Genomic DNA, 72089 nt, shown 5'->3' with positions numbered 1-72089 from the left:
CTAATTAATATGAAGTGTGCTATTCACATCATATTCTCCCCCATCAAAGTGTCTTGTAGTCCTGACAATTATAGATACATGTGTAACTTAGTTTTTCTTCAACCCGGAAGCCTATTCTTGACAGAGAGGTCCTGAATAATCAAAGATTAACGTCAAACTTCTTATTTCTAAGCAATCTATTAATGTTTAAACCACTTTATAAGTAAAAACAATATTCTGAAGGAGTTCCAGACAGGTATTTAGACCTATACCACAGAAACCACACACGGCAAAACAATCATGTGGATAGTGTCACTTCTGGTTGTCATGGATCTATTATGAAATTATGTAAATGTAATGGTTTAGTGTTTCAGAAATATAACACTTCTCTTGGTTCAATCCAACAAAGCTTCCTTGGTCCAATTCACTTTCCGTTCTACTTAATTTTACGTTTCTGTGTACAATCAATCAGTGTGCAAGTAATACGTTTTTAAAGAATAGATGCATTATTAACTAATCTAAATCACATAAATAAATATTGCATTACAGTAATTCACACTTTATCCCAACCAGGCTTCACTATTATATTATATACAAATATTAATTAGAGCAGTTTTAACTGTTCCTGTTCATCTTGTTTCTTCTCTGTAAAGAACTTTGAACTATATTCTTTGTATTAAGAGTGCTACGAGAAAAAAACAATCATCATTATTACAATAGGCCTATATATGATATATCATCATCATGTAAGCACATACACAACACTATATTTCTATCTTTTTATAATCCTTACCCCTTTGTTTGTATTCTCAACAGGCCTATCTCTGCTCAAGGGGTGAAAATATTGTATTAAAAGGTGAATCTCTTATTCTTTAATCTTAGCCTAACACCATTTATCTCCAGAGTAATCCATGCAAACACCTCTCAAATTAACCGTACACAGTCTCCAACACAAACAGTTTATCAGTGGAATAAACAACACCCCACAGTGAAAATGGCTCAATAGCTGACTTAAACAGTGTCTCCTTCTCTCTTAACCTTCACTTTACTTCTTGTTACCCTGGAGGCTCTCGTAACCAACCCCTGCTTTGTTGCTTCCTTCTTCTCGCATCCAAAGTAGTCCAGCCAAGCATGAGATGGTTGTATAAATGTTATCTCATGGACTGCTGACCTTTTAGGGGCATCATGCCAGGCAAACACTCCAGCTGAAAGCCCTGAATGGATCTGTGATGACCCATGTGTCCCCCACCCCAACCGGTCGTCACACTTGGATGAGTGCACAGAAAGACCTTCTCATTCCAGGCAACTAATGGCCGCCTCTGGACAGCCTGAAGCAGGAGGTCACAGAGATGCTGTGGAAAAAAAGGTCAGACCAAGCTGTAGCTTAACTGTAGCTGTGATTTTTAGGAATAGTTTTCCAAATGTTTTCTACACCGCACTGCAAAGTCTGAAATCAATCCTGAGAGTGAAAATGAGAAAACCAGGGGGTTGCAGCAAACTCCAACATGGTTAGACTTTTTCAATCTTATATACATTGACATAATTGTAGTCAGGAATGTCAGTACATTATAGTAGAGTTGTATTATAAGACAGAAATAGTGAGTTAAATTACCAGATGTAGAGTTCTAGAGTTGTAGAGTTGTACATATTTTCTTATTTCTATTCCACATCTTGGTGTCACAGCTGAATAGCAAGCATTCAAAAATGTGAATAGGTTAAAAGGAACTCTATTGAGGAAAGAAGCAAACATGGTTTGATAAAATACCTAAAGAATTTATACGATAAGAGTGCTGATATTTTATTGTCAATAAATATCATAAAAGACAAAAAAACTAATGAATTGACCCTAATACAGATTATTTACTTTGTAGCTAAAGCCTGATATATATTATTTCTCTGTGCCATATACTGTAGAGTTTCATTGTTGTCCAAAAACTATTAAAAGCACATTTATGAGCCACACTGTTGCACTGGGTGGCATGTTCCCTCTTTATGGTGAACATTTGTTTATTATGAGTCAATCCCACATACACTGTCTTGCTGCTTTAAATACTCACTAGTACATCAAATGTATACCAATTCACAGCTGAAAAAGAACCCTAATAAATGCACTATTTACTCCAGTTTGAGTGCGTTTGCTGAAGAGACAAACTAAAGCATTGTTGGCTTTGGTCTTATCATTGAGATTTGTTGACAACTAACCAATCAGAATCTTGGAGGATTTAGACTGAGGTAAAGAAGAACTGTGTCAACATTTTAAATATATTTTTTGTATAACAACGCAAATATATGAAATCACTTTTAAACCTTACAACAATAACAAAAGTATCGAATAAAGCCAGCCTTGATCTTTAAAGGTCTGCAGTTTGTCTGGGAAAGCAATAATTAAAAATAATAATCCACACATTAGGTCGTAAAGACTTGACATCTTAGTATGAAATACAAATTTTATTTATTTTAGGTTTGGTATGTCTTTTACAGTCCTATTCTGTGATGGTACAGATGATCCAAAACCACTCAGGTATTTAGACTGATTTCTGCTATTTTACATTAGTCTTGATTATTTTTTAGAAAGTGGTTGTTCCAGAAGAGCAAAAAAAGTGGTTAACACTGTGAGAGGGATAATAATAATCATCACTGCAGGGATGTAAATGAAGACACCACACTATTCCCTGCTACACATTGTTGTTCTGGCTGCTTAACCAACTCCGCCTCCTCCTGACTGTTCTGGTTTCTTCTTGCCATACCTCTTTCATCAATTTCATGCATCCCATTTCAGTGACATGATTCTGTTGGGTATTGTACCATATAGCTGTGGGAGGCTCCTCATACTCCCAGCACTATATTTTTCTTTTGCTAGATTTCATTGTGGATCAAATACATATTTCACTATAAAATAATTTATGCAATAATAACAGATTTGAAGTGTACAAAAAAGTTAATTCTGCGGCTCCATTTTATAAATAACATTTACCTCCTAGCTCTAGATGTGATATTATGAAATGATTGGAAGAATCAGGTATCTTTTGACAAATGTCAGATTCTAACCCTGAAAGTCACAGTTACATGTCAGGTTTCTTAGACCACTGAGGCGCTTCTACTTGCATTTCAAAATGACTAAAAAAAGGTATCTTCTAACTTTAGCCATGTGATCAGCATTGCTTTTGGGATGGCAGTGTCGAGCTGTCGGTGTGGCAGAGCCATAGACTCTTGACATTAGTAATCAGTGTAGATAGTCATAGTAAAAAAATAGAATAAGCAGTGCTTTTAAAGGCATTCTGAGGTCAGAGTGCATGTTGGTGACAGCTCTTGGCAGTCATATGAGCATCATGCCTTTTCCATGTATTTAGAATTAATGTGTAGGAGGCAAGCACACACTGGGACGCAATCTGTCGTACATACTTTGCTAATTAGAGTGGCAGCGGGAGAGATAATTAGCTGGAGAAAGCTGTACATTCACATGGACTTAAAGGCATCTTGTGAGGCTTTGTTTCATGAGCATGTGGGGTGTTGGTTGCGCTAATTACGACTGAACAAAAATGACATGTTAAGAAAGTTATTGTGTTGTATCTGGTTGTCCATTTTTCTATTATAGGAACAGCAAACAATCTATGGGTTAAGATTGTTAAAACAATCTTTTATGCAAGTTTTCTAGTAATGAAGTTAAAGCTGTGCTAGCATTTCGCTCTGGTATAGACGTTATGGATGTTGAGGGCTAAAATCTGAACTCACTACATTCCTTCTCTTGGGCACCACAGCTAAATATATGGCTGCCATCTAAATGTGTCCTATTACTGTCTTCCAATCTCTAATTCTGCTGGGCTAAATCAGTCCTCTCTGTTTTAGTAGTGGGGAGTCTTACTCATTACCATTTCCAAACCTCTAGATTGGCTTCCATGTTCCCTCATTATATCTGATATGAGTCTGTCTGGCCAGTTTGGGTAAAGGGAAGCAGGCATTGAAAGCCTATACAGAGCTCAAGTGAAATTACACAGCGCCGTTCAAAAGCACACACCCATAAAGCAACAATAGTGGCGTTCGTGGTCAACGTGGTGACACACACCAAGTTTATGGATACTTGTGTGGATGTCTGTCTGTGTTTTGTGTGTATAGTTCATGTTGCATACATGTAGTGGATGCAAAACATGCTGTCTCACTGCAAAAATAATTACAACTGTGCTCTCTAGCAACAGTCAGCCACACTGGGAATGAATTATGTATTACTAACAGCGCTGACTCACAGTGCACACGTCTGCTGCTTTACCTGTTATGCTTTCCATACTTCAGCATAACCAAATGAGCTCTCTTGTGTGTGGGTGTGGGGGTCCTGCTCTTCTTGTGAATTACTATCCAAAGCATATGGTGTCTGTGACCTGCAGGTGTTGAGTTGCAGGCATGCTGAGAGTCCAACATGAGGGGAATAGCACCACTGTCAAACATACATTCGCTCTGGTGGTGTATAATTACAGTTGGTTCAACTGCAGTCTTTTTTGATGAAGCTGTTATTATTGTTTACAAAAGTGAATTGTTATTGGCTTTTTCTTAGCAACCTGACTTAAAAACAAAGCAAAAAAACAATTGATAATAACAATATGGTTTTCTTGCACTTGCAATGTAGGGAAAAGAAGTGAAAAATCTCATCCTACTCACACAGTAATCCTTTAATGAGGGCTTTGCTGCCTCTCACTGCCAAACACTTTGATACATCCATTTTGAAAATAACTGAAAAAGGGCTGGAATAGAGTAATTTTAAGGGGATTCAGGAAGAGAGAGAGAGAGAGAGAGAGAGAGAGAGAGAGAGAGAGAGATTTGCAGTTATTCAACATCCGTTTTCAGCATGAATTTTTTTTTTAAGTGGTCTATTTTAGAGGAAATTAAACTTTCATTGCTCAGTGCAACTACTTATGGCAGACTTTGAAATCTTTAAGTTTCTCCATGTTGATACTGAAGATGAGTAAACCGTTATGAACTGTGTTGCACTAATATTCATAATCACACATCAGTGGTGCTTTAGAATTAACTGTCACATTCTAACTTAATCATGAGCAGAAACATGGCCCCTGTGAATGTGACAATATTTCCCTCTGAAATGAAGTGGAGTAAAGGTTTAAAGTAGCTTGAAGTGGAAATCCTCAAGTAAAGTGCAAGTACCTTTAAATTTGCACTTATGAACAGTACTTGTGTAAATGTACGTAGCTGTTTTCCACCACTAAGCATAGCTGTAGGGGATCTTAGTTACGTCTTATTGATGACTCAATCACTCAGTGATAACGTCACGTTTTTTCATCGTTAGTTTGGGGTGTGAATGCAATTGTTTCATTGCATGTGGGCCTACTGTATGTACAGTATGTATATGTATGTAGGTGTAGGAGTTACAGATATGCTAAATCCTTCCATCCGGTGTGGATGACAGCAGAAGGTGGAAGCTCTCACAGCGGACCGGCCATCATACACAGACCTGTCCATCAAATACTTGGTCGCTATGGAAACAACCTAGTTCCAAGCAAGCGCAAGGCGGGCGCAGCGATATAATGGAAGACCAGACAGAGCCGTGCCTGCCTGGGGATATGTTGCTTTTAAAGCGACCACCCTCATCCTCGTCTTTTCCAGTTAGACAAAATGAGACTGGGTGAGAGACAGAGTGATATAGCATCTGGCTACAGTACCCAAAATATACACAACTAGAAAACAAGCTGATGTCTGCGCAATTACAAACAAACAGCACTTTTATATTATAAGTGGTTGTTATTCAAATTAATTTGAATACTTAGGCCTGAGCCACATGACAACTCTTCCACCGTTTCTCGGGAAACGATGTTGTAGGTTAAGAGTTTCAAAGAGCTCAAAAAGGCTTAGCTTATCAACAACAAGTAATCATTAAAGGTATTACACCCAGCTTACATCAGTCAGATAACAGGCAGATTACAAGCTGAACCAGAAAATAAAAGAGAGAGATGGAGAACGGGGGATGTAAGATCGAAATAGACAGACTTGGTAAGCCTGTGATGGGATGACAGTAGAGTTTCTAAGGAATTGCAGAATTGTGACAAACTGAAATCTTATCAGTATGGTGATGATTGGGACCTTACACTCTCAGACATATAGAAAGGAAACTAATTGCTGTGTTGAAAAGTGTGAAGCCTGTGAAGGAAATACTGTGAGGAGAAAAATAAATGAGAAAACAAGCCTGAAGCCCAGGAGACAGAGAGAGAGAGAGAGAGGAAAAGAGAGAGAGAGAGTAAAAGTGACAAAAGGTGAGCTGACAGTCTGCCATTGGCGTATGTTATGAGCATGTTGAACAATGTCTGACCATATAATGTGTTGAACAAGGTTCAGTTGAAAACCCAAAAAATGAAATGCTTTTTGAAATGTATTAACCCCAAAACAGCTAAAACTATACTCTTGCTTTTGATTTAGATTTTTGATTTACTTTCAAAACTATATGATTGCTTAACAATATAATCATGCTAAACGTTGTGTTACTGAGATTATTATAAACATGCTTAGAGACATCTTAGTGTGAATTACTTTGTGTAAATGTCTGACTGACCCTGCAGCCGTAAAGAGGAAGTGTCAGTGGAGGCCCTGGGTTCATAAATTGCTTTGCGCAAATGTCTGCCTGAACCTGCAGCTGGAAAGAGGAAGTGTCTGCATATCATCATGTCAATCATATATGTTTAGGGTTGAGGCCCTACGTGCACATAGGGGAGAGAAAGATGGCTGGATTGACGAACTGCTCCGTTAGATTGTATGTTAGATAGTGAAATGCATATGCATATAGGAAATATCCGCTGACAGTAACTGGTGTTGCTGTACGGCAGAAGAGGGCATAGAAGCGAGGGTTATCGAGAGGAAGAATAAAGGGGCTGGCTTTAAAAGAAAAAGTGATACAAAGTCTCGATAACTGTCACATCGCTCTACAAATGTTACCCCCTAAGCGTTAGTATTAGCTACTTGTCAACCAGCAGATTGTAGTAGCCTAATATTAAGCTGGATCAATAGAGATTGAAATCAAGCAATATCAATAAATAATGTCTCTGCTGTATTAATGTGTTGTAAGTGGCATGTAATCAATGAAAAAATTATGCCACGTGGCAGAAAAAAGCAGTATTACGGTTAATGAGTATTACTCTTTCTGTGACATTGTATGATTTACAATTACTCTCGAAACGTATCATCTGGGTGCCCGTGTTTTGACAAAATTTAGAGGAACCAGAAGGTAAGGGTCAAAGGTTTAATAACGCCACTGACAGGCGACTAAACAAATCGTCCCGTGTCAAACATAAAATTAGAGATTTCTCTGGGTTTGAAAATTGTTGGAAACATTTGGGATAGTGTAAATACACAACTCAACAAAATATATAACATATAGTCGTTTGTACCTTTAATTGTTTAAGTCATTTCTTAATTTATGAAGCATAACATAAACATTCGCTAGTTATAGCTTCTCAGATCTGAGGATTAACTGCTTTGTCCTGTTATATATCATTGTAAATTGAATAACCATGGGGGTTTGGACTGTTGGTTGAACAAAAGAAGACATTTGAAAATGTAACCTTGGACCCAAGGAAATCATGGTGAGTATTTTTTTAGGTTTCACTGAAGATAAAATTGGATTATTTATCCTGAGGGAAATTGTTGTGCTGCAGTTTTCAATACAAAGTGGGAAAGAGTCCAAATAAAACAAAATATAAAGTTTATCAATAAGGTGCAGAAACCAAATGTACAAACGCCAGAAATGTAAACAGGTTAATGGTGTCATAAATATAACTGGTTAACAGTGAGGTGCAAATCAAGAATATAAACATGCCAAAAAGTTAACAAATTCGTAAAATAAACAGGTTGATGGTAGGATAAACAGTATTTCTCATTTAGCATTATTAAAAAAAACATGCACTGTTCATAATGGGCAATAAAACAGTAAACATGTCCATCAATTAATTTCCGTGGTCAAAGCTTTGCAGCCGCTGTTGGTATTGGAGACAGACACCTGCACAGCAGAGCGAAGTCTCGGTGACATTGTCTGATTATTGTCTGATTATTTAAATGACATGGGCTGGTTTGACCATGGAGATGCAAGAAATATGCACTAGTCCACACATAGACAGTAAAAGAAATGGACAATGTGACGCCTTTGTTTTCTACGGAGACCAGTGAAGTATATTAGAAGTAGTGAGTGAGGGCTGAGCGTTACTGTGCAGCCTTCAACTGAGCTTGACTACGTAGATGTGACGTGAGCAACCTTTCTGAAAGTTGTAAGTCTTCTGGTAGCTGTGCCAAGAGAAATCTCAATCATTCCCAATCTTACAGAGACCGAGAGTGTAGGTATATGTAAGGAGATAACATAGGCACAGGCAAATTATTGCTAACTAAAATGTTAATATTAGTAATTAAACTTAAACAGCTAATGTAAGTCGAAACTGCCTGCGTGCTTCTCCTGTACTATACGGTAATTCCTCTACTATGCGACAGTAAGTTGCGTGGTTATGACACAATCGCCTATTTTTATAAAAACGTCTGCTACGGAGCCATAACGTCAGATACAAGGTAATGGAGCCTTTTATACATTGTTGTGTTTCTTTAGTAATAAACCATGGACAAATAAAGTCTTTAAACGCTTCAGATGTAAAGTTATTCGCTGTCAAAGTGACGTCAACACAAATGGCAGTCAATGGAATGCTAACGCTGGGTGAGTGCTAAGTAGCATCCAAATGGTGCCATTGGAGGTACGCTTTGTGGAAGCTGGCTTAGCCCCTTGAGTCCACAGGACCTTCTTCCTGTTTGAACTTTCTTGCTCCCGCCCCAGAGACATCTGACCTATAGGCGCAGTGAATGTTCTTGCATGATTTGTAATAACTTGTTAGGTACGCTTGGATTTTTACAGGTGTGGAACGAAACCGAACCAAGGGGAAACCGCTACAAGTTTACAAACTCATCAACTGATTTGGACCAAAGCAACAAACTACATTATAGGTGTAAAAACGCCCAAAGTGTGTCTAGCACATTACAACCAGGTAGGCTGTAAAAAGCTGCACCAGTAATAAATATAGATTTGATATAGGATCATAATTGCTTGTTTCAGGTGGCTGACTTTTGACTGGAGGGGATTGGTTCCAATCCAACAGATTTTCCCTACATTTTCTTTTCTTGAGTCGTTGAGTTCATCCAGCAACGTTGAGCACTGGAGAAAATGTGGAAAAGAGCAGGTGCCGTTACATCACATCCATCATCCACTGGTCTTCCTAATGCACATGCAATATTTAGGTGGAACAAAGAAATGTGGGAACAAAGAAAGTGAAAGGACAGACACTAGTCTACCTTACCTTTTAGAATCTAAGAAAGCCTTTTTTTCTGTTTTAGTTCTGACTATTTGATGAGTTGCAGATACATTATCTCAGTAATGAGTTCCAGTGGAGACATTTCTCATTGTCTTGAGCGTGTTTGATCACGGTGTGGTGCATCGTTTGAGTAAGCCCTGTGGTTCTGTTACTCTTCACAACATAAGGTATTAAGGGAGCAGTGTGGACAAATATAATGAAACAGCAGATGAAGTGCGCGTACATGTACCACATTGGAAGTTAAGTAATTGTGTTTTGAGGTTTATATAGTCGTCCATAGTAAATCATAATCTTTTGTTTGGACTATTTTTGTATTAAATTGGTGTGGTATCTGTCATCTTGTGGTTGTCTTGGGCTCCTCATGGAGCCTTCAGCCCAAGGCTTTAACACTGGAGAAGTCTAAGTGGTTCCTGTGGACTCACTTCACTGTTGTCTCCTTCTGTTATATAATAATTTGATTCAAGTCCTCCTATAGTCCAGCTTTCTCTTTCTCTTGTGTGTCTTTGTGTTTGTTAGTTTTGTGTTCTTTTATAATAAATCACTCATCCTGAAAAGAAATGCTCTGACTCACAATAAGGTTAATAAGAGTAAAGGGATCTAAAATTTTCTGGAGGGAAATTCGCCTTCCATTATAGCAGTGTTTAGTGGCTGGTGAAGTAGAATTTACACCAAAACTGCTCTTTAAATCATGCCAACCTTTTAGTCTAAACTTCTTCCTCTTCCTCTTTGCTATTTGCCACACTTGTTTGTATTTTTAAGCACGCTAGGGCCAGTGGAGAGGCCAGTGTTGGTTGGTCCGTCGGTTCACCACTTTGGCTTAGACTGAAATAACTTGACAAATGTTGGATGGATTGCTATTGATGAATTTGATACAGATATGTGAACGCCTCCAGGACCCTGAGGCAGGCAGGAAAGATTGTGGCCGACTGTTTAATGCCCTGGCTTCACAATTCTGTTTCTAAGGGGCCATCCACATGGAGACGCTTTTTGGGGTAAACGCACGTTTTTACGGAGCCCCCCTGGTCCCACTTTGTCAAAAAAATTATTTATAACTATCTTGTGGCCTCAAGATAGTATCTCGTGGCCTCAAGATACTATCTCGAGGCCTCAAGATACTATCTTGTGGCCTCAAGATACTATCTCGTATCTCAAGGGGGGCTCCGTATGTTTTGCATCATTTTAGCCGATCGTCCAAACAAATCCTGTAAACACAATGCCTGAAGACGCACTTTTTTGAAACCTGGTCCCTGGGTGAAAAAGTTCTAAAACGGCACCCTTGTGTCTTCGTTTGGACGGCAAAGCCGCATACTTGCGTATCGATGATGTAATCGCCACACCCCTCGACCTCTGGCCTTCGACCTCTTATCCCGCGATGACATCTCATAACAACAACAATGGAGGACTACATGCTTGTGTTCCTGCTGGAGAAGATATTGAGCCTATGAGGGTTACTAGGGCTGTTTGGTTTCTTCTTTTACTGTCTGTTTGTTTTGAATGCATGTATGTTTGGATAAAAGCATCTGCTAAATAAATGTAATGTAATATCTAGTTGATTATGCATGAATATTCTGTTATGTTGATCTTCCTGTGTCATGTCTGTTTTTGTCTTTCTACTCAAGCTTCAGCTGTACTTTAGTGACAATTTGCAAATGTTAGCATGTTAACATGCTAAACTAAGAGAGTGAACATACCTGCTGAACATCAGTATGTTAGCATTGTCTTTGTGATAGTACATTTAGCTCAGAGCACCAGTGTGTCAAGTGCAGCCCCACAAAGCAACTAGCATGGCTGTAGACTTGATATGGTTCTGCTGACTCTCACCACAAATCAACAATAATACAACTTGTAAACAAGTTTACCCTTAAAGTGATTACACTTAAAGGATTATTATAAAATAGCACAGTCAGTGCAGGACATATACCCAGAGCTACGGGAGAAGCTGGAGAGGCATAGCCTTCTCCCCAACCAATTAGGCTAATGATTAAAAAAACACAAATGCTTGATCAAGGGCCCGGCACGGTCCCGCCTCAGGATAGTGGCGGGAAATATCGGCCCGGTCCGGCCCACGGTTTGGGTCAAGTTTGGGTTCGGGCTCGGGCTCGGGCTTGCGCTTGGGCTCGGGCTTGGGCAGAGAATCTATGCTCTACCCACTGGCTGTAATTTCACTAGATAATATGCTGTTTACTTATCTCTCTATAGTGGGGATTTAATATTTAATAAAATGCTCTCAGAAGTCCTATCCTTCAATCTGTCAGCCAAACACCTCCACCAGCATTTTGTTGATGTGAACGAGCCCATTAAGTCAGTGAGGCTTTCATGATGTGTTGACTCCCATAATTTCAAATCAGTCGAGATATAGTGATCAGGGGAAACAGATGGCATGAAATGACCGGGATATTTAAGGCTCGAAACACCCGAGCACATCAGTGTATTGCCATGGAAACCGTCACGCTCTCCCAGGTTTCTAATGGCCACAATTAGTTGAGGGGAACAGCAAAGTGGGGGTACTTCAGAGAGATGGCCAGATGTTCTGATATGTTAGCGGTGGCAAAGAGCTTTGACTGCTCTGATTCATCTCAATCCCAATGTTGTGTGTCTCAATGATGATTATGCAGGTAGTGATGATGAGGGTAGTGCTGGTGGTGGTGTTATGACTTTAAAGCACAGACAAAAAGCCTACACACAGAAAACAGCAGAATAGATGTCAGTGCTGGCTCATTGCACCTTTTTTATTGCATTACACCTTGCAGGAATGAATGAAGACCTTTATTCATTCATAAAAGGATGATTTCAGCTATGTAACAATATAAACTGAGATAACTACTGTATACCTATTTCATGGTGTCACATGAAGTTGAGCTGTGTCTAAGGAAAAAGCTAAAAAGAAAACCTAGCAGTTAATTGTTTGAGTAAACATTTCCTCTAACAGCAGTTGTCAATCATAGCCAAACAACTGGAACTAGACATGGCAAGCCTGTCAAACTTTGGATGAATTCAAATTTCTCCAAGCATGTGTGTCTGTCTGGTCTGACGTAGGCTAAACTGCAAACATTAGCATGACCGGCTCACTAGCTTAATCAGTAGTAACTAAGTGTACTTCAAAGACTAAGAAGCATACAATTCGTTTAAAAAAAAAAAAATTTATGGTAAACATCCAAACATGGTCTAAGTTACAAGGAAATAACAGTCTAATCTTACATACTGTAGTATTATGGCTACCTAGCTACTCTACAATTAAATAACTCTTTCTTTCTGCCCCTTTATTTCCATGTCTTAAATATTCAACTGCAACTGGTGAGGATGCTAACATTTGTCCTTGGGTGTAGCCTCTTTCTTTCAGCATGATATATGTATGTAGCAATGAAGTGCATTTTTAAGACCCTTTTACTGGTTTTAAAACGAGTAAGCTGAAGATGGAGTTCAACCATCTCAGGGAGCGAACTTTAGCTAGCTAGCTAACTAAACTCACATGCAATGCTGTAACTTGTCAGGCAGATAGTCCCTAGAGAGCAGGCTTAGGGACGGGTTAATTGGTCCCTTTGATTACTGTCATTAGTCATTTTCAAGGGAAACAGCTTTGCAGCTGGGATAAAAAGAACTAGATGCACTTTCATGCACACATACTACATACATGTAAATTATTATTTTGCCATAACACACACTTTCAAACACACCTAGTTACACACCTCTTTCCTCATTGTAAGATTCTTTTGCTTGGTTGTCCACCACAAAGGCAACTGTATAATGAAGTGTGGTTGACTGACACGCACCTGGAGGAAGATGATAAGCACCTGAGTCAGGTGTTCAACAAAGACCTGCTGACATGCTGGGGGGTGGTGGGGGATGATTCTAGAAGACATTTCATTACACAGGTCTTAACATATTGCTCTGGGCCAGAAACACAATTCCCACAGCCCACTCATACTCTATTTTTCAGTCACAGTCTGTGAGCACACCAGTAAGTTTGTGTGAGTCATCTCCCTCCAAATGCCCCGTTATTGAGCTTCACTTTGAAGAAAACAGCAGTGTGCAATGGAGCCAATGCCTCTGGTTACATTATTTTGAGGCAACAGTTTGAATTTTCATGCTAAATCCCTGATCTATATGCATGTGTATCTGAACATTTGTGTGTGTGTGTGTGTGTGTGTGTGTGTGTGTGTGTGTGTGTGTGTGTGTGTGTGTGTGTGTGTGTGTGTGTGTGTGTGTGTGGGGCACATTTTGCAAGTTTTCTACCACTATAAGTGTCCCACCTCTGTTCTCTAAAAGGCCATCTGAACATCTTTCAGAGTATCAATGGTTAAAGAGAATGTTTCTACTGTAAACACCATGTTTTTTTTCCTTTTCAGTTGGTGTTATGTTTTAAGGATGTCTTTGTATTGTGATGTATTATTCATTACATTTGGCTGTGCAGCAGGAATTGCAGCATGCAGCAGCGCCCTGCATCTGATGGAGAACAAATTAATAAATAAATCTAGATGGCGGAGCCATTTTAACGTTGGACATTTACTGATGAGGTAATTAAGAGAGCAGCGCATAAACGCGCAACCAGCCATACACTGGTTGATCCTCGCAGAGCACAATAACACAAACGGCAAACTACTTTCTCTATTTAACACACACAAACGGACTAACAGAAAAAACAAAAAAGGGTAGCCCCACGTAAAAATTCTAAATAAACGATTGGGACCCTGATTGTGCATAACTTAAAAATGCTAAATTTAAAGGTCCCATGGCATGAAGATTACTTTATGAGGTTTTTTAACATTAATGCGTTCCCCCAGCCTGCCTATGGTCCCCCAGTGGCTAGAAATGGTGATAGGTGTAAACCGAGCCCTGGGTATCCTGCTCTGCCTTTGAGAAAATGAAAGCTCAGATGGGCCGATCTGGAATCTTCTCCTTATGAGGTCATAAGGAGCAAGTTTACCTCCCCTTTCCCTGTTTTGCCCGCCCAGAGAATTTGGCCCACCCATGAGAGAGAGACATCATGGCTTTCAAATGAGCAAAGTGGCAGTTGGTCAAGGCCACACCTGCCTTGACTTGCCTTGCCTTGCCTTGCCTAAAAGCATCCAAAGAGCACCATGTCATGAGACCTTTAAGCTACTGCCATCAGCTGGTTAGCTTACCTTAGCATACAAACTTGAAACAGAGATACAGCTAGCCTGGCTCTGTCCATGGGAAACAAATTACTCCTACAGTGCAAGCACCTCTGAAGCTCACAATATGACACAATATATCTAATTTATATTTAATCAATACAAAAACGACAATTGTGGTTTTTCAGGGGGTTATTGGTTAGCTGGGTGCAGTGACCTCAAGTTCTGGTTGCCTGGCAACCTCACTGTTAGGACAATACACTTGGAGCTGTTTAAAGTTGTTGTTTTTCATTTATGTGTATGAACATTGATGTAAAAACCTCAGTTGTAGAACACCATGAAATACTTTTTTCATCTAAAAATCAATTTCCTTATCCACCTTGTAACTACTGTAAATGCTCTGGTCACTTGGCTGAAAACATTGCAGCAAAGCTTTAAACAAGACCAAAGGGACCATATTACCAAACGTCTTGCCTCCCATCGTTGGCTTCCTGTCAGAGTTGACAGTAAGATCTTGATATTTGTTTATAAAGGACCATAGTTTCAAAAACAGCATTCTGTCCTTATATCATCCTGCCAGACACGTGTGGTGACAAAGGTTTCAGTTTCATAAGTAACTGCACCAAAATTATAAAACTCTCTACCTCTGTTGGATGATCTCAACCCACTGATGACTTACAGTGGGGAAAAAACCAGGTGCCAACCATGTGCGAAGTAACCAATTGGTTTGTGGAGATCTGCTATGAGAAGTTGAGTTTGCCGTTACAGGCACAGCCATCCTGGTGGCGGATGTGACGATTTTAGATAAGAGGGAGGAGTGAGGGAGGAGCCACGTTACGTTACACACTTTCACTGGCAATCGCATCATAGCCACGCCCTAAAACACCCCCTGCTTTATTGCAGATTTTAAAATCAACGAGACAATAATTAAAAAAAGTGTTGTGTGTTGCAGAAGACTTAAAACTAGCGATTGAGACCACGCCAAGGGTAGCGCCAAGTTGGGCTGCACCACTGTCCCTGTAGGAAAACAATGGAACGGCCAGCACAGAGTGGTTTTTACCGCAGATCATGTATCGCCGGTTTAGAAGATCGAAACCGTTCTCATATTTGTTTTGTAAATATAAGGCTACAGCTAGCAGCCTATTACCTTAGCGTAAAGAATGAAAACAAGGGGAACCACTAGCCTGGCTTTGTAAATGTAGAAAAAACGAAATGTAAAAAAATGTAGTTTTATGGGGGATTATGTGCTGAACTATTTCTTGGCTGGGAGCAGTTGCCAAGCAACCAGCAGAGACATCAGGAAGTCACTACTGCAGACCACCAACCTAAGCTAAGCTAACCGGCTGCTGGCTGTAGACTTATATAGCATATATTTTCATCTAACGTTGGGCAATAGGTAGGCCTAAGTAATAAGTGTTTTCCTAAAATGACCTGCTGTGATGTTATTTGTTTGATAATATGCTTTCCGTCCTCTTTCCCTTTCCTGCCTACTGCAGGGAAGATATCAAATTCAATATCAATTTCCCTTTACTCGCTCCTTTCCTTCGGCCCAACAAGCCACGAAATCAGCCCGCGCTGACTCCGCCCCTCAAACTCAGTGGCTGTGGATGCGAGAAAAAGGCCAGCAACAGAGTGACAGGCATCGCAGCCCCGCTCCGCTCAGCGTAGTAGTGGATATCTTCTCTGTATACGGCGAGCAGAGGCAAGCCAAAACGAGCCGCATGCTTGCTGTGCAACAAGGCGAACAGGAGCAAAATGGACCGCCGGACAGTAGCACCAGTACCAGCATCCCGCGAGGACCGATACAGTTTCTAGGTAAGGCTTTGTTCGCTTTCTGCAGCATTTCCATACAGATCTGCATTTGCTGCTTCAGTGCGCTTTGTGCAGGGCACGGAGCAGCACAGGGGGAGGATGTGCATGCACAATGTTTGCTTAAAACGATTGAATATTTATTATTAGATCAAACCTCAGAGAACATCCTTTGTCTGCGTTACTTTACCCGGATCACGGCGATCATAACAGGAGGCTCATTTAACAGCAGCTCATATAGTCTCCGCGCGGCTCTTTAAGGTCCACACTAACAATTGGTTTAATAAACATTAGGAGCATAATTGTCACATGCAGCAGAGCTCAATGTGCATCAGTTAATGACGCTCATCTGTATGGTGCCTTTGTGTCCTATTTAACAAAATCGGGGTTCTCCACACTGAAGAGTTGATTCGCAGCTCACAGTGAAGGCAGGCCTGCGTGCTCCATGCTGTTCTTCAACTTGAGGAGAAGATGCAGAGGTTTATTGTTTCCTTGGCACTCTGTTTTTGCTAAACAGCCAGACTTCATTCAAAACAGGAAACCCAGGCCAAGAAATGAGCTCCAGGCAAAGATATCTGAAAGGCATGATGGCACCATAATGTGTCCTTTTCAACCCACTGATTCCTCATGGATATTTGAAAAGGAAACTTAGGTATGCAAGGGTCTGTGCCACTATTTTGTCATGATGTATAACCTGCTCTTTTGGTCAAAAAGTTAATTTTAAGAGCTGTGTTGAAATGTGTTTGTTTCACATCAGTTCACTTTCATATCCACAGCTGCATCGCTTCTCATCTGTAGCAGGCTTTTGTTTGGAGCAGTTTTATTAGTGACAAACCAGATAACATTTCAGCTTTCGGACTAAGTGTTTTAAATTAAATGCAAAAGTGTCCCCTCTTCCCTAATCACCTTCACATATGATTGAGGGCAGTGAAATCATTTAAACACAGAGGAAAACATACAACTGTCAACTGGGCAATTAAGTGTTTTCTATTTGTGTGTGTGGGGGTTTGTGTTGCCTTTCAAGTGTGAGTTGTCTGATATCAGCAGCAGGAAAGTGGAAGTTTGGCACTCTACGCTATCAAAGCTTCTCTCAATGTCACCGAAACGCAGGTTCACATCACTTTCAAGAGCAGCGGCGGAGGAGGTCAAAAGTAGACTGAAACAGTTTTTGCGAAAAGAACACACATTCACGCTTCACTGTAGTCGACCGGAATAAACACCAGTCTGTCCTTTTGTAGTTTCGTATGTGCAGCAAACACAGCACAGGGAAGACAATACAAAGCCTCTCCCCAGGTTATGACATTGCGTCAGAAAAGTGTTGATTTGTTTGCAGCTGCTGATTAATTATGTGCACTCTGTTTTTCAAAGCTTTTGAGAGGTTGCGACAAGCACCAAATTAGTTTTTTAACCACCAGAGTAGGCTACAGCTGAAAGGACACACATTATATAAAACTAAAGCTGAATTATTTATCTTTTTTTTTTTTTTTTTTTTTTTTCAGGACATTTTCTTTCATAGTAAGTGAACTATATGTTGCTACCCACTCTCACCTACAATGCATTATTAATGTGCTAATGGCTACCTGATAAATGCACACACCCACCACCAATGTGTGAAAGAGTTGTGAGTCTCAGAACATCTGCATTATTGCTTTTATGTAATTATCACTACACACTCGGCTGGATATTTATTGTCTCAAACGGGGCGGCCTCCTTCTGCGTGTGCTGACAGAGCGCAGGTGTGTACTATAGGGTAGCAGCTTTCTTTGTATGCACTAACAATATGCCACTTTTGTGCTACAATGGTGAACCACTACACACCAGACATGCAGCCATTTTCCACAAAGACTATATTTTGTCATGTTTTTACATCCCATATATATATATATAAATTCTGAACAAAATCTAATACTTGCTCCACTATAGAGTTACTGGCATTTTGCTCAGCTGTAGAGCTGCAAAGATTAATCGATTAGTTGTCAACTATTAAATTAATCAGCAACTATTTTTTTGAATCAATTTTTAAGAAAGTAAAGTAAAAATTCTCAGATTCCAGCTTCTTAGATGTAAACATTTTATAGTTTCTTGACTCCTCTATGACAGTAAACTGAATGTCTTTGAGTTGTGGACAAAACAAGACATTTGGGGATGACTTCTTGGATTTTGGGAAACACTAATCAATATATATTTTTTTATCATTTTATGACATTTTATAGACCAAATAATCAATTAATTGAGAAAATAATCAACAATGAAAATAATTTAGTTGCAGCCGTACTTGGCAGGTTGATATTTTCAAGCTTCCTTAATTTATTTTGACGTTCAAGGTCTTTGACAGGCATATCCACGTGAACACTAAACAGGCTATATTGTTCAGACAAAAATGGCCGCGAGATTAGAAGGTAACCAAAGAAATTACTATGCACATAAATTACACATAATGTACAAAAGAAAGGACTGTATCCCCTACAGCCCACACTGAGATGAGATAGTGTATGTTAATGGTTAAATCTCAATTTGTCCATTCCCAGACATATTTCAGATTTATTGTGGAATAGATGTACACAGCAGTGAATTCGAACATGCAGCTGCACCCAGCTGAGCAGACTTGAACAAGAATACATTAAAGCAATGGTCAGTGTACAATAACTATACGAAAACAGTGAGAATCTTCATTGTAAACCATCACATCAAAAACAAGGTTGATTTTTTTTTTTTTTTTTTTTTTTTTAAGCCACAAAAAAGCATTGAGAAAGTGCCGCTGTTCTAAAAATACCAATTGATGGAATGCATAATTGCTGTCAGGGATGACCCAGTAACAGAGCTAACTAGTTAGTCAAAGAGTGACTGCTCTGATTAGCATCGCACCAGAGGAAGTCTGAGAGGGATGTACATAAATCCCAGTGGAAGTATTAACTGAATTATTTTGTTCACATTAGTTAAATCGATACTGAACAAAGCAAAACATTATGGAATGAGCACATATTTTCTGATAATGTGTGTCGTGTTTAGAGGTTGAGTGTGTGACTGATTGACCTTACAGCATTGAGGGGAAAATGGAAAACAAATTGCAGGACAGAAAAGGTAGGGGCTATGCTTCAACGACAGATTTCTTTACTGATGCACCATGACAGTAAAAGGATACAGATTTCTGTTTTTCAAAGACAGTTCATCATCTCACCAGCAGCAGCACAGTGAAGCATCTTTTTAATATGGCACCACTGCAGCTTTGAGGCTGCTCAGAACAGTCTCATTGATTTAACCATAAGATGATATTGCCGGTCAAAAGAATGAGGCTAGAAGCTTTAAACTTAAAATTTGAAGGTTTTACATGTTTTTTATTTTTAAATCGATTAATATTGGGGGGGGGGGTTAAATATATTTACATTTTTTTGGGGCTACCTAGGAGCACATACATAAGCTTTGAACAACACTATGACCTATCACCACCTTAAGTTGATATAGTGAACATGTTAGCAAACATTTATTTACAACTATTTACACATCCAGCACACTGTTATCAATATTACCTCTCTTATAGCTCTGTTTTTGGTCAGTAGCAACTACTGAGGGACATTTGTCTCTTTAGCCATTAAAAGAAAGAAAAAGATGATTTCCTCATTTTACTGTATATATCAAAATTCTGTGCTCAGTTTCTCACAGATGGTCGTGAAATGGCAAGGCCAAACATTTAGGTCAACACTGTAGCTTCTTTTTAGTTACCCTCAAAATTCTCATATTTTTTTTACTGTCGGCCGAAGCTAGTGTTTCATTTTGATCTGTTCCAGGCTGTATATGTGGAGACAGTACAGAGGAGTGGAATGATTACATGGGCAGTGCACTCTGGGAAGGTGAAGGTGTAATTTCAGATGTGCGCTAACCGACCAGAGTTGCAGTTATCTGAGCTTAGCCTTCAAAGGCAAGAGCGCTGGAGTCATCAAGACCAGCTGTGCCCCTCACTCCTGGCTGAGTGCGTGAGCGCTCGGAGGACAGGACTCTCCATGACAAACACATGGACGTCCAGGGTTATTAGATGTCTTCACAATATTGTAAACTTCCTGAGAGGAGTTGTTTAGGCAGTAATTTCTGTGTTCTGCTCCTTATGTTGAGTCTTCTTAAACCGCGACATGGGAATGTTTGAGCAGCTTATTGTGGCGTAGATTTCATAGTTGCTCTATAAATCTCTGATAGGCTGTAATCTCAGTCTGTGTTTAGAATTCAAGCAGATTATAGAGAGGTTAAGCTGTCTGAAAATGGCTGTGGAGCTGTAGATTAGTGGGCTTGTTCTCTGGGCAGTCAAATGTGATTTTCTCCACAAATCTAAAAGCCAGTATGTAAGGCCCCTATATGAACAAATCCTGACCGCATTTTTTTTTTTTTTTTTTTTTTTTTTTTTTTTTTTGTTCAAGCATTAGCACGTGTTAACCTGTAAAATCTGCTCTTAAGTTGGGTTGTTGGTTTTAGCTCTTGGAGTAATCGCAGCTTTCTAAGCTGCATTTCCCAAACATGGATAAGCAGACAATTTATACTACAAATGGAGTGATGGTCACTGTGTTGGAGGGTGACTAGTCATACAATCTGACGGTACATTATGTCCTCTCAACCTCCACAAGAAGGGGAACAGACAGTGAAATGAGCTTTAAGTGGACTTTCTCTACTTTCTCATATCAAACGCCTGCCCGCTGGGGTCGTCAGTGCTCCCAGCTGTATTTATGGGCCATAATGTGAGGTGTAGAGCTGCATTTCCTTCATAGGACCTTGCTGTTGGCAGGCTGTATTGAAGAGGGCTCTGTGCACCGTGAAAGCCTGTCATCAAGAACCACTGCCCTGTGTGATTTATCAGAATAGGATGTGCTTAGAAGGTCAGTATGATTCAACTTTTCCCATCCTTGTGTTACGTCAGATAACATTTTTTTTTTAAATTTGAGGTTACTCTGTGAAGTGCTTTGAGTACAGCGCTGTTAGATTTAAACTTTTTAGTCTGCCTCTTGTTTAGATATTGAATAGCCAGTGGATGTCTGGTGGCTGATGACTTTCTCTTGTCCGGTACTGACTTGGAAGTGTGTGTGTGTGTGTGTGTGTGTGTGTGTGTGTGTGTGTGTGTGTGTGTGTGTGTGTGTGTGTGTGTGTGTGTGTGTGTGTGTGTGTGTGTGTGTGTGTGTGTGTGTGTGTGTGTGTGTGTGTGTGTGTGTGTGTGTGTGTGTGTGTGTGTGTGTGTGTGTGTGTGTGTGTGTGTGTGTGTGTGTGTGTGTGTGTGTGTGTGTGTGTGTGTGTGTGTGTGTGTGTGTGTGTGTGTGTGTGTGTGTGTGTGTGTGTGTGTGTGTGTGTGTGTGTGTGTGTGTGTGTGTGTGTGTGTGTGTGTGTGTGTGTGTGTGTGTGTGTGACTAAGATTAAGGAGTGTCTAAGCACACCTTTTCAAAAATAGACATTTTTGCTCTGCTGATATAATCTGTGCTGTGGTTGAAGGAGGATAGCAGGGGACAGGACAGAGCAAATCTGCCTCAGCGGGATCAGTCTTTAATAGAGTTAGTACTTTCTTCACTGACCTTGCTGGACCTGTTATTACAACAGCATGAAGCCAACCCTCATGATTCTGCTAGCACCAAGGGAGAACCAGGATGAAAGATGTTTTCTTTTGATCATTTCACAAAATCAAGACTGATTTGATGTGTTCCTGTTTTTGTGTTTATGTACCACATAGAGGGAAGCATATAAAACATATATTTTCTCCTTTACCGTGGAGACAGTGCAGCCAGTTTTATACTCTTGAAACTGCAACAAAAACTATCTAACATCAGATACACATAACCAAAGAAATACTTGCTTTAAGGAGCAAACTTTAAGCAGCATTAACGTTAAATGTTTTTAAGCCGTTCCTCATATCAACTCTTAACGAATCAGGTCCGGTCATTGTCCCTAGTTGTCCTTTCTGACATGTAGCACACAACAGCAGATTGTCCATGTCTATATGCGTTGTCACTTACTGGAAATACTCCTTTCTTTAAAAAAATACTCATGTAGGGGATTATACACAAACTGGTTTCTAGACTCCCAATACTGATGTAGGTATTAGCCTTGAAAAGTCAGTATTGGCTGCGGTTGACTTCAATCATTTTGTTTAGGGCTGCAACATTCTTATTTTCATGATCAGTTAATCTGATGATTCTTTTCTTGATAAATCAAGTAACTGTTTGGGCTATAAAATGTCAGAAAGTTCTTTAAGTGCAATTTTGCATATTCAAACAGCTTTGTCTAACCATGTCCAAACCCCACATGTATTTAGTTTAGTGTTATAGAAGACATTGAAAAACAGAAAATATGCACATTTTGAGAAGTTACAACCAATAAATATTTGCCATGTTTGCTTGAAAAAATTAAGTCTATGATCATTCAATTTATAATTTTTCATCACTTGTTTTAGCTCAAATTTTGTGGAAAGTTAGATCATACAGACAGATGTGTGCATCTGCGTGGCTTGTTAAAGCTCAGTTTGATAATTTAGTAATTAACTGACTATGTCATATTATTGCCTTCTTATAGTGAACAAGCAACAAGGAATGACTAATTGTTTTTTTCATTCATTCTTGAAAGCAGTGCTATCATACTGGTGGAGAGTAACACTCACGCTGGCCTCCTGCATTACATTCAAGTCCCTGCAAGTTGATTTGTGGTCAGGCAAAACTAGACATGCCTGGCTTTCTTTTTTTTAAGTGACCTGCTCTGTGCCACCTCTTAGCCTCCTTACTTATGAAGAGAAGGATCTGAAATGTAACCTTTTGCTTCAATGTATTGGTGGCTAAATTTAATTTGTGCTATACTTCAGGTTTCAAAGCTGCTCTGTACTAAGCTCTGCTTCTTTATGCGTGCGTGCAGCCATGCGATTGCATGCTCTAGTGTATGTGATTGTCAGGCAGTAGGATGGCTGGAATGAGCTGTATCGCCTGCAGTGTGTTCTCAGCTCCACATGCTAGGTGCCAGTGGTAAAGAGCTGGTTGATCTACTGCTGGCAGTCGCATTACCACGACGTTTCCAAGACTGGCAGGCAGAGCCACAGTACAGTAGCGACACACGTTTCCTCATTTGGACAGAGATGCAGCAGGGAATGCAATATTAATTTGGTTCTTTGCGCGTGTAAGGCAAAAAATGTCTGACATTAGAGCAAACACACATAGACCCAAACAAAGTCAGTGGAGTGGTGTCTGCACTTACATCTGCATGCACAGCACCATGGTTAAATGTAGGCCACAGAAAAAGGCAGATGTGGTGGAAGGAAAGAAGGTGAGCAGTGGAAGTAGCATTGAAGGAAGGAGGAAGCCTTTCATTATGTCATTATGTTGGAGCAGCAGCAGGATTAGGGTTTGGCAGGATATATAGGGAGAGTTTAACCCGTGAAATTTGAGCTTTTGTCTTGGAAGTAAAAAGTAGTAATTCTTCCATCCATCAGGGAAAACAAAGATATTGTATATCATCAGTCCTGTCTTGTTCTGTCTCTCGTCTCCTTTTGGCCTTGAAACTGTGATACAGGATTAACATCAATAGCAGATTTGAAACAAAATGTTTTACACAACAAGATGGCGCTTTAGCTTAGTCTTTGCTCATACATATATAATTAGGTAGCCCAGTCATTCGGTCTACAGGCTATTCTTAACCGCTGCACTTCAGGGTTTCAAGATGTGATGAAGTGCAGCGGACCCTTTGGAGAGCTCGGACACTGGCAGTTTAATTACACAGGGTAAAGTCTGATGTCCTACTTGGTAATAACCTCATTGCCTCCTGAGGCTAAAGTGGGGTGGGCCTGTAGCAGGGGGTTCATTAAATGAGGAGAGAGAGTGGCTCGGTTCATTTAGTCTGTGCATATGCCTATGCCTTCTTTGTAACTCAATTTTCTCACTTCAGTTCAAGACTTTAAGTGGCTTCTAATGTTACTGTTTCAGTCCACCTTTGCTGTGTTTGCAGTGTCTAATCTGCAACCACAAAAAATGTCATCTCTGCTTGACATGAGAAAGTACAGACGTGTGTGTGAGCGGTACAATGAAATATTATGCCTTGTATTGGCTGAGTTTGGACAGTTCGTATTACCGCAGTCCCTAAAAATGGCACAAGATCAATACCTTTTTAAGTGCCTCTCCGTTAATGACAGTTTTGTTACTGGAATTCCATTTGTGAAAAATTCTTTCTAGGATTAAATTGCAGATGTCATTTTCTTTTTTTTTTATCGGATGCAGCCCAAAAGTCTTGAGGCTGTAAATCAAAATTAAGCATGTAAGAAAGGTGTTGATCACATGGTTAATTTACATAAGTGTGATCTCAGTTGCATACATACATAGCAGTTGAAATTTTTTATTTGCTTCACAAGTTTACACCTTGACGTTTTTGACTTTGGATTAAATTCTGATTTCTTCTGTGCATACAACAGCTACACAGGCTCCCTGTTTGAATGATAATTTAAACTCTGTGCTCATTTAAAGTGGAATTTGTAAAATTTCAGGAGTGGAGCATGAACTCTGCAATGCAGATGACAGTTTGAGGACTGTGTGCAATTGGGTAGATAGTACTCTCCTCCATTTTAAACTGGGTTCTGTTAACAGCGTGATTCAGACAGAATGTCTTCATTGTATCTTCACAACTAGGTTTAGGCAACATGTTAAGACAGGTGGGGTTAAGAGTTCAGTGTGCTCATACAATGTGCTTATACCTGAAGGTGGGGTGAAAAGCCTGCCATTGTAGCTCCCTCCTGACTGTATCACACTGCCTCGTTGAAACAGAAGTATAGCTGTTAGCAGCTAAACTGTTAGCTCCAACTATGTAAAAGCAATGCTTGGAAACACAGTGTTTGGGAAATTAACTAATTTGTTATGTGCATATGTCACATGATTATAAAGTACACAGTAGAAATACGGCCTCAAGTATTTCACCAGGAATGTGTGCCTGTGCCTGCATTGATTTGATTGACCAACGCAGCGCATTGCTGCTCCACTCAAGCTCAAATTCATAAATAACTTGTGCCCCAGTTATAAAGGTTCATACACCCAGCCGGTTTCTAAATGTGTCTCCCTCATGTAATACATAATGGAAAATCTGTTTTTCTCACTTTTAATACATGTATTGTATTTTTTTAATGTTCTATTCACATAATCCTGAGAGATTTGGCATCGACAAGTTAGCAAATGAGTTCAGAAATCTGAAATATCTCTTGACCATACAGTCCATACTTCTCTCTGTCTGTCCACAAATGCTTAGCAGACCTTGTCCTGTTGCCTTTTTTTTAACCACACAATGTATTAGCTTGTACCTTATTGGACTGCTGTGAGGTAAATATTAAAGTAAATCAGCTTTATTTTTAGATCAAGAACAACTTCACTCTGTGGTTTCAATATTTCATGAGTAACAAGCCCTTTGGTTATTGTTTTATTTGAGAGAACGTGCACACTTGCATCTATTGCCGTGCAGTGTGCAAAATAGAGAAGGACAGCATGTTCTCTTGCAGAACTGAATACCTCAATCATCCACTACCTCCTTTTGTAAGACTCTTTTATTGTTGCATCTTTGTAATTTCATGTGTTAAACACCACAGATTATTTTTTATTTCACTAAACAGACTCTACCCACTCATTTTGAATTAACACAGTTCTGTGCTTAAATACAGGTATTGAGAACATGTTCCTGTGAGCCAACCTCACAGCATGGCCTTTGTATTTTCTGCAAAGTTTGTGTGGCCCTTATTTTCCTATGTCAAAGTCAGAACCTCTACTTCCTACAGAAACTGTTCATTTATTAGAGATTTTTTGATTAAAGCATTCATAACCCGACATCTTTTGTGTACTGAACAATTTTCAGAGTGGCTATATTCCCTCAAGGACTGTCAGTCACCCCTGGCGATGCCTGGACTGTAGACGATATTACAGCAGGCAGCACCAGGGCATGCTGGGACTCAAGGAATGTGGTTACATAATTATTTTTTTTTTTTATCTATATAGTCTCTATATTTTACTCTTCTGGTTTTATTGTGATTTTAGCAGCATTTGGCTGCCTTGAAGAGATGCAGTCATATTATTATCGACTATTTTTATTTCAAGCAGTGTTTTTGGCAGTCTGTTGACAAACAATAGTCCACAATGATGGATTTTTGTTAGTTTTTGTCAGTGAAATTTTAGTCTAATTTTGTATTCATGTATTTTAAATGTTTATGTCTCCTAAGCATTTTTAGACACAGTGTTCATATCACTCACAACAGACTGACTCTCAAATCTAGTCATCATTTCCAAACTCTTACAATTTGATCAGATCTGGTTTCTACGTCCTTCCTACTCTCCGAGCATTATTCCAGCTACTTGTTCTCTCCACAAATCCTTCAGAAGCTGGATTAACTCACTGGTTCACTAAAATAGCAGACTGATCTCATGAAGTTGCGCCAATTCGTATGCAATTTTGGCGTGTTATCAAGACGCATAATCGTTTTTTAGCGAGTGTATTGTCGCCATAGCGAGTAGTATAAAGGGACGTAGGTCCGCGTAAGGAGGTTGGTTGGGGTGGCAGATTTCAGCCGTTTTTTTATTTTATTTTATTTTATTTTTTTTAAAAGCCTTCCCCAATGTTTCTTTCCTAAACCCAACCGTTTATTGTTTTCCTGTTTTTGTCGTTATTTTCCGTGTTTTTTTTTTGTGTTACTAAAGCCTTTCCCTGTGTGTTTTTTTTTTTTTTTTTTTTTGACCTTCTCGCGATAACACGCAACGTGGCGACACCACGTGGTGGGTATGTTTACATCTGCTGTATACAGCGTAGACATACACGTGGATAGCTGAAAATGTGTACAGATAACACGCCATTTGGCTTTAGGAAAGTGGTGTGTATGTTTACACAAAGTCATGATGCCATGTTGAAAATTGGCAACAAAATATTTTTTGTATTTTTCGGTGACAAAATTAACACTGGTTTCAACCAATAGAGATTTTGAAAGAAATTTACATCGGCCCGCTGTGCTGACTGACCAGACAGACATGGAGGCTTGCTTGTACTCTATAGTTATGATCAAATGTGTTCAACATTAAACATTTGAATAAAGAATGCCTAAAATGGATAATAGAAAATGTTTTCACCTACAAGCAATCTAATAATAAAGGTCACTGGATGAAACGGTTATTTCAGTTAAATATGGTTAAAGTTGTCTACAAATCTACAAAGTACAATTAAATAAGACTAATACATTTCTAGCTTTGTGCTCTCAGCCTGAGTAAATGTAGCTCTGTAGAGTTTTTCCTCTTTTTTTTCTAATGGTTATAATGTTCAGTTCTTGTTGAAACTGTTTTAAATAAGTGTTCAACTTTGTCATTTTGGACGATGTAGTTTGTGGGGCTCTTGAATTGTATTGGATTATACCGATTTTTTTCTTTTTTTCTTTCATGCAGGTCATAAACCACATAATTATCCTCCTGAGGGCAAATGGCCTGCAAATACAGTGTTTAACCAATCTCCTTTTCCCTGATGACAAAAGCTTCTTCTCTCTTTCTCTATGACATATCTTCATCAGGCTCCTTTGTTCATCACCATCTCCTGCTAACTCCCACTAAGTCATTTAGTCGTCCTTTGCTGCCTGGCAGTGGCTCGTTTCCATGTTTCCCGTTTTGTACTGTGTCTTTGTGTATTCCTCACAAAACTAGCTCTGTCCTCCACCCCCGCCTCTCCATCTGTGCCACACATTTATGTTGTTTCACCGCAGTTACTGAAGCACACATCCTGATCGCTGCCAGGTGAGGCAAACTAGCTGCGCATCCACACACACACACACACACACACACACACACACACACACACACACACACACACACACGTTATGTTGAGCAGTGGTCCATGTAGATGCCATTTGTTAGTTGACAACATGTCATTGGGCAGCTGTGGGTTTTCCTGCTTGTTTTCTTTGTTTTGCTTTTGGCCTTCTGGCCTTCTGTTATTTCCAGATGTTAAATTTTTAACTGAGTAACATTTGGCCCCAGCCTAGTAGACTTGTTGAAACTGCTACACAGGGGATTGGGATGCATGACACCTACCCCACCTGTCAATGACTTGAAAGCCTTAGGCAGAACTGCAAGTTTTGAGAAAGTAGTCAGATTGTTGTGTTTGTGCAGATGTGCCTTTGTCTGAGTAATTGCATTAGATTCTTTGCCGTTATTTTCTTTCTCCCACACCGTCTCTTCTCCCTCTGGCCCAGTTGCTCCCCATTGTTTGACCAGGGTATGTGGATGAGCTTTGGCCTCCTGTGTGGCCGCGGGAGGCCTGAATGTCTGGGTATATGGGGGGGAGCTCCTGAGATCACTTCTGCTGCACTCTGCAGGACTCGGCAGCTATAGAGACAGGAAGCTGTAATTAGGACTAGAGGAGGCTTGACACTCAGGAGCTTTTATTCTCCTGCTTTACCCAGCCACTCTCTCTCTAGGGATAAAGAAATGCTCCCACATTAAGAGACCAAAACTCATAATTACATGTGGTTGAGAGGATTGTAGTTCCTCTGATGTGAGGCAATTTAATGCTTCATTTATTCACTTTCATTGCTGTGTATTTCAGTCTGTAAGCCATCATTGAACCTAATGTGTTGTACACCAGAGTATTAGAGTAAGGCATGCTGATAATGGTAGTGTTATTTTTAATGATTGTGTTTTTTTTTTTTTTTTGTACAGCATGTTGATGCAAATGTGAAATGTTGATGAGTCTGGGTTTTTGAAGTAGTGTCATAATTGTAGTGCATTTCATTAGAGCACTGGAACAGTGGTTGATACAATGGGGACAGCTAATGGAATGCCAAACAAAATAAAATAAAAAAACAGGCAATAGAGCAGATGTTTATCTTTTAGTTCATTTAATTCACATCTATTCAAAAATGGTGAGCTTTACTTGACCAATTTTTGGTTTGAAAATTTCTGGTTTCAAAATGTCAAAGCATTTGCTGCTTTTGCTGCTGCCAGGGGGCGATCAAGATGTTTTGGTTTCACTTTTGGGGAGCTGTCATCCATCCATCTTTATATACAGTCTATGGATGTGATTGATAATCACCATTTTACCGAACAGAGTCGGTCTTGATTAATATTTTGTGGGATCTTTGTTTTCTGAGTGTTAAGTTCTTGTTGTGCTAAGGATTTAATGAAAGAAGTTGTAAATTGTATTCTAGTGGTCAGAAATGAAATATCTCCTTTTTTGTTAAGAGTGGAAAGCAGCCAACTTCTGCCCTGCAGGAGGTGTTTTCCTGTGGCGTGACTGTGTTTTTCTTCATGCACACACAGCCTCATGTATGCATGTGCGCTCTTGACTTCACTAATTTGTACCACTCCTCTTCTCAGGGTCCTGTTATATCCTGGAGGACACATGGTCATGAAGAAATAGAAGTATCAGTTGAGGTGAGTGTCTCAAACTTTTGCTTCACCAGTCCCCATTTTTTTCTTTTCTCCCCTGAGCAGTTTCATTTTGAGCTTTTGTCTTTTACAGGCCCTCCAGCTGACCTCTGGGCTAAGTCCTGGCCGTGGGGCTTTGTTGTTGGTGGGCCAGCTGAACAGGCGTGTATGTGAGTGAGAGGTAATGAAGTCCAGGATGAGGCAGTGGCGTAGGCTAGTGCTGGTGGGAATGCTGGCCTGGGTTCTCCTCTTCCTAGCCCTCCTCTCTTACTTTCTGGATGCTCGTGTGAATGAACCCCTGACCTCTGTTGGCTCTTTACTCTCCCAGCACCCTGACACCCGTCGCCTAGCTTCTATACAGGCCTCCCATCAACAACATGCCAACCTGGGCTCCCGACCTGAGCTGGTTTCCACCTTAACGACAGCCTACCCTGGAGATAAGCCAGAGCCAGAGCCAGAGCCTTCTGCCCGCTCCACGACCCCAGAGTTCAGCCTGGAGGTGAGCCACAGCCCCAACACTGCTCCCTATGCCATTTATGGTAGCCAGGAGACCAGCCACCAGGACTACCTGGACCCACAGAGCCTGGCTGCCTGGTCCTCCTTTGGTACAGAAAATGTGGGTTCTCACTCGGACCCTTCAGTCCAGAGTCGTGAGAGAACTTCCCAGACAGAGTACCAGAACCACGTCAGCACCACACACTATCACGGTGGGGGGGAAGAAGAAGAAGAAGATGAGAGGGACAACGAAGAAGAAGAACAACTAGAAAACCGAATAAGGGTTACAGGAGGCAGGAGGCTCGGTGGCGACTCCTCTGATCTGGATGAATATTACTTCTCCAAGTCTGCCTCTGTGGTGCAGAGGTTGTGGCGGGTCGTGTGTCCGCCGGCATGCTGAGTCCTCGGCTGCAGCGCGCCATGAAGGACTACGTTAGTGCCAACAAACACCATGTTTCCTACGAGGGGCATCGCAGTGCCGCCCAGAGTGCTAAGGAGCTACTGTGTCAAATGAAAGCCCAGGCCCAGCTCAGGACAGTGGACGGGTCGGAGCAGCCCTTCTCTTCACTTGGTTGGGCTAGTCTTGTGCCATCTCTTCCCCTAAAGCGACTGCACAGGCGGGAGGACCAGAGTAGCTTCAAGACCTGTGCAGTGGTCACCTCGGCGGGTGCCATCCTGCGCTCAGGACTGGGCAAAGAGATCGGTGAGTAGAGAGAAAAGATTCTGAGTAAGAGCCACAGGGCTTCTTTTGTTCTTTTGTTAAATGAAATAAGGGTTTGTAGAAAAGACAGTTTGTATTCTTAAAAGCGAGGTATGTATCGGTACCAAAACTTAATAATGATAAAGCAAAGGTAATCATACCCAGCCTGACAATTGACAAAAGAAAATATAAAGTATGACAAACTTTAACCGGAGATATAAGCTGAAAGACCAGGATTTTTAGTTAATACTCTTTGTGATCAGACTGCTGGCACTTTTTTATAAATATAAATAATTAGCATTGTTGGAGGGCGATCCTGAGCTTTTCTTTACTGCAGTAAATAATACTATTGCCAACAGAGAAATAGTTGTATCATAAATTCTCAAATAATAATTTTTATTTGTGACAGAATTTTATTAGAGACCAAAGCCTTAATGTTATTAAGTGTGGGTGTCAGTTTACACTAACAGCAAACATGGCAAATTAACTTGAGATTTTTAATCCGTTTCAAATACAAACACTCCTATCAGGGGGTGTAATTTTTCACTTTAAAATATTGTTTTTTTTAAAACTTCTGCAAAAAGTGTAGACTTTAATTAGGAGCAGCTTTACATCCTAAAACGATACAAAGCATAGCTACAGTAGCTCTACCGGAATAGTACTGGTGTAGTCTAGATCCACGATGTTCCACGGGATTGCTCCGTTGCCGTAGAAAATTCCGCCGGATTTCAGCCAGAGGTTACCTTCCATTTTGTTTGTGTTGGAATTTTAAACTCCGGTGGATTTATGAGGACTATGGTTAACTTTTCTGTAGCACGACTAAAACAACTTTTGAACCTACACATGTTCCACCAAAACAAGTTCCTTCCCGAGGCTATTTTGCTGCGGCACCGCAGCTTTCCCCAGTGCTCAGCAACGGCCATGACGATTGTGATGGGTTTAAAAAAAAAAAGTCAATAAACCAGAGTAAGTTTTTCTCCCATCCCGGAATGCTGTGTGGACTAGCCAGACCCTCCTCCGCAGCGCTGTGGAGGAAGGTCTGGCAATGCGAGACTAGTACAGATGTAACAAGATTACTAAGATCCGTGTTAAGATGTTTACTGCGGCTTGTCAACAACTACAGCACAAGTCCAACATAATGAATCAGGTAGTGGTTTATCATACTAGCGAGTAAACTAACTAATTTAGCTTGATCTGTAATGCTTTACGCACAGAGGCCCGCTAATGCTGCATTATAAAGGTCAACAAATATCCACTTGTATAATATCCACATGTACGGCATTTGCTGATTAACTTGTCAAGCTGATCGTGAGCAGGCTTGAGTGTGTGCCTAGTAGGGTGTATGTTGTTGTGTTTGAATGCGTTTGCTCTTGGTTTACAGACTTTGGCAGCTATTTGGTAAGTGGGGAGAGTGTGAACTCAATGACAGATGGCTCACTAGAAAAAGCTGAACCCCCTCTGCTAACCGATCAGGCTCCTTCACATCACATATAGCTTCCTTGCATTTCCTTCTGAATCAGTGTCTCAAAGCAAGCAAAATCTTTAATACTAAGAGCTTTGGCTTGATGAATTATGTTTCTATATTTACATAATATGTCGATATTCTAACAGCGTTATAGGATAGACACTAGCCCCAGTTAACACTGTCCCAGAAAGAGAAACCGAGTAAACAACTATCACTGAAAAGCCAATGCAGACAAGTGTTGCAAACCTACAACTCCACTTGACCCTGTGGTAACCGTAGAATTAACTTGTGATGCCGTGTCAGTGAATACATCAGCGCTGCAGCCTTTCAACACTGATGCCTCCACTCGCTGCAGGAAAAGTTCTTTTGTTGCAAAAGAAATCCGAGCATTATAAGGTCAGATTTATTTATAAAGCTGTAGGTGAATCACAGACTAAAGTTGCCTTCAGTAAACCTCCAAGTGAGGTTTGGATTATTGAATATTAAGGTGTTTTTGGTGTATCTGCTTACTGTTTTAGTGCTGGAGGATGAAGAATATTTGACTGCGTGGTATTTCTTATTTTTAGAAGCAAAGAAAAGCGAGGCAGTTTTCAGCACCAGGCCTTGGACTTAAACTCGGCAGGTGCTTCTAAATCTCCCCCATGTTTTGTTTTTGGTTTCTGTCCAGTAATGTGAACCAAATGCACATGCTCATAACCAAAGGACATGAATGTGTCTTTTCAGAACCACACATCATTGTTTTCTTTTGTTTTGAGCATGCATACCATGTATTAAGAAAAAGCCATTATAAGCCTAACATACACCATCAGAGAGTGATTAGGAGAATATAGAAAAGTCGTCAAATAAAAAATTGTAATTCGTTTATTCTCTGAGGGCAAACGCATACATCTTAATGTCAGGGTATTGGTTCAGTGTGTCATCATCATGGTGTTCAGTTCTTAAGAAAAGAGATTTTGCGTTGACAGGGGGACTTAATGACTTGACAAATTAGACAAATGTTATTGAGCTGATTAATTATTAAACAGTGTTGGAAAAGCTCGACTTTGTTACATTAATTCTCAGGCTCAGCCTCAACAGGAAATCAAACTGCATCGATCCCACTCTGTCTTCTCACCCTGCTGTCCTTTTCAAAAGGCTGCACTGCATCAAACCCTACATTAACCCTTCATTATGCAACTGTGAATTGTGACAAATAGCCAAAAGATGAATGTGACCATCGTACTCTTTTTCTGTGCCACTTGCAGGTTGGCTGACATTTAGATTATTGGGTTTCTCTCATTGGCTGCAGCACAGAGTTCATCCTGTGAGAGCTTTGTAACTGAGGTTTTTGGTTCAGTGTCATGCGTGTGTGATGTGTGGCTGCCATCATTTGGTGAACAGGAAAAACTGCATCCCCAGTGCAACGTAGGATGGAGAAAATAACAGGAACATGTTACATGAATCAGTGAAATGTCGTGCAACAAATTTCCTCCTTGTGAAGTTTACAGCGTTTTTTGCTTTTGACACTTTTGACTCAATTTACATTTTTTAGATCATAGTTTGTGGTAAATATACTGTTCGGTCTTCAGTCTGTACTGGTGATGCATCAGCCTACCCATCTTTGTTAATGTTAGGGTTTTTGTGCAAAATTGGCTCATGATTTTAGATTATTTATTTTTTTTTTTTTTTTTTATGAAGTAAATATGACTAATTTGTGTTGTCTTTGTAACTATGATTTACCAAATTTCTGATTGGGTGCCCCCCAGTGGTAGAATTAAACAAAGACACTTGGGTAGAAGTCCTAGCAGATCTGACCTGTTTGGTTGGAACATCAACAGTATAGCAGAACAATATGGAATTAAATAACTGAAATTTAGTCCTTCAATGGTTCTAAGTGTTATTCCCCCATGGATTCTTCCATCACCAGAGGTTAACCGTGAACTTTTGGAAGGAAAGAGAGAGTATCCAAATGAACTAAGTTTTGCAGCATATTGCCAGGGATATATAACATCATCATTCTCACAAAATATAATGTATGTATTCCGGAATTTAATAAAAGAGATTGCTATAGGTTAAGTAATTTTCTATCCATCCATCCATCTTTGTCCGCTTATCCGGTATCGGGTCGCGGGGGGAGCAGCTCCAGCAGGGGACCCCAAACTTCCTTTTCCTGAGCAACATTAACCAGCTCCGACTGGGGGATCCCGAGGCGTTCCCAGGCCAGGTTGGAGATATAATCCCTCCACCTAGTCCTGGGTCTTCCCCGAGGCCTCCTCCCAGGTGGACGTGCCTGGAACACCTCCCTAGGGAGGCGCCCAGGGGGCATCCTTACCAGATACCCGAACCACCTCAACTGGCTCCTTTCGACGCAAAGGAGCAGCGGCTCTACTCCGAGCTCCTCACGGATGACTGAGCTTCTCACCCTATCTCTAAGGGAGACGCCAGCCACCCTCCTGAGGAAACCCATTTCGGCCGCTTGTACCCTGGTAATTTTCTATCTGTATACTCTATTGAGATGACTGGGATAATAACAGCTCTTAGGTGGATTGAAGAGGTTAAACCAGTGAGAGCTGTAATCTGTACAGATTCCATGGCAGCTATTCATAGCCTAGATACAGGTCACTCATCAAGGGAAGATTTGATTATTGAAATTAAACATTTACTATTGCATCTCAGGAAACATGGAATCACTATTCAGTTTTGTTGGGTTCCAGCTCATATAGGTCTTACAGGAAACAAAGAGGCTGATAAAATTGCGAAAAAAGATGCTGAAAAACAAATTTATAGGAATTAATGTTCGACTGGAGAAGGGTGAAGCCAAATCCATAATTAAGTCTGAAAGTATGCAAAGATGGCAAACTGAATGGGAGGCAGAGTTTAATGCTAGACACTACCATAAATACAGAAGACTGTGACCGGGAAAAAGGTTTACACTGAAGGGAAGAAGTGGTCAATACCAGACTTAGATTAGGTCACACAGGATTGAATGCTACATTACAAATAGTAGGTACTGGTACTGGCTTATGCATAGAATTCCAAGACAAAGAAGATGTAGAACATGTACTTTTTGTATGTGAGAAATATAATGATAGTAGAATAAACTGGCAGGAAAGCGAACGGCAAGAACTCCATACATGATATACTTGAAGAACAGGGTATGACAAGGGAGAGACTTGAAGCTTTATTTATTTTTCTTCATAATACTGGTATAATGAAAAGAGTATACGTTTATTCATATATATATATATATATATATATATATATATATATATATATATATATATATATATATATATATATATATATATATATATATATATATATATATATATATATATATATATATATATATATATATATATATATATATATATATATATTCAAGCCTAGGCTCTATGAAGTTCATGGTATTACACACTCCTGTACAGTTGGTGGCGGTATAATACAAAAGTAGTAATCTGCCAAAAAGAAGAAGAAAAAGATCATAGATTTAACTGACTTTCACTGGGATTGTGTTCTTTTTTTCTACAAACAAAGCCATCAGATTAATTTTATTTATAAATGCACACATCTTCAAGTGGCATTCAACTTTGACCAAATGTATTCTCTTATGTTGCTTTTCTGTTATTTTGTACTCCCACTGTCCATCCGTACCATAGAGTCTCTACCCACCTTTTAAAACGTCCCTCAAAACCCACCTATTCCGAAAGGCCTACCCCACATGACTCCACCCTCCATCAAAATCATTGATAGATTGCTTTCTTTTAATTTTCTATCTCAATCTTTTAAATGTTTGTTTTAATTTACTTATATTTGCCTTTTTAACTGTATTTTTGCTTGTTTTAACTGTAAGGTGTCCTTGAGTGCTATGAAAGGTGCTCATAAATAAAAATTTTTTTATTATTATTATTATTATTATTATTATTATTATTATTATTACCTCCTGTATGTGACAATACAGTATTGTGGCGCTGCTCTGCTTTTAGTCTTTATATTCTGATTGAATGAAGACAGAAAATGTAATACTCTTGACGCCAGGCTCTTACAGAAACTATTTTTAGCTACTACACTCCAAGACTGTACAAGAACACCCTGCCCAGCTACATATGCACACTCTGTTAACATTTTAATAAATCAACTGAATACATACTTTTTTAGGCAGTCATTTAGTTAATGTTTGTTTTAATCTTTTGCTGCTACCACTTTTACAACTTTTATTTTACATCTTCAGAACAGCAAGCATATGCCTCAGGCACACAATGGCTGAACAGGTTAGTAATGTAATTGAAACAAAGCCATTTAATTAAGTAAAGTCATCTCAGAAAATATCCTAACACAAAGATAATTCAAGGTGTCCAGCACAGAGGAAACATGGTAAAGTAATAACTGGAGCCATTATTGATACCAGAATAGTGCATTATAATTGTTTGGCTAAAAAAACATTTAATTTACTGCCACACATCCAGCAGCCTGCTTATGGCATTGTTTGCCTCATTTGTCAGGCGTGGATGTTGGCATTCACACTTTTAGACATAAAAAGACACCTTACCTGAAGTAAATAAATCATAACTGTAGAATCAGCTACACAGGGTCAGTTATATTAAGTTGTGTCAGCTGTACAAGAGATCTAAAAATCAACATATCTATATTTGAGTTTACAAAGCAACATGATGTATTAACAGGTCCCAAAGAGCCAGAATAGACTCAGTCACAGTCGATCTCAAACTGTAAAATTCCTTGATCTGATAAGAGTAATGTAACATGTCAGACATGAACCAACTGCATCAACAGAGGAGCATTGGGCTCAAGTTTAATCTTAGACACTGACAAATGCACTCTTAAGCTTAAATTAATCTTACTCTTGATGACAGAGTATGAATAATAGTGTTGTGATACTTTAGTTTAATCACTGTATATGTCACAAGCTTCACATGCTTTATGGTAGATCTGTTTACAGTAACAAAAATAAAATAAAAAAAGCCAAGGTTTACTTTTAACTAATAATTTATTAAAAGCTCTCAGCTTTTAAACATGTTGATCTGTTAGTAATGCAGTAAACACGATGTCACCAGAAATTCATAAAGTCCTGGTCCTTGTCTAGAAATATAGGAGTGACTTGATTTCATGTATGGGATTGTTCCATAGACTGTTAATATTAATGGACAACGCATCCGGTTTGGCAAAGTGCTGCAAATGCGGAAGTGCCTTAAACCTGCATTCTATCTGAATTCCAGCAGAGGGCGAAACGTCCGGTGGGGAGGTCGGTTTCTGTAGAAGTCTATGAGAAAGTAACCCACTTATCACTTGATTTATTACTTCAGTAAACATTTTCATAATGAGTTTATGGTCTCAATTGCTAGATTTAAGTCTTCTGCAACACAGTTACTTACATGGCGAAAGAGACGTTTGTAAATCTGTAGGTCTGTAAAAAGACGGGCACTATAACAGAGTGTTTCAGACCGGGTGAATACAGGTATATTCAGAGAGACATTATGAGTATTGTTTGTACATTAAAGCATGTAAACATGTAGTAGAAACCCAAAATGCAAGTATTAACCTGAAAATGAGCATGTGTTCTTCAATAAACTTTTACTTCAGTATATTTTTAAGATGATATTGCCACTTAATGCTGCTAAACAAATTCTATATTATATCTAACTTCTTCTCACATCTACCTTTTGTGTAAAAAAACTATTTAAATTCATCCTGAACTTAAGGCATTTCTGATGCCAACTATACTGCTTATACTATTGTACTCATTGGCTTTTTACTAAGTTGTAATGCTTTTTTCTAAAAAATAAATAAATAAAAGAAATCCGAAGTGGGTGACTCATGAGAAATTGTAGACAGACATAGGACAATAATTGCGAAAACAAGGTGAGGGTTGAATATCGATCCTGGTCAGGTTGATGTTAATCTAGACCAGTTTTATACCTGGGGGTTATAGAATTATTAGAGATATTGTTTTATTTTACTATTGATATTTTGGTATATTTTTTGAATTGGGTATGTTTTTGAATTTCTCTGGAAGTACTTGATAGTTTTAAACCTCTAGGGCTTCTCGGAGAAGGAATCAAATGATCTTTTGATGAAACTGCTCACCACTCTACTGCCTGTAGTGGGGGTCATGAGAAAGGCATCAATTTATTTTAAGGGAGTCACAGTTGGACAAGATGGAGAATCACTGGCTACGAGAAAAAAATATCCATAGAAATGATTTGTCATGAACTCCATTCAGGGGAAGGGTACCCTGTGGCATGTTACATGATTGATGTCAATCAGGCAGTCTTAGTGAGTTTCCTAACACAAAGATACTTATAGTATATAGGCCTTATTATTAGCATTTATGAGTAGGCTTACAGTAATTGTGCCCCATTTTTTGCTTATTCTGTAAAAGTAGTAGCAGCACTATAACAAACTATTCTTGAATAAGAACCACAAGTATATGTAGTTAGTCAGCTGATAAAAATACTATAGGCAAAGGCACGTATATTTATATAGTACAATTCAATTTCAAAGTTCTTTACAAAAAAATAACACTGATAAAAGCAACCCTAGTGATGAAAACATCACCATCAAAAAAATAAACGACTGAAACACTGTTTCAGTCGTTTATATATATATATATATATATAGTTTATATATATATATATATATATATATATATATATATATATATATATATATATATATATATATAAATTGTTTTAACTGCAAGTTAAAAAAAATCATGTAAAAATGGATAATTAATAAAATAAAAATAGAGATAAGAACATAACCTTAATAAATGGAAATAATGATAAAATATGCATATAATAAATACATATTTATTATCTATCTATCTATCTATCTATCTCACAAAATATTCTGAATAGTCTGAAGATTGTATGAAACAGTACTAATGTGAGTTTCAGTAAAACTAACCTCAGATGAGTGGACAAAGAATGATCCCTGCTTTGAGAAAACCTTCTTGAAAAGCCATTAGTCTGGTGCGGCCCCGTAGGAAACAGACGTGTTTACAGTATTCTATTGGAGCAGGAGGGTAGACTCGATGTCTAACTAGCCAGCAGGTTTTGAGTGTTTGCAGTAGGTCGTTTGTTGTGAATGCCAATCGGTGTTGTAATAGTCGACTGGCAGGAGTGATAAAGGAGTATTAGATCTTACATTCTGGTGTCAGATCAAAGCACGTGGAGGAACCGTGGGACTGACAGATCGATCAATAAACAAGTTTCTAATTATTACTATAACCATCCATCAGGCTGAGGATTTCCTGTTGGTGTGTGAACTGTGAAGGATGAACAAAACAAAAATTTGGATATAGTATTAAAAATGAAACCTTAATGTTTTTTTTATAAGTGGTGGCTCATCAGTTACAGGAGCTAACCACTAGAGAGCACTTTGGTTATGTCTGTGAGCCTGACAGACATCGTTGTTAACGGTCAATGTGATTATAATTTACATCACTGCAGTCAGCAACGTGTTGTCTCTATAATTACTTCTACCACCAAGACTTTGATAATCTGTCTGACTACAAAAAGCATTGATCAAACTACAGTTGGAAGTCATTCAAATGCAAACACCTGTTGCCATTTAATGTAGTTTTTCTTTTTGAAGTATCCCTTCAAAATAAAAGACTAAGCAGCAATTCTAAACACCTTGATGTTCTGCCCCGCTGATATCAAACCAGATTTAAAATTGCTGTATTTTTTTCTCGGTTTATCTTAGTTTGCATTCATCTGAACAACTCCAGGTGCATCATGGAAAATCTTTTGGCTCTTTGTATGGCACACAATAACATGTATACCTCAAGGTCAGTTAATTACCTGCTTCAAGTGATGTGGTCTGTGGTTTTTCTTTTAGATACTCATGATGCAGTTTTACGATTCAACGCTGCACCTACAGAGGGATATGAGAGAGACGTGGGCCACAAAACCACCATCCGCATCATCAACTCACAGGTGAGCGAGAGTCTGGCATGCATAAATAAATTATTGATAGATGTATACCTCAGAGCTGTGTTGCTGAAACACATGTACAATGTGGAGTGGCAAAAGTTAGAAGTATAAATGATTCGTGACTTCAATCCACTTATTTCTCTAGTTACAAACATAATTGTGTCGGTGGCACTGGAAGACTATCCTCTCCAAAGTAAATGTTCTCCTGTTTTAACAATGCATTAAACTACAGAAAAGTCTCATCTGTCAGCCCGAACCTGAACGTTCCATGTGTTGTTCAATTAATTCTGTTAAAGCCGCTCTAATCAATATTTTTATATTTACAATGGGTTAAATGACTGTGTCGTGTCATGTGAAAGGTGTCGCTTGCAGTGGCTCAGTGGTTAGCACTGTCGCCTCACAGCAAATAGGCACTGCTGAGTGCTGAGTTTGCATGTTCTTCCCCTGGGTGCTCCGGTTTCTCCCACCACCAAAAATATGAATGTTAGCGAAGTACTCCCGTCAGTGCCCCCCTGGCAAAAGAACTGGACCCTGGGCGCTGTGGATGTCATACTCTTTACAAAATAAGATGGGTTTAATGCAGCAGACGTATTTTGTGTCTATGTATGTAAGTGCTTAGAAATGAAAATATAGGCACCTTTAACCTTCGACAAACCTGGGAATATTTATCACCCGACTCTACAGTTCTCCTCAGACCTGGAATAAGGGGGATACCGCTAGCCTGGCTCTGTACAAAGGTAACAAAGTATGTGTACCAGCAGCTCTGAAGCTTGATATTTAAAATGTTAGTATCTTAGTCACCGCTGGTTGCCTGGCAACCTTGCGATGATGACGAGACTGTAGAAGTTATTGTGCCGGCCGGCCCAAGAAAGAATATATAACTGCACATAAAATGACATGTTTTTTATTTTTATTTATGGGCACCTTTTGATAGCAAAGTTAGAGCAGACTTCCTGTTTTTACACTTAAATTTTGTACAGATTGATCAAACTAAATTTAATGTGTTTGTCGATGACAGCTTTTGTTACATCTGGATAGAGCCAGGCTAGCTGTTTCCTGTTTCCAGTCTTGATGCGAAGCTAACTGTTGAATAAGCATATATTTTCCAAAATGTTGAACTATTATTTTAGGAGATTTGGGCTTTGATGTTGATTTAGTTTGGTTAAAATAATTGTTAATACACTGTTTGGCTTAATTTGACAACAATGCATATTTCCCTCTACAGATTTTGGCCAATCCTAAACATCGATTCAACACAAGTTCAATCTACAAGAATGTGACTCTGGTGGCCTGGGATCCTGCACCTTACACTGTCAACTTACACAAGGTATGTTTTCTTTGTATCAAATGAGCCTGTTGCTCACACAAAACATACCCAGTTCATTATGTTTCCAGTTCATTCAGTAAAGTAGGACAATGCAATTTGTCACTCCACCCTAGTCGCGCTGCGGAGGAGGGTCTGGCTAGTCCACAAGTCTTTTTTTTTTTTTTTTTTTTTTTTAAAGGTTCAAAAATATTCATGTAAGACAGTGGTTCATGTTTATGTTGTGTTTAAACCCCATACTGCTAGATGGCTATGCTGAGACACACCACTAGTGTCCTTGCTAACTGCTAGTGCCTAGCAGTGCCTTGACTTTTTGCTAGAAGCTAACAAGGTAGCTATGGCTGAACTTTGGCCTACTTTAGCATATCAAAATTAGCTAACTAAGAACCTGTGACCCACAATCCCAAACTGGCAGTTTGATTTTCTGTGTACTGAATTGTTTACCTAAAGTAAACTTCTTTGACTTTTATGAACATCATGATGTCTTTTTTTTAAATATTAGTTTTTCTAAAATTATACTTTTAAAAAAAAATCCCAATATATCGCCTTATGCACAGTATAGAAATATATTGTATTATGACCCATGTATCGTATCGCCACATTCTTGCCAATACACAGCCCTAATCACAATCGCCTTGGGCGGCGCTAAGTGCAACAGAAAACTCTGATTCAACAGATTGTTTAGTTAGCTGTCTGGATTTAACCTGCACAGATCTGAGGAGCAGTTAACCATAGTCCTCATAAATCCACCACAGTTTAAAATTCCAACACAAAGAAAGCGGAAGGTGATGGACATCCGGCCGAAGGAGGGACATCCAGTGGAATTTCCGGCTGCACCTGAACAATCCCGGAAATGAAACCTCGTCGATATAGACAAGGAATAAAAGAGATATTATTGTTTTCCCCAGAGGACAATATTTTATTAAGGAAATAGATTAATAATAATTCTAAACAAACACATAGTTTAAAAGAATAAATTGACAAGATCCATATTGAGCCTCTTATTGGGCGAAAGCAGCAGCAGAGCGTGAAGAAAATTAATTTCCCCTTGAGGGACTAATAAAGGTTTTCTTTCTTTCATGCACCCAACATTAGCCCTCTTGCCTTATAGAACGTTATAGGCTACTGAAATAGAAATGTATACAAAAAATGGGTGGTATCTGTAAAGCACACAGCCTTGTTCCTGCCTACATATAAATAGAAACCTTTTTCCCACAATACTGCTTGTTCTGTGGTGTTGGAGTTTCATATAACATTACTCAAATAGAAATGTTTAAAAATGAAAGGGGCTACCTGTAATGTGATTTTTATTTAGTTTTTGCCTAAAGGGCAACCTTTTCCCAAAATACTCCCAGTCCTGTGGTGTTGGCATTTCAAATCTAAGGCCTGCAGTTTGCCATAGGAGCATCGATTGACACGGGTCAAATGAGGCACGTCCATTATTACTTTCAGTGCGTTTGAGCCTTTGGTCGTTTTTCTTTGGCCATTTAAATTGTTTTACAAGCTAATAATAGAAAGACTTGCCCTTCTAAATCAGGCTTTAACCATTAGTTCTATCTGCAGGAACAGGGGTCATTATGTGCAGCATTGTCATCTCATTTATAAGGAGGGGGCGCTCTTGTTTTGAAGCCCAATACTGAAACCGCTAGTTTAAGAATTAACACAAAAAAGGTTGATCAGTTAGTGTGTTACTGCTCTTGTAAAATGAGCTAGAGTACAAACATGTTGAGCACATTACATAGATGCAGCATGCTTCACTTTACCCAACAACAAACAAGGGAAAGCTGAACAAAGCCAACAGAGACAGGTAAAGGAAAGGTACTGGAAGGGGGTTTGAAGGACACAATGCATGTCACTGACTCCTGACCTTGTTCTATACAGCCCCATTGGGGCTAGAAAGGTGGAGGCTGGGGTGGTGGAGGCCAACAGCTGACTTCTTGCAGCAATAATAACCAATCCTTCTGTTTACACATGGCCACGAGGTATCGGTCTCGTTACGTTGCGGTGCCGTGGTTCGAGTGACGAACGGAAGGTTTATATCTCGCTTGTACAGTAACTAACTTCTCCGTGGTGGGAGATGGCAGTGTAGCATTATAGTTTCAATAAGCTACAGTATCAAACACAACATATATCAACAAGTGCTGTGATCCAGTACTTTCACAGCAATAAATTGGACTTGGTGGTCACAATCATTAATCGTAAGACATTTGCAACACTAGCACTTACTAATTAATCCCATTCAATGTCGTAACAAGTTGCAGCAATTACGGTTACTGACATTAATAACCCACACCTTTATTTCTCTGCCCAGAAACTTCAGCCTTCTTACTGTGTGTATTCCCGTTTGTTTGGTCCCATAGATACTCCATGGTGAACAAAACGGATCCGTCTCACTCGTCAGCTTTTCACGGGGAAAAAAGTGTTTTTTCTCCAAAGGCAGCGAAGAACCAGTTCAGTTGACTCAATAAGAAAAGCGGTGTCCCTGATTTCTTAACGCTTTTTCTTCTGCAGAGATGAAACACTGATGCGTGTTTCCAACGGATCCAGGGTGTTCCCAGAACACCAAAAATAGTCCACTCGTCCACCAGAAAATGAAACCATTTAATTAGATACAAACGTTTGGCTGCATGCCTTCATTCAGCAACGGGTTTGCAATCGAAAAGCACAGAGGAGAGCACCCTTAAGCAGCTTTTGCGTGCAGTGGGTGACTAGAGTATTTATATCCCCAGTCACCTGGGCACGGACCCCTGCTGCGGTCAATAGGAAGTCAGAGTTCTTGAAAGTGACATGTAGGTATGAACTACACTTTTGTAGTTCTTAGTCCTCCGGCCGTCTTTTCTCATGGAGGTGTGACTTTTAGGCTACAGTTGCATGGAGGCTGCATTCTCTTTGTTTGAAAAGGGCGCTCAGGCTGCATGGTTTCCTTTGTTTCAGAGGTCACATGCTCTGAGATCTTTCTTTAAAAGATAGTGTTTAACCACACTGCTCAGTTCCCAAAACAAAGTAATTCATAACTATGGATATATGGAAAAGCCCAGTATTTCAGGAGGCTATCTTTGCTTTTTGAAAAAAACAAATGGTAGACAATGATCTAATGTTCATTTTGTCTCTAATGGGAAATTAGAGGTAGTACAATTTATTAAAGAAATAGTATGAAAAGGATAAATTATATGATGATGGTTTCTGCCTTGAATGGTTGTAGTAGTACAAGTAGTGTATTACAACAGAGACATACATACAGCCGGTATGCATGCAGTGTACGTCTGTTCTCTTGTAGTTGCCTCTGTACACTTATCTTTCCATTTCCTTGCCTTGCCTCCTTAGAGGAGATATACATACAGACATACACACGCACGCTAAGACATGATGACATTTTTATCTTCAGTATGCACAGTGACATTATCAGCATGCAGTGTGGCTATGCAATGCACTCCAAAGCAGCCCAACTGTGCAGAGGCTGGTGGAAATGTAAACGCTGTAAGCTCATCTTAGAAACTCCAGCATGTCAATATCCACATGATGTCTATTTTGACTATAATTTTATAATGCTTTCTCCCTCACATAGCTTTATAACATAAAAACATCCAATTATACCAGGAGTATTTGTTTACCCCAAAAGCAACAGACCATTCTTATTCTCATTTTTTCTCGTTGCCTTGGAAAAACAACAAATGGTAGACAATAATCGAAGGTCCTTCATAAATCTGAGGTGGTACAATGTACTGACAATAACGGTTTCATCTATAGTATGAAAATGATCAATTATGTGATGGGTTTCTTCCTTGAACCCATTATAAATGCTATTTATTTCCATGACTAAGTGACACACTGATTGCTTATAGTTTGAACAATTGTACTGTACTGAATACGTACATTTGAATAGAATAAAATCAACTTGATTATCCATTATGGCAGAAAATATGTATTTTTATTCAATGCATAAAATGTACGTATATCTACATTATTTATCTTTAGGGGTAACAACAAAAACAATATGTGAATAATGTAAATAAAACATCAGCCCACTAACTGTGAAAGAATACACAAATGAAATCACATGTACATGTAGTACAAAGTACAAACTACTCTATGACCACACAGCACGACACAGCATAAAATGGCAGTCTGTTATTTTCCTTGAAGAGAAGTCATTAAAGTACAACCTCAACATGTTTTTGTTTTTTTTTTACATTCAGTGGCAATAACATCATTGATATTTGCAAAAAAAACATTATCCATTACAGTTGTAAAAAGAAAGTGTGAGATACAGTCCAAAAGGTTGACTGTAATTTAGAAACTAGCATGAAGCTCTGATAAAAGCATGCTCTGTCCATCTGGAAAGATCTGTATTGCATCACAAGTAGGGCTGCAAGTAACGAAGGTGTTTCATTGTCGATTAATCAGACAATTATTTTCTCGATTAATCGATTAGTTGTTAGTTTCAGAAAATGTCAATCAGTGTTTTCCCAAGCCCAAGATGACGTCATCAAATGTCTCGTTTTGTCCGCAACTCTAAGATATTCAGTTTACCGTCAAAATGGAGTGAAGAAACTAGAAAATATTCACATTTAAGAAGCTGAGATCAGAGAATTTCTGAAAATGACTTAATATGATTATCAAGAGTTGGCGATTCATTTAATAGTGGACAACTAATTGATTATTTGATTCTTTGCAGCTCTAATCAGAAATATTAAAGTAAATATTTGTCAGAGGAATAGCAGTGAAAGGAGTCTCTAGAGTTCCATATCTAGCTTGCATCTTGCATAATTTTTACATTTGCAGTTTGCCAACCCACTTGGAGTATCATAAAAAAATCATAGTTAACTTATCGTTTATCAAGTTGACTTATCATTTTCTCTCAGCAAGCAATATAAGCACATCATTATATTACTTTGTACATGTACTTTTACATGTAGGTGTTGTGGTGAGTGGCAGGAAGAGGACCCAAACGCAGGTTGAGCCAGGCAGGCAGGATATTGTTTGAACTCAGAAATTTAATACAACAAAAAGCGGCAGTACGAAGACTGGAAAACTCACACAGTAATGCACAAACTGACGGGCTAAACACAGACAAGAGCAAACTGAGACATGCAGGAACAAACACCAGAGGATACAAAGTAGCAGGGCAAGAGCTTACAAACACCAAAGGGTAAAAACAGAGCAAAGACTAAACGATCTAACAAGAGACAAAGGGAACACAGAAGTTAAATATATGAGGTGATGAGTAAATCAGGAACCGATGAGACAACAGGTGAAACACATCAGGGCGGGGCAGGACAATCAACAAAGGAGGGAAAACACAGGAAGTAAATTGGACAAGACAAAACAGAAAACAGACTATCAAAAGAAAACAGAAAGCAGAACATAAACAGGGAAATGCACGACAGAAAAATACACCACTAAATACACACAGACCACAATACACAAAACAGGATACATCAACACAACAGGGAACAGAAATATACAGAATTAATATACAAACACAGGAGACATACAGAAATCAATAATACAGGCAACAGAAATGAACAAACAGGTGAGAGAAATGTCCATAGCCATCACAGTAGGCCTACAATTACTTAGTTAAAAGTTATTAAAATTACATGTACTCCTTATCCCTCATTGTAAAATCCAAAGCTATGATATGCAAATATTTTCCAATCTTAAGAGTTTAGGTAACTGCTGGACAAAAGATGGCCCCTACTTCACTTAAACATTGCTTGTATGTTCAGGCTTTGATCTCAGATTTAAAGTGAGCACAGAGAAACGTTCCCTCTTCAGCAAATAAATATAGAAAATAAATATAAAATATAAATAAATATTGTCTTTGCACAAACATCATTCTGCACAGTGAAGCACAAACATTCAAGTGAAGGAACGGTAAGAAAAAACACATTTGAGTGGAAGGGGACTCCATTGATTCTGCACACCTTGTCCGCCTTTGTGCTTACTTAATTACTTTCTCTGTGGCAATGCATCATTGTCTGTTGGAGGTGATTTGGAGGGGGACTGAAATCCTGGCACTTCATAACTGCCATATCGATTTCATTTTGCCTTTTTTAAACCGTACAAAACATGTTTATTCACCAAAGTGGAGAAGAGGAATGAAGTTGTTTTCACTGCATGATTCAACCCTCCTGTAACTGAGGTGTTTGTCCATCTCTTTCTTCATCAGTGGTATGCCAGTCCAGACTACAATCTGTTTGGTCCATACACGGAGCACCGCAAGCTCCATCCCGGCCAGCCCTTCTACATCCTTCACCCGAGCTATGTGTGGCGACTCTGGGATGTGATACAGGGCAACACTCGGGAGAATATCCAGCCCAATCCTCCCTCCTCTGGCTTCATAGGTAAGTGCATACACGCACATGGAGACATACAGCCAATATGCATGCCGTGTAAGCCTGTTCTCTTGTAGTTATCTCTGTACACTTATCTTTCCATTTTCTTGCCTATTTCTGATGCAGATGTAGACACAAGCGCACACACACACACACACACACACACACACACACACACACACACACACACACACACACACGCGCGCGCTACATTTTTATATTCAGTCTGCACAGTGAAATTATCCCCATGCAGCACCGCTATGCACTCTAAGGCAGCACATATGTGCTTGACAGCAGGTAACGTTAGCCTATTGTAGCTAGCAGCTGGAGTAAACACGGTTAAAATGCTGAGAGCTAAATGGTGTAAAAGTGTGTCTGCATTTCACTGGAGAGGACTGTAACACCAGACTGTAGCTGCCGGAGATAAAAAGCAGGAGATAAAAACCTAGAAACTAGATTTGATTTGTCCTTAGCCCCCCTGGTCCCACTTTGTCAAAAAAGATTATTATGACTATCTCGTGGCCTCAAGATACTATCTTGTGGCCTCAAGATACTGTCTCGTGGCCTCAAGATACTGTCTCGTGGCCTCAAGATACTATCTCGTGGCGTCAAGATACTATCTCGTGGCCTCAAGATACTATCTCGTGGCCTCAAGATACTATCTCGTGGCCTCAAGATACTATCTCGTGGCCACGAGATAGTATCTTGAGGCGTCAAGATAGTAAAGTGTCTGACACATGGACCCTTTGTTATTAAACTGGACCCTGTAGTGTAGTGCAATACTTCACATTCTGTGCAATATTCTCTCTTTTAATATTCAGTGTGCAATATAGTTTGCTGCAGTTCTGCTTCTATTTATTTACTAGTACTGTTCATCACAATTCTGTTAATACAGTAATGTAAATCTTGTAGGCTGCATATCCATAGTCCTTTATAATTCTTCATATTTTATAGCCTATATTTCTACTTTTTACATGTATATATGTCACAAAGTGGAGCCAGGCAGCCAGAGTTTTCTTATGTTATATATAGTGTGGTGTTTTGGTTTGCCTGGCACAGAACTGAAGACTCCTCCCAGCGCACCTGAGGCAGATCTCATCAGGAGAGATGCTGGAGGAACACTGAACGCGCTCCAACACACCGCGAGCGCATTTTGATAATGAATGGCTGAGACACAAGGAGGAAAGAGGAGCGGATAGAGAGCGAAAAAGAAACGTCGGCACGCAACGTCCACTCTGCTTTTCCCGTTCGGGGCACTCGCACAACGCCAAGGCACCGATCCGCCAAACTCACTCACTATTTCCTCTATAATGTGCTATATAGGGAACGACCAAACAAAACTTTGGACACTCACTGAAAACGCATTGCGTGACTTGTGTCAGGAGATACGCCCAATATTTGTGTGACGGAAGCAGGCACGCCCAGCATCATGTCAACAAACCGAAACAAAAATACTTCTAATACGTTCCTGAAACAAACCTAGCACCCAGGAGGAAAGTAAAATGTTGTCTATATTTTACATTTCCACTGTTTAGAAACGAGGGCCCGCTGCATTTTTCCTTTGCAGTTTTTGCAAGTGCTTCTGCTTCTTCTTCTCCTCCGGCAAAACACGACCGTGTTGCATTGTGGTATACGGGAGTAAAATGTAGGGTACATCGTATGTACTGTCAAATTAGCTGTGGATTGTGGCTATTTTATAGTGGACTATATAGTGAGGGAAATTGACTGCGGAGAATTCAAGCACCACTACAAAATGGCGAATACACTATATGGGGCACTATTTCCGTGATAAGGAACGGTTTTGAACACAGCTTCTGTGTCACAGCTTTTACTTACTATTGAGACCACAGGTGTGACCAGACACTCCTAGAGATGGTGGAGCTCTTTAATTGAATACAGGTGTAAGTAATTCTCCAAATGTCTCTCCATGATTTCTGATCAATTTAGAATTTAATGTACAAAGAAACATAATATCATGCAATAACCCTAAAGCAATTATATCAAAAGAGATCACTATCACAGAAATAAAAATAAATAACATAAACCCCATGAAGAACACAATTATACAATTTTAAATTTATACAGGTTAAAAGGCAAATCTTTGTGTGAGGATTTTTAGGATTCTGCAACATTTGCAGTCAGGGCACAGCAGAGGCTGGAGTAAAGAGGAGGAAAAGACGTTTACATTTACGTTACATGATGAATACATCAATCCACTGAAGATTCTCATTGAAGAAGCACGACTATTGACATTTACAGAAGCACGATGACAAACAGTCAACAGAGAATAGGCACTATGTTTTTGTTTTGTAGATTGAATGGTTGAAGAAAAAAACTATTTTTTAGTGTGCACCTGGGTTTTGAAAATCTTTGTTAAAGGGGTGATGGAATGATTATATAGGTTATTTCACACTGTTCCTTAAGGTCTCTTCATAGGGTATGTAACATTGGTTGGGCTGAAAATGTCCCAGGTGCTATTTTTTTGGCCCTTATGCATCCCTGTGGAATGGCTCTATTTGGAACGACAGCTTTTCTTCCAAATATGGTATGCTCATAAATATTTAAATGAGCTGCACACTGACTGGTTGTGGAACCACATACACATTCATTGGAGACGATACAGCAGGTCTCATATTACACACACACACACACACACAAAGCTGTCCGGCGCACACACAGACCGACACAGAGCTGCGCACACAGACTCACTGTCTATTACATGCCCGGGTGCGAGCCGTGGCGGCTAAAACAGCCGAGTCAAAATGACAAGTTTCGACACTTTCATTACAACTAGTGTTGTTGTAACGTTACCCTCAGGACATAAAAAAACGCCACAAAAGAATCACAACTCACCTTGTAGCTAGTAAGCACGGGGAGCGGAGAGTGAAGTGAACCCTTGCAAACATGTCCTCTGCAGCGCTGCGTTAGATCCACAACTCCCTCTTGTCTGATATATTCGTTCTAAACACTTTTCTCTGGGCCAGTAGGCTATTCCGTTGTACAGTCTGGAACACTGCATTTACAACCGTGGTTCATTTTCAATATCCTTGAAAAACTTCCAAACTTTCTTTTTTCTAAAGTACGCTGCGCCGCTCGTGTGGGAGATCCTGACAGAGCTCCAGCTCAGCGGGTCTGTGAAGGGGGTGAGGCCGACAGGGAAGGCACCAAACCCGGCCGGCAGCCGCCGCCTGTCCCGGCAGATTGTGGAGCTTATGAAGTCTTACCAAATTTGCAATTAGCCATCCATTTTCGTAAAACTGACCATATTTGAGCTTTACATAGTTTATTTCTTGCATAAAAAAGTCTCAGAAGTGAATTTAGTGATGGAATAGCAGACGAACAATGTATAACATTTCTGAGATCTGTGCGACTTAGATTCAGAACACTACCTGATCTCAGGTCAGTGGTGTAGCCTATGTCAATTTTGCGGTGTGACAAAGGTAGGAGTTGAGGAGTTGACGTCCACTTTTAGCTTTGTTGAGATTTGCCCGTTTTCAGCAGCAGTTTCAAATTGTGAGATTTGCAGAGGAAAGAGGTGTCAATGGGATTTTGAGGTTCTATGTATGTATTATTTACCCTCCAAACTGTCGTTTTTCAACTATGACAAGGTGAAATTGGTTTTGCATTCTATCACCCCTTTAATTAACAAGTTTTTGACAAACAACATTATTCACTTATGTGTAACGTATTTTCACCCCGATTCCTGTGTAATTTAGAGAAAATGTACTTTGTAGACGATAACATTGACAGGTGAGTTCATAAAAATCATGTTCATCTATTAAACCTTTTAATATCAACTATTACTATATTGTAATTGAACAAACGGAATATTGAAAAGATAAATAGACCTATAAACAAGGGTAAAGTACTCCATATGGCAAATATTAGAGTAGAATTTTGTTTGAATTAAGAGTACTGTTGTTTTTGTCTTTAGTTCCAATTAAGGGAAATCCCATTGCTATAACACATAAATAACATGAACAACATTAACTGTTTCAACATTATAATTCCACTGTGCACAAAGCAAGAACCATAAAGAAATGTTTTTCAGATTTTGGTGCAGAGATCCCTGACCTAAACCCTTCAAACACTTTTTCTTTGACTGCGAGCCAGGCCGTATCACCCAACATCAGTGACCTTTACATTGTGACTAAATTGGTGCAAAATCTTGTGGAAAGCTTTCCCGGAAAACTGGAGGCTGTTATAGCAGCATACCATGTACCAATAACTCTAGGACAAACACAGACTCACACATAAAGCACTTTCTAAATGCATCATGATTTAGTTCACATCCACGGCAGTTCACGTAAGTGTGGCTGTCGAGCTGAGTTAATGCTCCATCGTTAAGGAATATTCAGGCTCAGGTTATGACCTCGGGGGGATGGGGGGGGTTGTGTGCTTGGTGGCCGAGGTGCTGCCACACTGGTTGAGAGCATCAGTGGAGATGTGGGCGGGGCAGGCCGCCGTGTTGGCCACCGTGTTGCTGTAGACTCTGCGCTTCAGCTGGATCACCGTGGTCTTGGAGGGCATCGAGATGTTGATGTTCTCTGCTGACCAGTGGTCACATTGGAACAGAATCAGTAAACACCTGTAGAACTGAGAAAGAGATGATAGTAGGCTCGTTCGAGATGAGCCAGGTCTGGGCAGAATCAATCACCGGCGATCGCCGCCCAATGCATGCCGGTTAGATTTGTGTCCAATTTGATCCCAACTTGCACTGATGTATAGCCGGGCAATATATCAATATCATATCAATATTGTGATATGAGACTAGATATCGTCTTAGATTTTGGATATCGTAATATCGTAATATGACAAAAGTGTTGTCTGAACTTACCAGACTGTTGTAGCTGTTCTATTATTTACCTTTACCCACTTAGTCATTATATCCACCTTACTGATGATTATTTATAAAAAATCTCATTGTGTAAATATTTTGTGAAAGCACCAATAGTCAACACTACAATATCGTTGCAGTATCGATATCGAGGTATTTGGTCAAAAATATTGTGATATTTGATTCTGAATGAGTGATATTGAATCGCCCAGCCCTACTCTGACGTCATGCACACGTGGGCAACAATAACCTCATGAGATTGAGGCGGCAGCAGTTCTGAGACGCAGGCAGCGCAGTTGCTTTTCACAGACTGCAAGACCCAGGCGGACCCAGGGCATGCTGGGAAACGCGGCCTCTCAGCTGATCTAACAGCTGATTGGTTCAGAATCGACTCAACATGATGACGTTTTATATGAACTTTATTGATTTGGAATTGGAGGGATTTTAACTTCTATTTCTCTGATTTTAAAAGTTTATTTTAGTTTAGGAGTCAGAGAGACTAAATCTGTTCAGATTACGGATCATCTGCAGTCTGTTCAGCAACAGATCGCATGTAGAGCATTTTGAGAGCGACTCTGTCATAATAAAACAACTGGAGACTGTGTACAAGCTGATATATGGGTCTGATAACATTTTATTAAATCAGAATCGGACCACAGTGTTTCTGTGACTTCCTGTTCAGCCTGAAGGCTGCTGGAATTGGCTGGAAACTGTCCGACTTGACAGCAACTTTACAGGCGAGGCGAAGTTCATCTCAAATGAGCCTAATGTGAACACAACTTGACTAAGAGGTTCACATTTTTGGATCTTATCAACAAAAACATTACAGGACTTACTGGCTTACAAACAGCTGAGGAAAGGCTAAATCAATGTACACAACTTACGTATACATTCTGTAGGAAGGCTTTTGCTTGGTTATATGTGGTAACCGTGATCAAGCTGGAGAGCAACAATGGAGAAGGTGAAGATTTGCAAGCAGAATAACAATCATTAGAGACAAACTAAGAAACAAAAATCAGCAGCGTTGTTCAAAGCAAGGTGGAATGAAAAATACCAAAGGGTAAACTATATGTGGGGGCTGACTGTTCTGTGTTGTCAGGATGTCACAATGTATGAAAGATACCAATGCAGAGCATGTTGAGGCAGTCAAACTCACTGTCTTCATACATAATGTATTCAGTTCTATTTTTATCTTTATCTAAAGGAGGGTTTTGCTGAGCGTGCATGCTCTTTTTCTGCACAACCGAACGTCACATTTACACTTATCACATTTGCGTGTTCAAACTGCCCAGTGTAACTGCAGTCTTGTACTTTTGACACTATGCAGATCCAGTGGAGATTTTATGATGAATGATTTTCCCAAAGGAGCATGTGTAGCAGATGGTGAAGAAGACACTTTTACTTTCCCTAATCAGATGTGCATTTTTAGTATCACTGCATATTAATACTAGCATATATGAAGACTGGTAAGGTACTTATGTGTACGCTAAGCTTAAAAAAAAATTAAATATGGAAACATTTGAAAGGCCAATTAGTGCAGAGGTTGGAATTGGAGGTGGGAGGAGTTTGAGGTCATGGCGAACTGAGGAGAAAAAAACGCAGAACTAGACTATGGACCCAAGTGGTGTAATGTGAAAATGAAAGAGCAGTGGTGGACAGTTTTCTTGTTAGTCTCTGGACCAGATGAATGAATGACATCTCATTACTACTGAGGTGACCTTAAAGGAATAATTTGACATTTCAGGAAATATGTTTTTTTTTTTCTTCTTGTTGGATGAGTTTGAGAGTGAAATGAGAACATCATTAAGATATATGTCCGGTAAATACAATAATACAACCAGCTACCCATTTAGCTTAGCTTAGCATAAAGGCTGGAAACAGGCTAGCAGTTTCCCCCTGCTTCTGATCTTTATGCTAAGCTACGCTAATCAGCTGAGGGCTGTAGCTTCATAATAAATGAGCAGATACTGTATGAGAATAGTATAGATATTCTCATATAGCTCTCAGCAAGACGGCAATACACATAATTCCCAAAATGTCTAACTATTCTGTTTACCCTCAGCTGCTTCAGTAAAGTTGGTGGCTAACACTGTGGTTGTACTGGGCAGCTTTCAGGTGGGAATGTGAACAGAGAGCTCCTGAAAAAGAGATCCGTGCTAAACTTCCCTGAATAAAAAAAAAACTATTTAGATAAGGGAAAAGATGGCAGCCTATACTTTTGTCTTTCCAAGTGTAATGTGGTATTGATTTACTGCTGTTAAAAGGCTCAGCGTTGTACTAAACTAGTTTGCAGTTGAGTATCAACAGGTTTTAAAATAAATTTATAGTTTTTAATAAAGACCTTAACTCTCTCTCCCTCTCCCTCCTTCTGTTACCATTGCAGGCATCCTCCTGATGATGGCGCTATGCGAGCAGGTGCATGTGTACGAGTACATTCCCTCCATGAGGCAGACAGACCTGTGCCACTACCATGAGCGTTATTATGATGCTGCCTGTACACTGGGTGCCTACCATCCCCTCCTGTATGAGAAGAGCCTGATCCAGCGGATCAACACCGGCCCCGAGAGTGACCTCAGGAGGAAGGGACGGGTCACTCTTCCGGGTTTCAGCACCGTCAACTGTGAAATCTGAGATATGAAACCTGACCCCTCTGAGCCCAAACATACACACACACTCCGGCTTTTTCTGGCTGACTAAGGGAGAGGTGCAATAAAGCCATTGGCAACAAGGAGGCTGGAGCTTACAATATTCACATTAGACCCATGAAGAACATAAGCCATAGCCCTCCAGGGAGTGAGATCTACGTGGAGACTTCTGAAAGAATGTTTCTTCATTTTAAATGGTTTACTAGGCCAGAGACTGGCAGGTAGAGTCTCCAAGATGAAGCTGAAAAAGACGTTTCTCTCTGCTTTAGCTGAGCCACGTTAGCTGTGGAGCTGACTAGGGTAGCAACAGATAAGTGTTTTTAGATAGACAAGTGAATTTTCAATAACTGGGTATGTGTCAATGGTGGTAAACTCTGTGTTTTTCAATAGTATGGGTGGTTCTCCACTTGAAGGAAATGCCACTGTTTATAACGTGGATCCTTGTGCTTTTTCTTTTTTTACTGGTCCAAAAGGTTGTGAATAAGCAAAGAAGTCATCCACGCTGAATGTCATAAATGCAACATAACCCTCACAAATATACAAACATTCACACTTACATAGAGCAGCAACTCATGCAGAAGATCGCACAGTGTAAAAAGACAGTTTTGGAGTCTCCACAGAGACCGTCACACCAGTCATATTACGCTCTGCAGCAGGTGTTGCCGTGTTCGACATTCCTCTATCTTCTTGTGAAATCTAACATGTTTTGTGTTGTCACGAGGGGTTTATTTCACACAAATAAGGCCTATTAAATTACCCTCCTGTGCATGCCAACTTGCCAGCTCACTACCACCTGTATGTCGCTCCTTGTTCACACTTAAATGATTCCTCATTCAGAGTCAAGAAGCCTGTCTCTCAGTTACTAGCCCACAGGAAGGAAAACACTGGTTGCCCTTTTGATTCATCCTACCAATAGTAACATTTTTTTTAGCGTCGTTAAATCAAAGTGAATGGGGCCTAAGTGGATCTTCAGAAAAAACTGGTGCTCAGAACAGCTGTAACCCTGTGCCTAGGGGTCGACTGAACACGTTCCTCGGGTTGCCTTGTGACTGTTCAGGTACATGCAGTACATAATGTGGCAGGACGCAGGCGTGAAGCAGTTGATATTGCGGTGTCAGTGAGCTGTATCAGGGGATTTTCAGCTCTGCCTTTGGCAATCACTAGCCCCTGTTTATGACAGTCAGTTCACTCTTTATTGAATGTAATTTTCCCACTGCGTGTAATGGCCAAACCCTCCCTGAAGCTCACCAATGCAGTACAGTATGGTCTGCGCATGTGCAGGGTTATTTCTTTATCATGTAATGGCATAAAGCTAATTTCCTGCAACTATTAATGTCTCATATTTGCTGAATTCTTTAATATTGGTCTGTGTCCGTTCACATCTCAGAGTGCAGACGATTATAAAAGAGGAAGTTGAACTGGTAATATTAGCAGATTTGCTTTGTCTCCAACTAGGATGGTTTTTATGATTACAGTCAGTCAGTGCCACATCTGCGGCAAGCTCTAGAGGTATGTCAGCGTGGAGAGGAAGATTGGTTGTGATTTTTGCTGTAGACATTCAGAAAAATCTTGCCTATAACAGAGATTTCTATTGCTAAGTGTGCTTTTCAAAATGTTCTTGTGCCATTGGTTGTGGTTCGTTATAAGATGTGAAAACGTGTCTCAGAAATGTTGCTTTGAATAGTCTGATGTATGTTGAATTAGATGGCTCTGTAGTAGTATTATGTAGATGATTCTGGGGCTTAACATTACTTCTTGTTGAGTAAGGCTGGGTATCATCCAAAATGTGTCAGTACTACTACAAACAAGTACAGTGCTGATACCAAAACAATGCATTTTTTAAATTTACAAAACACCCTTTTTATAGTTTTTGGTGCAAATTTTCTATATTCGACAGTCGGGGTGGGTGATATAGATAAAAACCTCTATTATGGTATTTTATTTTGCAACATTGACTGTATCGAGATATAGTAAATTCTCTGGAAATTATGTTGAGAAACTACACTCAGTTGCCAGTTTATTACAGTAGGTACACTTTGCTAAAACGTCTAGTAAATAAACATAAATTCATTAAAATAAATCAGTGGACAAAATATTAGAAACCCTACAATTGAATCAACATCTCTCTAAAACAGGATTTATTGCAGAGCTGTGGTTCATTAGACAGCACTACTTTTAGCTAGTTGGAAAACTGGAAACTGAGTGTACATGTAGATAAAATAACCAGATGGTAATGACTAATTCAGTGAATTACATAAATGACAAAGGTATTTCATCACATTGATGCAAAATTCTGTAAATCTAATATTGCCACAAAGCAGTTGCCCTTATTGATATGCAGCTGCCTTAGTAGAAATTGTAAAGAAATATCTCTGACAGTTGACAAACGGTCTCACGTTACATATATGGTCATATCGCCCAGCTCTACTCGACAGTTTTTAATACTAAATTTAATGGATGCATTTTGAATACAAAAACGTAGTGAGGTTTGATACCCAGCCCCAGTTTCAGGTGGATTGTCTGGCATGTCATTAGAAGATTTTTGGAACAAGGAACCTGGTAAAAACAGGTAGATGACTGTAACAGAGGTTTAAAAACGGACTATAGAAACCATTTTTGAAGCTTAAAGCAACACTATGTAACTTGTCCTGCTTCGGTCCCCCTACAGGTTGTCTCATTGGAACTACAGCTCGCGCTAAAAGTTACATAGTGTTGCTTTAATGAGATTTATGAATTATTTTGGATCATGCAGGTTTTCAGCTCTGCTGTAGGTTTTATGTTTCTCTGTTTAGATAAATAATCAAATGTTTTATTGCTTGTGATTGTAACACACTGAAGGTGAAAAAACCCTGAACATATTGTACATGTATATTTCTAATAACTTGGATTACTTTCCAATGCACAGAGCATGCAAATCAGGATCAGGGGTAAGTCTTAAACTGTCCGTGCTGTACTGTGCTGCAAGTAGACACCATTGTCATTAATGTTGTGAGAGGCAATTGTATTATAAGATTTTTTTTTTTTCTTAAGTGTTGTTTTGCAGATTTTAGTGCATGTTTGTGGACAGGGGATCACATTCAGCAGTGGTGCAGCTGTAAGTAGTTCCCTGGGAGCACTTGATTTAGTGCTATGCATTCTGGCAACTTCGTCTTCACATCTTAATATTGTGCCAAATTCCATTTTTAAATATGTCTTAGCAGACTATAAGTAATAGCAGGACTTCTAAAGTGCTATTGCTTCTCTCTGGAATGTTTTAAGGTGGAATTTAATGGAAATTGTAATTCTCTTTAAGATAACAATTGTATTGCCAGGATTACATACAGGATATTGTGCTAAAACGTGAGTGGTGAGATTAGAGAAAAATCCATGAGAAATTTGCAGCCACTGTTTATTACGTTTTTCCCTCTCAGCCTCTTTCTCTCCGCTCTTTACTCCCGAGGCCTAGTTTTCATGCCATGTTTTTACTCAGTATTGTGGGAATTTCTGTACCACACTGCCTCTAAAGGATTGTTTAACATTTTAAGTTTTTTTTGGACATTTCCCCCCTGCAGCTTCCTGCAGTACTCATGAAAAGAGGAAGAGAAAAATATGCATCCATAGCTGAACATAGTAAGAGTGAAAGTCCTGTTTTTACTCCCAACAGCCTTAGGGTGTTCTTCTGGACTTTGATTTGTCAGTGAATTCTCTTACACTTGAATTGATATTTAAATAGACCATTTGTATGATTTCAGCTGTTGTAATTGTAATTTGTCTTTTTTTACTGTGTAAATAAAGCTGTCGTACATGTCCAACTGTCCAATTGCTGACTCACCTGTTTGTTCATGAATATGTAGATGAGAGGGTTGATGACAGTGCTGCTCTTGGCCAGTAGTGAGGGCACCACGCTGGCCACAGGAGTAATGATGTTGGGAGGGCCGAATGTTGCCATCAGGGCCACGACACTATAAGGCATCCAGCACAACATGTAGCAGGCCACTGTGGTCAACACCATAAACAGTATGTGGTGCTCTCTTCTCCGAGAGGCAGTCTTCCGGATCTTACCCACCTGTAGATGAGAGTCAGAGAGGGTCGATGAAGCAAGAGCAAAACGAGATCTTAAAGTTAAAAACCTGTGTTGAAGTTTTCCATTCACTGGCTGGCAAAGACCACCCAATCATATTCATACAGTTGCATACAGAAAGCTATATAACCTGACACGTCTCAACTCTCCTGATATGCATCTTCCTCCCCCACCCCAACCTCCTCTGTATGTGCTGAGCTTCTGCATTGACCCTACCAAGATCAAATGTTATATGTATGTTTGCTAATGGGGATTACTTCTCACAGCAGAGTCATTGTTGCTGCTCGGATTCTTCAAAAACTTCCTCAAAGAGCAAAGCCTTTTCTGTACAACCGTTTGCCATAAATTCATTGACATGGGTGTTTTTGGACTACCACGAGCATGCAACAAACTGGAGAGTTGAAGCATCAATAGCAAAAAGAGACTTTGTACTGAAAACACTAAAGCCCGGGACACACAGGGCAGAAAATTGGCCGTTGGACAGTCTGGCGATGTCAGTGACTGGAGTCTGTTCGGTGTGTCCAGTGCCGTCGTCCGTCTGGGGGGCTGTCAGCGTCCATTTTGGCCGACCTGACATGTTCAGTTGGCGGCAGGGCAGTCGGAACTCACCCGGAAATGGGGAGCGGAATGAGCGTGACTAGAGTCTCTCAAAATCTGACGAAAATCTTTTAAACTGACCTGGACCACTGCATGGCCTATTTCTCGTTTCAGTGAACTATTTTGGTACAATATGAGATCGTATTCTGACCGGCCGCCATGACTTTCCGGAGAAAACAAACCCATGTGACGCGTTCGTCCAATCAGCTGCCGGTTTTCATTTTTTGGGCAACAATACAGATTAGCGCCGCCTGCTGTTGTGGAGCATAGACAGTATATAAGAATGGACCGACAGATCCCGTTGCTCTGGACGGAGACCAGTGAAGGATATTAGAAGCACTTTTCCGGTGAGCGCTGAGCGTTACTGCGCAGCCTCCAACTGAAAGAGACAATGTAAATGTGAAGTGAGCAACCTGTCTGAAAGTTGTAAGTCTTCTGATAGCTGTGCCAAGAGAAATCTCAATCATTCCCAATCTTGCAGAGACTGAGAGTGTAGGTGTATGTAAGGAGATAACATAGGCACAGGCTAATTATTGCTAACTAAATGCCAGTTAACATTAGTAATTAAACCTAAACAGCTCATGTAAGTCGAAACTGCCTGTGAGCTTCTCCTGTACTATACGGTAATTCCTCTACTATGTGACACAATCGTTAACCTATTTTTACAAAAACGTCTGCTACTGAGCCATAACGTGAGGTACAAGGTAATGGAGCCTTTTTTACATTGTCGTGTTTCTTTAAAAATAAACAACGGACAAATAGAGTCTTTAAACGCTTCAGATGTAAAGTTATTCGCTGTCAAGTGATGTCAAAATGAATGGCAGTCAATGGAATGCTAACAGGAGGGGATTGCTTTGTAGCATCAAAATGGCGCAATAGGAGGTTTGAGTTCTGAAGCGAAGCTTACCCCCTTGTTATGGAGGCGTATTACGTCTCATCTCTTTGGCGTGTTCTGTGGCACTTTTTGGACCAACATGGGGAGACTGATCATTTCGACTGGCTTTTCTGTCAACGGTCGGCCATCTGGCTGGTGTGTCCTGACTTTTAGAGAGATACCTACTTGATTGGTGCACAGTATAGACAGGAAAACAATGCTGTCAGGGGACATGTGGAATGTGAGAATTATTTTAAGACGGACTTGAAATAATGTACACGTATCCTTTCACAAAGATCTAAATCTCTTTTACAAGAACAGGAATGCCCACATTATTAAAAGCTGGGGGGCAGCCAAGGCTAGACAGGGATCTCACTGGCAGAAATAAATCCCTTCAATGGGCTACTTGCAATATATTCCACAGGAATCTACAGTATACAGGGAATGCATCATATTAGATATGGTGTTTGTGCATGTGCGGAATTTCTTTAATCATCTGACTGAATTTATACATATAAGGAAAAATAAGGAAAAAATTGTGTTTTATGCTACTTGGATTTGCTTTATCGCAGAAAAATACTAGGCTATATACAAAGTGTTTAGAAATACAGCCTAATGGCTTGTATGACTAATTTGCATTTGTTTTGACTTGTACTGTTGTGAAAAACAAAAAATAAACTATTTACAAAGAGAAGCAAGGCTGTAGGCTTTGAATGAGCAAGATTGGTCAAAAAACATGGCCGCCATCAATCAAAGAACTTTGCAAAGTTTTAGCAGGAAATTGGGCATAACAGTTTGTCCAATCATCACTACAATTGTAACATATCTTTAGTAGTCATGAGGAATAGGCCTATGCAAAGATTTTGAATGTTTAACCCATAGGGGTACCAAACACACAACTGCAAAACCCTGTGCCAATTTTTGTTTAAATCTGAAAAAGGGGAGTAAAATGGCGGTAGGCCTACTTATTAGGCTATATGCATCAATTGTATTGTTGAAAGAAGTGTGTGGTTGATCTCATCTCTTCGTCAATACAGAATTAAACCGGCTGAAGTGATTTTCTCAGCTTTGTAAAGACCGAAACCCATTCAATGCTGCTTGCAGCTTTGACTTTTGGAGATTTAGCTGCTTTCTAGGGGCGGCTGTGGCTCAGGTGGTAGAGCGGTCGCCTAAAAAATCGGTAAATTGGTGGTTCAATCTCGGGCCCTGCAGTCCCATGTCGAAGTGTATGAATGTGTGGGAATGGTGCTACGTAAAAGCACTTTGAGTAGTTGTTAAGAATAGAAAAGCGCTAAATAAATACAGTCCATTGTCCACAGTCCTTCTGTTGGCTGAGAAAGGGTTTGAACCCGAGAATCGCGGCTTGCAGCTATATTTGTGATATCTTTTATCTTATTTAAAAAAAACTGCTTTCCTTCTGGTTTGTTTCAGGATCGGGTCTGTTTAGTTTCAATGGACAGCTGCTCAGATAGGGCTGCTTCTTGATATCATCAGAAAATGAAACCATTTTCTAAGTCAACGGGTTGTTTAACAAGCCCCAAAACACTCTCAGCATGTGACTGTCGGCTGAAAAAAGTGGGTGCATTTAGCATAAGCTGCACATCCAGTTTCCTTTGCTGATTCTTTTGCCTATTGAGAATGATTGAGGTGGAGGTTTTAAACTGCAGTGCTAATTGCACAAAATCGAATACACTCTTGCCAACGGTATGTGAAATTATTAGTTCCAAAGATGTACTCCAAATGAGAAAGGATTAGTCTGCTAAATTATAGTGGTGTAAATGTTTTTAGGACTGCACAGGTGGTTCAAAGAGTGACTGAACAGAGGTAATAAAACTGAACTGAAACCAATTCAACTAATGTGACCCACACAGAGGTAATAGGTAAAGTGAAAGCAGCTTATTGATACCAGAAGGTCATTAGAAGCAGAGAATTTGATTTATTTTTGGAAAGTGCCACCCAGCAGTTAGAGGATAAGACAGATCATTGGAAGAACGTGCTCCTGTGGAGCTCGACAGCAGTGCCTGCAACAGTTCCTCCTCCTCCTTAGGGGTCAGATGTTGTCTATTGTCTTTCTGTGTTTGTATACTGTACAATCATCTTCTAATAATCTTAATCTGTATAGCGCTATAAAAAAACTGAGGTCCAAAGTACTTTACAAACAAGAACATGCGAGTGGCTTTAGGCTTTGTCAGTGCAGCTGATCTTTCTGGGGCGTAATGTTGGGATAATCCCCTACCCTGCCGACCCCCTCTGCTCTCAGAAATAAGTCTAAATCTCTGGGAGTGCTAAGGATTTAACTATTTAAAGCAAGCAAAACTCAATGCACCAGGCAGTCAGTCAGACCGACAAGTTTCGGCTTGTGGGCTTCTTTTTAAGATTATTTGTTGGGGCTTTTCCCTTTATTAGACAGTGGATAGATATGAAAGGGGGAGAGAGATGGGGAATGACACGCAGCAAAGGGCAGCGATTCGAACCCTGCGCTGCTGCAGGACTCAGCCAACATGGGGCAAATGCTCTTACTGGGTGAGTCAGAGGCCACCCTGGCTTCTTGGAGGCTTTGTGAATCTGTTACATTCCATGTCTGTTATAATTGAACAAAGTCTTGGTATCATAAATTGGCATCATAAATAAATGATAAATTGTTACAATGTTTTTCTCCCTGAATATTTATCAGCATGAACTTATACTTTGAACCAATCATCCTTTCCTCCGGTGCCCCTTTCTTATCTATTTACTCTCACGTCATTGAAGTGAATGGGGAGTGATTGTTAGAAAATGTATATTTACTTGTGTGTCTCATTAAACCTTTAAAACATTGTTGAACTGAACATTGCTTCGTGTCACTTTGTTCTCCGAGCGCTCGTAACTGCTTTCAGAGTCAACTCACAGAGGTCAAGCAAGTAGCATACGAACCACAAAACAATCATGATCAGATTGCTACATAACAGATTAATTTATTAGGTATGTTATGCAATCAGTTATGCAGTCCAACTGAAAGAATAGAACAAAGCCTACTGTTTGCCTGAGGTATTAGCTACTATTTTGGGATACATGTATATCACATTTGTTGACTGTGGTGTGAGAGACAGACATGCCATCCCAGAAGGGAGTGAACGCTACCTCTGGCAAAATACAAGAGGCTGTCTAGAGAGGAGCTATTTCTGTGGTCCCAGCAGATGACAGGAAGGTTTTTTTCTAGCTATTTCTTGGTCCCTAAGAAGACCAGAAATATTGCTCAAAAAGGCACTTCTTTACTGCTTTGCACCTGTAGAAACATAGACCAGAGCTTTGTTAAAGGGTGAAGCCCAAGTTAAATATATTAAAGTTTTAATTTTTTTTGTTGTTTTATAATTGACCCTCTTTCATGGGGATGCCAATTGAGCATGCATTTTGTGTTTGGTTTCCATTGATGTTTTGAAACTTTTTTTCACCTTCAACATTGGAGTCAGTTGTAAATCACATGAATTCAATCTAACCACCTGCTGCTCTTTGTAAAAAAGCAAACTATTTCTAGTTCTAGCCTACTTTCAAGCCTACCATGTTTGCTACTTAAAATGTAAATTTTGGTGGAGGATCAATTTAAGCAATTAAGTGATTGCAACATCAGACAGGAAAAAAGCATAAACATTCACACACACACACACACACACACACACACACACACACACACACACACACACACACACACACACACACACACACACACACACACTTTGATGTCTCTCTACCTGTTTGACTGCCCATAACAGCCTGCTATAGCAGTAGATCATCACCAGGATGGGTAGACCCATGCAGAAAATAAAGAGGCAGATGATGTAAGCGTGCGACTGGGCCGTGTGAACTTTCCAGGACACAGAGCAGCTGGTTCCTGCCCCCTCTATGTCATAGCTGCTCCAGCCCAGCAGAGGGGGCACTGTCCAGAAAAAGGAGTACAGCCAAGAGCCGCCGATAGCCAGCAGAGACTTGCGATAGCCTGGCCCATGCTTGTTGTATTCAGTCAGAGTGCTGTAGCGGTCATAGGAGAGGATCACCAGAGAGATCAGCGATACAATACCTGAGAGGGACAGAGAGGTGGAGAAGTGAGAGTGGGCAACTGTTTTTCATCAAGACAATAATTAATTTATTCTACAGCAGATATTGTTGTCATCCTGTGGGAAACATGAGAATCAGAAAGACATTAATTGCCAGGTAAGTAGCACTTACTAGGGATTCGCTTTGGTTGATGGTGCAACATAACCTGACTCCGCCAGATGGATTGCTTCGCATTTGCTCGGCATATCCATCTGGGAACTTTCCGTTGGAGAACTTTTGGGAAGGGGCGGAAATACTGGTTAGCTGATTGGCTGAACCATCTGTTTATCACATATGCTGGTGATAGACGGGCCAAATCAACCAATCAGATCCACGAAGCGTATGAAAATACAACCACAAGCCCGCCCCTGCTGCTGCAGGCAAAGCATAGCTCGTTAGCTCAGCATGCAAGCAACATATCGGTAAAGGAGATTTGCCGTTTGTGCAACGAGAATTTAGGAATAAAAGGCACCATTTCAGGTTACCGGACCATATTCCAAAAGAAGGATCCAAGAGAAAAAAAGCATTAGCGAGCGGCTAACAGAATTAGGGCTACCGCTGTCTGAAAATACTGGTTAGCTGATTGGATAAACCATCTGTCTATCACCACCTAACCCACCTCAAAACCAACGCTGATTGGCCCGGTCGTTTGGCTAACGGCTCAAAATTTTCTCTGCCTCAAGATGCCAGACTGATCTGCGAGTGGAAAACTGGAGCTCGCGAGATCAGGACGGTCTCACCAGGCTAGGTGCAACAAACAATAAATACAGAAACAAATAACACATACAGTACATACATATAACTATTTTACATTAAGAAAGAAAAAAGAGGCTGTATGGGTTGGTGCAGGATGTACAAAAATGTAGAGGGATGTGCAAAAGTTCAGGATATATAGAATGTGTAGAGGACAGGATGTAGGATTAAGGTTCAATATCATAGGTCCCGGGGACTTGTTAACGAGGCTGACTGCAGAGGGGAAGAAATTGTTTTTATGGCATGATGTTTTGATCCTGATGGACTGCAGCCTCCTGCCAAAGGAGAGTGGTTCAAACTGTTTTGTGTCCGGGGTGAGAGGGATTGGCCACAATCTTTCCTGCCCACCTCAACGTCCTGAAGGCATACAGGTCCTGGAGAGATGTCAGATTTCAGCCAATCACCTTCTTAGCAGAATGGACGATAGTGTCAGATGGTGCTGGAGCAGGTGAGGATGGGCTTAATGATGGCAGTGTGGAAGTGCACCATCATTGTCTTTGGCAGGTTGAACCTTTCTTCAGCTGCCGCGGGAAGTACATCCTCTGCTGAGCTTTTTTGATGAGGGAGCTGATGTTCAGCTCCCACTTGAGGTCCTGGGAGATGATTGAGCCCAGGAAGCGGAAAGACTCCACAATATTGACTCGGGAGTCACCCAGGGTGATGAGGACGGGTGGGACTGCGTCCTTCCTAAAGTCCACAACCATCTCCACTGTCTTCAGAGGGTTTAACTCCAAGTTGTTATGACTGGACCAGGTCACCAGGTGGTTAATTTCCTACCTGTAGGCGGACTCATCTCCACCAGGGATGAGTCCAATGAGACTGGTGACTGGAGGTGCAGCTGTTGGTGTACAGGAAGAAGTGCAGAGTGGATAGGAGGCAGCCTTGAGGAGAACTGGTGCTGATGGTCAGAGACTAAGAGATGTGTTTCCCCAGCTTCCCGCGCTGCTTCCGGTCAGTCAGGAAGTCTGTGATCCACCTGCAGGTGAAGTCAGGCACATGCAGCTGGGTCAGCTTGTCCTGCAGCAGAGCCGGGAGAATAGTGTTGAAGGCAGAGGTGAAGACACAAACAGGATCCTGGAGTAGGTTCGTGAGGTGTCCAGGTGCTGGAGGATTTAATAAAGAGCCGTGTTGACCTTGTTGTGTACAGACCTGTTGGCTCTTTAGGCGAACTGCAGGGGGTACAGGAGTGGGTCGGTGAGGAATTTGAGGTGAGCCAGAACAAGGCGCTCAAAAGACTTCATGACCACAGAGGTCAGGGCCGTGGGTCTGTAGTCATTCAGTTCTGTGATCCTTGTTTTCTTGGGGACAGGGATGATGGTGGAGGACTTGAAGCCGGCTGGTACGTGGCATGCCTCCAGTGAGGTGTTAAAGATGTCTGTAAGTGTGTGTGTGAGTCTGTGTGTGTGTGTGTGTGTGTGTGTGTGTGTGTGTGTGTGTGTGTGTGTGTGTGTGAGAACACTGGAGACAGCTGATCAGTGCAGTGCTTCAAGGTGGAGGGAGAGACAGAATCTTGTCCGGCTGCTTTGCGGGGGTTTCTTTAAACAGCCGTTTAAAGTCCCTGACACACCAAGCCAAAAGTTGGCTGTCGGTCCTAATTAGGTGGTTGGTTGCCGTTGGCCTAGTCTGTGCAGCGTGTCCTGCACAATCGGCCTTCGTCGGTCTGTTTTTTGGGCCGCCAACGCTGATTCCCCATGTTAAGTCAGCGGTTGTCGGCCATCCGCTGAACAGCCAATTCATCTGATTGGCTGCTCAGCTTGGAAACAAGAGTGAGGAAAACAAACAAATGACACACCCAAGGGTCCTTTAATTTTTCATCTCATCTGATCATATTTATTCCAACAATAACATGTCTTTTAAAAGATCTCTAAATACCTACACATTACAAAATAAACTAATGTTAATAAACTAATATCCTATGCCGTGATATTTACTCTCTCTCTCTCTCTCTCTCTCTCTCTCTCTCTCTCTCTCTGTGCCTTCTGCACCACTAAACATTTACCCCCCTAACAAGCAAGCTAGCTTACCAGCCAGCCAGCTAGCCTTAAAGCTATAGTGCATGATTTCTGTCTCCCCCATGTGGAATTCTAAGTAATGACAACAAAACTGTCTGCGCGTCCACATGATACAAGCCTTGACTGACGGTGCACCACCCTCCCCTCTTCCTCCATGCAGTTGCTAGTAGCCAACGAGGACACGGAGGATTAAAAAAACATGGACTTTTCAGAAGAGGTTATTATCTTCACTCAAGTTTCTGCGTGGGAAAGTCACCGGACGACACAATTTTCTTAACCTGTTAACCCCCACCGGCCCGCCGACGGGCCGGTGGGGGTTAACAGACGTGTTCTGATGTGTTACATAATAGTATTTAACCACAAAAGTTCAAAACTTTTGTCAATATGGACATGCTGTATATCGTTTGATTCGTAAAATTCTCTGCAATTGAATCATTCAGTTCATTTTACTGAAATCATAAGCACCAAAGCATTATTCATTATCTTAGTGCTCATGCTCAAAAAAAATTATGATGCTTCCCTACCTGTACGCTGTCCTAAACGCTCAATCCGCGTCCATTCCTGGCTTATATATATTCCTCTAGTCCGTAAGTGTCCACAGATCAAAAGGATAACAAGGTTTTTTCACAAGAATTAATCCAGTTTATGAATATTGTCCTGTAGAACCCATGCTAATTGTCCGCTAACTGTCTGCTAACTTCATTAGCCGATCTCGTTCCGTCTGAAATAATATATTTCTCCTTGCCCTGCACCGTGTTGCTGGGTATAGTTGTTTTCCTCAGGTTGCTGCCTACACAATGAAATTATCCCCACCTTTTTCTGTTAAGTTTTCACCCCGGGAACCAGTCCAAATGAATGGGTAACAGACCTAAGCCCCGCCTCCCAGAGCCAGCATGCGCATACATGTGATTTATGAGAAAAAAATATGATCAACAGTGTTTGAATGAATGTAAAAAGGTTTTTTAAGTCATTTTAAGTATTTCGTATGTTTTTTCTAATAGCATAGAAGTGAGTAAAAGCATTTAGCAACATTTGGTCACTTGGAGAAGTTTTGGAGAGGTTTTGGCACACCGGTGACACTTGTTTTACCAAATACTGAAAACTCCCTAGCTCCCACTAGGTTAGGACTAGAGTTCTGAAACTTTATATAGGTCTTTTTGACAAGGTGTAGAAGGTTTGTGTTGTGTCCTGCATAGTGTGGCACAAAGTATTTTTTTGTTATTTTTTTTCAAAAATTACGTTTTTTTAGACCGGACCAAAATAACTATTTTGAATCATGTTTGAACTGCTGTAGTGTATGTTCTGTTTTAATCACATGTTAATCAAGCACATGTCTATAAAGTAGAAGAAATTAGGTTTCAAATGATGCCTCATACATGTATTTTGGCCTTACAGTTCTTCTGTTATAAGCGTTTCCCTTTGGGAACGAGAAATAGGCGAAAATCAGGCAAAAGAGGTGGATGTTAACAGGTTCATTAATATCAAAAAGTTACACAGTAAAGCTTTAAATTAGTAAAACTAGTACAGTGCTCGTTGAAAATGTGCCTGTTTGGAACGGGCAATTACTTGGCCTGTTGTATTGCTGCTTGTAGAATTCATCAAAACCAAATTGTAGCCTACCCCAAAATTACTTACAGAAGGACCCCAAACCACTTCAAATGCAACTCCCCTGTACACCCTACTACTAACTTACTGTATTTACCTGACAGAATGTTGCAGATTCAGAATGTAATCACAAAATATCACAATGAAAATGTGGGGTAATCAGACATTAGCGTCATGGACATGGCAGTGCGCTACCCACCTGGCCAGTTATGAGCGCTAAACAGCACATATCATCAACCACTAGAACCTGTGTGTGTGTGTGTGTGTGTGTGTGTGTGTGTGTGTGTGTCCCGCGCGCAGAGAGAGAGAGAGAGACAGTGTAGAGTGAGTCACAACACAAACAGGTGCTCAGTCAGTGTTTGCATGCAGTGTGAGAGGGGGAGTGGCCAGCAGCAAGAGCAGCAAAAGCCAATGTGTGCCAATCGGTCTGTTACCGATATATTTAACAATATCTTTTGTGTTTCTTATCCAAACAACGTCAAACTTGGCACTGCACTTACTCGTGCCCGTAGAAAGACACCTGTCAAGTTTAAAATCCATCGGATTAACAGTTCGAGAGATATGCGTTTAACACACACAAACACACACACACACACACACACACACACACACACACACACACACACACACACACACACACACACACACACACACACACACACACACACACAGACGTTCCTGCAATTTATAGATAGATGTAATTTAATGTTTAATTCACATGCTCTTGTCACATCATAGGAAATCACATTGCTATCGCCAGAAGAGTGACAATTTAGTTAGGTTAATTTTCGGTAACCAGTGTATGTTGAAGGCATGTTGGGTGGGAGAAATTAGCAAGATAACGTTAGCTTGAAAACTGGTTATTCATTAATTATAAATTATTATTGAAATGTAATACTTAGTGTATTAGTATACTGTGTAGTAACTTTTCTTCTTTCTTCTTTCCGTATAAGTTACTTAGCTTCATTTGGGGTTTCCTAACTATTTTGTGTTCAACACCAACTCACTGAAGTCCACAGTTAGAGATCCAGGGGCGTCGGACTGGGGGTAAAACCGATACTGATTACCAGGGCCCAAGGGGAGAGAGAGCCCTTGACAAGTCTGGAATATATTTTATTTCACCTGGATATTTTCATTTCCTAATTAAATTTCATAATGCATGTCAGATGAAATGTAAAGTTAGTGTATTGGCTGAATAACTTGGTTGACTGACTAAATTGTGTATACAAAAAAGACTATCTAAGGTCTCACCCACCCCTTACTAATGCGCCAAATGGTTTAGTCCATCTGCACGCATTTTGTTTACGTTAGTTCATCGGGTGGAGCGCAAGCTTCTGCTGTAGAAATGTCTTTATCAAAGAAAGCCAAATCAGGCTACCAAAAAAGAAAGGAAAGACAGGAGGAGGAGAGAAAACAATTGGTAACTGACTTCTTTTCAAAGAAAGGTGAGCACAAACTAGAAAACGAAATCCATGGTGCTAAACTGCTTGAAAATCTCCGCGGCTGTTAGTGCTAAAAACGGACTGAGACAACCCATATAAAGAGCAGGGGTCTCATTTATAAACGTGGCGTACGCACAAAACGGGGCTGAAAACGTGCGTACGCCAATTCCCACGCAAAGGTTGTGATTTATAAAAAACTAACTTGACGGGCGGTCCTCCACGCAAACTCTGACCCATGCGTACGCACATTTTGGAGACAAAATAGGAATTGGCGACGCAGATGGTGAGGTGGTGAACTGAAGTCAGACTGCAGAAAGTACATGTGGGAATAAGGGTTAGGCTACTCTTAATATGTTTAAGTATTAAAAAATAATGCCTCACGCACATTTCTTCACACCATATGAAGATTAAATCCAGCAGTGTTATTTGCGCTTGTACTGAGTGATAATTGTTCCATAAACACCTCAAACTCAAATCTTAAATAAAAACTCATTCTTAATATTTAATCGGTGCTGTCTCGCCGTCACATTGTCCTCTATGGAGCGCAGGAGTAGGAGATGGCCCGACTGCATGGAATACAGGATAGCATCAAATACCCTAGCATTAGATAACTGCACAACACAGTGTAAATAACTAAATATCTGTCTTTAAAACTGTGCATATATCATCAAATGTCAAAGTCTGGAATTACAGCCGTTAAAAGCTCTCGCACAATCGTTACGCTCTATGTCCTTGTTATCGGTCTAAAATTTAATACTGTTTATAGCAAACCCTGCATGAAGAAAAGTGTGTTTGCTTATTACATTTCGATTTCAAATTGTATCTCGGGGTGGGGGATACCACTAGTTGATGCTGTGATTTTAGCAAGGTGTTAACAATCACAAATTGTTGTAGACTAAACATATAAATACTGCGGTGAACCCGTGCATAATGGTGCATGATGGCACTGCTGGCCCTGCAGGAGGACTGGAATGGAAGAATCAGAAGAAAAAGAGACTTCAGGGACCATGACAATGACTGGCTCATATGCCGATTTAAATTCCCTAATGTAGCTGTAATAGTAATATAGCTGCGCTCTTGGATCTATGTACTGAATTGGGTCCAGTAGAGAGGACAACGCGCCGGAACCGTGCCATCCCGGTCCATCCCGGTCCAAATACAAGTCCTCACCACTCTGGGTGAAACCGGCTGTTTCCAGAGGGAAATGTCTGACAAGATTAAACAACAAGTTTTTTTTTAAATAAATATTATATATAATCTTTAACTTCATCACTAAGGCTTGTTTGGATATAATATATAGTTCTGTTAAATCTTATTATATACGTCTGGTATATCGAAGCTG

At 40.1% G+C, this 72089-nt stretch overlaps 1 protein-coding gene across 1 annotated transcript; it reads left to right on the top strand.

The window, feature by feature from the left end:
* Positions 1-15912: 15912 nt before the first annotated feature.
* st6gal2a (ST6 beta-galactosamide alpha-2,6-sialyltranferase 2a) lies at positions 15913-59127 on the top strand. Its single transcript, XM_028590557.1, is given in 8 exon segments — positions 15913-16225; positions 29545-29601; positions 29690-30461; positions 30464-30793; positions 40095-40192; positions 41415-41516; positions 47686-47860; positions 55072-59127. Coding segments are annotated over 6 exon segments (1635 nt in total). The 5' UTR covers positions 15913-16225; positions 29545-29601; positions 29690-29779; the 3' UTR covers positions 55320-59127.
* The last annotated feature ends 12962 nt before the right edge of the window (positions 59128-72089 follow it).

The sequence above is a fragment of the Perca flavescens genome, chromosome 11 (genome assembly GCF_004354835.1).
Source record: "Perca flavescens isolate YP-PL-M2 chromosome 11, PFLA_1.0, whole genome shotgun sequence".
Lineage (NCBI taxonomy): Eukaryota > Metazoa > Chordata > Actinopteri > Perciformes > Percidae > Perca > Perca flavescens.
The sequence above is the reverse complement of the archived record's forward strand: the minus strand, read 5'-3'. Positions and strand labels throughout refer to the sequence as shown.